The sequence below is a fragment of the Diplotaxodon limnothrissa genome, linkage group LG3, assembly GCF_057381915.1.
Source record: "Diplotaxodon limnothrissa isolate DT_005_m linkage group LG3, D_limnothrissa_male_GT1.1, whole genome shotgun sequence".
In the NCBI taxonomy this organism is placed as follows: Eukaryota; Metazoa; Chordata; class Actinopteri; order Cichliformes; family Cichlidae; genus Diplotaxodon; species Diplotaxodon limnothrissa.
This window is the reverse complement of record NC_140598.1, coordinates 43,104,020-43,176,108: the sequence shown is the minus strand read 5'-3', so window position 1 is coordinate 43,176,108 and position 72,089 is coordinate 43,104,020. Positions and strand designations below refer to the sequence as shown.

The 72,089-nt window shown below is 39.2% G+C and overlaps 1 protein-coding gene and 1 pseudogene across 1 annotated transcript in view; one reads left to right on the top strand and one right to left on the bottom strand.

Moving 5' to 3' along the window:
* LOC146636011 (uncharacterized) overlaps positions 1-9,551 on the bottom strand; it is a 17,489-nt gene extending 7,938 nt beyond the window's left edge. Inside the window, exon 1 of the mRNA XM_085350247.1 lies at positions 9,439-9,551. Within this exon, the coding sequence (XP_085206373.1) occupies positions 9,439-9,551 (113 nt within the window). The remainder of the gene's footprint in view (positions 1-9,438) is intronic.
* Positions 9,552-13,534: 3,983 nt separating this feature from the next.
* On the top strand, positions 13,535-67,169 carry LOC146636010 (uncharacterized; annotated as a pseudogene).
* The last annotated feature ends 4,920 nt before the right edge of the window (positions 67,170-72,089 follow it).

Genomic DNA, 72,089 nt, shown 5'->3' with positions numbered 1-72,089 from the left:
GCTACAAATGGTTTACGAGTCATGCACATGATGTGCCTTCAATCACAAAGTGTACATTATCAATATCACATGAACGTTTATGAGTATCTGCTTTGAACTACGATATTAAGCAACATTTTTTTTTAATTTAGTAACCTGACCTGGGCTGCTACAGCGGGTCAAATATAAGCTCTAACAAAGTGTCTCAGACAGTGGCAGATTTAATCTGGCATCCTGCATTCAACAACATCACGTACGAGAATGACATTTGTCTTGTGAAGCTGTCAGCTCCTGTGACTTTCACAGACTACTTTCAGCCAATCTGCTTAGCCTGAGAAAGCAGCACTTTCCACAGTGGGACAAGCAGCTGGGTCACTGATTTTGGTGAAACTTGTAACTTACAAAATGCAGGATTTTTTAAAGCTGCTGACTATTTTTTATTTTTTACAATTAGGTAATGGTCCGTTCCCAAACATGTGAAAATGTGAGAATTCTGTATTACTTTATATATTACTTTCACACTGAATTGTTGGGGTGTGTTATTGTTTCAGTTTCACTGATATTATACACTGTTAGCTTTCATGACTTGCCCAAGATGATTTATTACTCATTCATTTGAGTTTCAGCAGAGTTGGATACATCTGTAGCATGTAAAATACCTTCCAATAACTTCCGGGGAAAATGAGCTCCTTAGTTCAACATGTCAATCAGATAAAGTGGCTTTAAAAGTATGTCTCTATTGAGACTGTTCAGTGTCTGCTTAGTTTTTCAGCACTGGAAGCAGCCTCTTGGTCAAAAGTAACCAAATCTTCAATATATCTTCAATATATTTATGATTAGCGTGCTAGCTATTAAGGTACAGCTCTGCCCTGTGAGCTCACTGCACCACCCCTCCTCTGCAGCAGGCCAAAGACCACACCTCCACCACACCAAAGCCCCCCAAAAAGGTAGGAAAAGCCCTGTAACTTACTTTCAAATGAAATATGTTCCCTAAAACAGTGGACAGAGCTACAGTGGCATGAGGCAGTTACTTACCCAGTTAGTTAGCAGCTACGACCCAGCACTACTTGTGCAGTTAAAAGAACAGGTAACGTTTTGTCGCGCTGTTGCACACACAGGATGCTAATTTCTTTCATTTCATCAGCTGCAACAGGACAACTCACCAATGTGTAAGTAATAACCTAATACTCCTTTGTGCTATAGACTACAGTATATGCTTATATAGATACCTTGTCACGGTACTGGGTCTCCGAACCAGTATATGTGTTTCAGCCCTTGTAATTATATTTCTTGACTATTGTTGTCCGTAGTTTTTGGTTTTCATTAGTTCTTAGTGATTTCTTCCTCCCTTAGTATTTATCTTAGCCTGTGTTTAGTCTCTGTTCCCATGTGTACTCTGTACTTTTCCTGTGTCACTCTTGTCTCTATCTTCCCTGCTTCCAAGTCAGCCATGTGTCTGTGTGAAGCCCGTGTCTCTGAGTCTGTGTCTGTGAGTTCAGTTGGTGTGTTTCCTGTCTTACTCTGAACGTCCGTGTCTTACGTCAGTGTAATCGGTTTTGCTTCTCCTGCCCAATTACTCCCAGCTGTGCTCTTCTCCTGTGCCTGATTTCCCTTGTTATCCCTCAGCGTATTTAAGCCCGCACGCACAAACACATCCTCCAACCACACACACCCATATTTTGCTCCATTGCGGGGTTTTTTTAACACCTCAAACATTTAGTAAACAATTAAGCAAATACAAGTAATCTGCAATAAATTACAGGTAGTAATAAAATAAACTACTAACTCTTATACGCTATGTCCACACCTACACGGGTATTTTTGAAAACGCAGCTGTTTCGTCCACACGTAAACGGCGTTTCGAATCACCAAAAACTGAGATTTTTAAAACTAATTTTTCGCGTTTACGTGTGCACGAGGAATACAGAGTTTGTCATGCAACGTCAAAGGTATGTGCCTTTTTTCACGTCACGCTGTGCTTTGTTTTTTACTTTTTCTACGTGCTGAATTGCAGAATGGCAGATAGAGATGAAATACTGTTAATCTGACTATCTGCAGGTTTTACACGCTTACATAGACACGCAGTTAATGTCCCTCCATTTACAAATGCAGAGGCTTCACAGTGTGATTATTTTACGTGTAGTTGTTTTTTGTCCTGTGTAATAATATTCAACATTGCTGTCAATAAATTTTTCAAAAAATGCCTCTCTGTGCAAAATGGGTTTAAAAACATAAACAGCTGTGGGATCCTGTTTGTCCGTGATTTGAACCGAGGGAACAAATCGTGGCAGAATCCGCCTGATGTTATTTGTATCCAGCTGTAACTTTACTGTATAAAGAGCTAACATCTCCAAAATGTCAGGAGTAGTTAGTTATTATAACAAGTGTTTGTGAACTAAAAATCAAGAATGTGGGATACTGTTTGTCCGTGATTTAAACAGCCCAGCGGTGCTCCCAACGAAGGGAAAACCAATTCTGCAGGGGAGACCGACCTTGACACTTGTGCAGGTGAAACAAAAGGGCAGATATGCTTCACCTTCACCATATTTTTTAGTCTTCAGCTTAGAATGAATTTGGTTTGGAAACATGTTCAGCGATGCTTCATCTCCTGCTTTGCGTTTCTGTGGGCGCCCCGTGCTAGCAGTGTCCAAGCCTTTTGTTTTTTTTCCCTTGTCATACCGCACCCCCCCTGCCATGGCTCTGCGCTCCCCCTAGGGGGCGGGCCCCACACTTTGGGAAGGTCTGCTCTAGCAGATCATTACATGAAGGAACCTTTTAAATACAAGCGCGCTCATGCTCACAGGTGTACACACGGGTGCTCACACATACAAACTACATCCTTTTTGGCTCCTACCTCAAAACACACTGTGCGCTGTCGATCTTACAATAATATTCAATATTTAGTATTTACTGTTATATTCACATAGATTCAATTCAATTTTATTTATATAACGCCAAATCACAACAAAAGTCATCTCAAGGCGTTTTATATTGTACAGTAGATACAGAGAAAAACCCAACAATCATATGACCCCCTATGAGCAAGCATTTTGGCGACAGTGGGAAGGAAAAACTCCCTTTTAACAGGAAGAAAGCTCCGGCAGAACCAGGCTCAGGGAGGGGCGGGGCCATCTGCTGCGACCGGTTGGGGTGAGAGAAGGAAGACAGAATAAAAGACATGCTGTGGAAGAGAGACAGAGATTAATAACAGATATGATTCAATGCAGAGAGGTCTGTTAATACACAGTGAGTGAGAAAGGTGACTGGAAAGGAAAAACTCAATGCATCATGGAAATCCCCCGGCAGCCTATGTCTATTGCAGCATAACTAAGGGAGGATTCAGGGTCACCTGGTCCAGCCCTAACTATATGCTTTAGCAAAAAGGAAAGTTTTAAGCCTAATCTTGAAAGTAGAGATAGTGTCTGTCTCCCGAATCCAAACTGGAAGCTGGTTCCACAAAAGAGGGGCCTGAAAACTGAAGGCTCTGCCTCCCATTCTACTTTTAAATACTCTAGGAACAACAAGTAGGCCTGCAGAGCGAGAGCGAAGTGCTCTAATAGGGTGATATGGTACTACAAGGTTATTAAGATAAGATGGGGCCTGATTATTTAAGACCTTGAATGTGAGGAGCAGGATTTTGAATTCAATTCTGGATTTAACAGGAAGCCAATGAAGGGAAGCCAAAACAGGAGAAATATGCTCTCTCTTTCTAGTCCCTCCCATACGGAAAAGAAATAGTAAAAACTTATATGTGATTACTCATGAAAGTGGCCAATTTTGCATTACTTTCATACATTGTTTTAGTAAGTATCCAAAACATACAAGTTTCATTATATAATTTTTCAAGGGATCTTATATCTGTTTTCACTCTTATATGCTTTTCATACAAGTTTCACACAAGACAGATACAAACTTTATAAGATTTATATATATCTTTTCCATATGGGCTGTCAGGACTCTTGCTGCAGCATTTTGGATTAGCTGAAGGCTTTACAGCAAGTTTTTAGGACATCCTGATAATAATGAATTGCAGTAGTCCAGCCTGGAAGTAATAAATGCATGAACTAGTTTTTCAGCGTCACTCTGAGACAGGATATTTGTAATTTTAGAGATGTTGCATAAATGGAGGAAAGCAGTCTTACATATTTGTTTAATATGTGCGTTGAAGGACATGTCCTGGTCAAAAATGACTCCAAGGTTCCTCACAGTGTTACTGGAGGCCAAGGTAATGCCATCCAGAGTAAGAATCTGGTTAGACACCATACTTACTAAGATTTTCAGGGCCGAGTACAATAACCTCAGTTTTATCTGAATTAAGAAGCAGAAAGTTAGCAGCCATCCAGGTCTTTATGTCTTTAAGACATTCCTGCAGTTTAACTAATTGGTGTGTGTTATCTGGCTTCATGGATAGATAGAGCTGGGTGTCATCAGCATAGCAGTGAAAATGTATGCTATGTCTTCTAATGATGCTGCCTAAGGGAAGCATGTATAATGTAAACAGAATTGGTCCTAGCACTGAACCCTGTGGAACTCCATACTTAACCTCAGTGTGTGAAGAGGACTCTCCATTTACATGCACAAACTAGAGTCTATTAGATAGATATGATACAAACCACTGCAGTGCAGTACCTGTAATACCTACAGCAAGTTCTAATCGCTCTAATAGGATATTATGGTCGACAGTATCGAATGCTGCACTAAGGTCTAGCAGGACAAACACAGAGATGAGTCCACTGTCAGATATATTGCTCTCTATTTTTTGTTTGTTTTCTCTTTTTTCTTTCTCAACAGGTGATCCAGGTGATTGATGTATGTATTTTTTGTCTGTTTGTTTTGTTGGTTTTTGTTTTTTGCCCTTTATCACTGTTCCTCTTCCCCACTGTTTTTCTTTCCCTCTTTCTTTCTCTCTTTTCTTTTCCCCGGTCAAGTCTGTCCCGTGTTTAGCAAGTGAAAATAAAATAAAATAAACAATAACAGCAAAGGTGAATCAAATAGACCAATACGGAAAGGCTGACGGTCCGTTTGGTAAAGCAAATCCATTGGGCATCTTTCTTTGCCTTTAGACAATAATTCTGATGGCAAAAGAACCAAACAGGACAGGTGAAAAAAAATGGTGGTAGTCCGACGTAATGTTCCTCGCACAGCGTAATCCCAAACTCAGAAGGTCCTGACATAAGTGGACTCTACTCAATATATAATAATAAAAGACACATACTGTCACGGTTCTGGGTCATTTTGACCCAGCATTTTCAGTTCTTATATTACTTTGTATTATGGTTTGTATCCTGATGCTTTTGTTATGCTTTGTTTATTAGTATTCTATGTTTCTGTTATTCTTAGTGAGGGATTAGTTCTTAGGTTGTGTCTCGTGTTTAGTATAGGTTCAGTGTCAAGTCTGCATCTGTTTCTTGTTTCCTGTTTTATTGTGAAGGGTTGTCTCATGTCAGTGTGTCTAGCTTTGCTCCCAGTGTCTCGTTAGCCCTAACTCTCCCAGCTGTGTCTCCCTCCTGTTTCTCATTCCCTGTTCACTTCCCTGTGCCCTGCGTTTTCCTGTGCTCTCTGTCGCGTCGTACCCTCAACAGGCTATGTGTTTTGCCTACGTGGTCCCAGTCTTATGTCTTCCGGTTCCAAGTGTTTGTTAGTAGCTTTGTATTTTCAGTTTAGGGTTGTTATTTGGTGGTCACGTCGTTCTGTCATGGTGTGCTCTGTGAGGGCAGGAGAAGAAGACCCAAACCAGGAGACATAAGATTGGGAACACGCAGACTTGACGCTGTAATCTTGACAAAGTAATATAAGAACTGAAAATGCTGGGTCAAAATGACCCAGAACCGTGGCACATGCAGCCACACATATGCACGTAGAAAAAGTAAAAAACAAAGTACACTATATGCAGAGCAGTGAGCCGCTGCATCTGTGCACGCTGCCATCTTGCTTGGTTACCGAACACTTACTTACTTACTTACTACCAAGTAAGAAAGGAGTGTGCGCAAAAGGATGTAACTATTGCAGCGTTTACAATGTATTAGATGGATGAGTTGTACAGAGAGATGCCACAGCCAGGAATGATTTCCTGTGTATGGGGATAGTGCTTGTCTTTTGCTTGTCTTTGTTTTGACATAGGGTTTAGGTAGCACTTCTTTTGAATAGCTTTTTTTGTTTGTTGTTTTGACTTTGGTTCACCCTGGAGATTATGCTTTCAGTTTTGGTATAAATAGTGTACTAATCAACATCACCTCTATCTGTGAATGGGCTTTTAAGTTTCTGGCTTTGGGAACCAAAGTGGAGGCACTTTTTTTAAACTCTTATGTTGCTTTCCTGTCTCCCTAGACTGGGCATAACATAAAGTGGGGGCTGGTATGTTTGTCTTTTTTGTGTTTTTTTTTGTTTTTTTTACATGCAGGGTTTTCTGGCGTATCAAACTTTGGCCAATAAGTTACTATAATTTCCTTATGTGTGATATCTTTCCTTATATTGGTAAGTAGACTGTAGTGAACAGAATTTTTGAAGAGTTTATATATAAAATAAAGGAATAATGCATTTGCAAGTGTATTTGTTTGCTTCTGCCTTTTGTATGACTCCACCCAGTCGTTTTTGGCCACTGAAAATATCTTTATATAACTGTTATAATTGTTGCTTATTTCTGCTGCTCTCATGACCAGGGCGCTCTTAAAAGACATTTTAATCATATAATGAGAGATATGTTTGGTATATGTTTCACAGATCATAGTCCAATAAGTCACAATAGTTTTATATACCGGAAATCATCTTTTGGCACAACACCTGCTGTTGCTGGTCTGTCTTGGTTTCTGTCAAAAAATATGTATAGACTGTGTTCTATGGACTTTTTAAACCGTGTCTCATATTTTTATTGAGAAAAAGTTCTTTCTGGAATATTATCTTTATTGTTTTATCATCCAGTCCTAAGGAGGCAAGAAACAGGTATAACAGCTATAGGCTGGAAAAACTAGAATCTCTAGCAGCAGGCAGCTCCATGCAGCGAGAACAGCCAGCCCATAACTACCCCAGAAAAGAGAGAGCAATACACGAAATTAAGATTGGGAAGTGTACCCCAGGAAGTGCTGGGACCATGACTATCAAATACAAGTTGGCAATACTACTGACAATAAAACAAAAGCAAACCTGCTTTAAAAAACAAAACAACATCAACAATAGTAAAAACAATCATTTCTGAATCATAGTTTTAAAGACTAAAGTCCGTTAAGGAGCTTTGTGTAGAAATGTGGTCCAACTGGCTACACAACATCACAGTGAATGCATTTTTTCACCAGACTATACAGGTACCAAGACCATTGTGTTTGACCTTTTTCTCATGACGCTAATAATGGTTTAGGAGTAAAGAATGTCGCCATGGGCGGAGCAAGTTTTCTAGGTATTTAAAGTCTAAGACAGTGTGAAAGAGGTGTAGTCGGCAATGGCTCTGCAACAGCTTGTGTGCTGGTTTAATTTGATGATCATACTCTTTTGCAAAGGTGAGGATTTTTCTTCACTTATTTCTTTCTCATTAACTAGTTTAATTAGAATTAATTAAAAGTATAAATGTTAACTATTCCAAACTATTCTAACTATTCTAATACTGTCATAATAATAATCATCATCATCATCATCATCATCATCATCATCGTCTAACATTATAATGTTATAAAAGTAAATTAGTTAAACTCATTGACTGTTTAAAATCTGAAACCATACGCAAATGTTCACACTGAGAAGACATCTGAGAATATAATATGTGTTTGACTCAGTTTAGCCAGTTTCTTCTTTACTAGTTTAGGATTTCAGGTTAGTATGTTTTGTTAGCTGTGCAGGTTATATTTTGCAGTGTTCATACTGACAAGTGATCACTAGCAGTGCAGATTTAATAAAATTTCTAGTTTACTTAATTCCTAATTAAACTTGGGAAGATTATTTTATTTTATTATCCTGTTAACAATTTGTTGATTAACTATTGACATGTTGTGTTATGGTATAATTGAACATGGTATTTGTAATATGGTTAATGATTTTTTTGGATAGCTATCACAATAATAAAACTGAAGTTTGTAATACTGTTATTATCACAAATGATTTATGGTCCTGGCGCTGGTGTATGATCCAACAGTAAACCTGGAGGTGGTACAAATTCTTTTGGCAATTCAAAAATCTAAATAATTTTTTCTCTTTGTAAATGCTGCTGTAAATATCTCCATGAGATATGTTAGTGATCAGACAAGTCTCACCTTTGGAGTGTCACAGTACCAAGGACAAAGCACACTTTGTCTGTGAAACACTTTGACAAGAGAGTGAGAATGAGCTCACTGTAAATCTGTCACAATTACAAGTTTTTATTAACAAATGCATAATTTATAAAATAAAATAATTGTCGACCTGAGGCCATCAGAATATTATTAAGATAATTATTATTACAATACTGGACAGACTGACCTAAAACAACCATAAATTATTACTTAAGTGATAATTATTATTGAATTATTAAAATGTTTATACATATATACACAAATGTCACGTGAGCGATGTCAAACGTTTTCTTCACTGTAGCATTTGGCATCTCCCAACAATACAATTTGATACCCAAATCAAAACACAGCCAATAAAACACAGTTCTCTTCATGTAAAAATCAATAACTCAAAATTAGCAGCTAAAGGGTTGCAGTTCCACACACTCACGAGAAGCTACAGTTATCCCCTGGTCTCTCGTCCTCCTGCTCCTACTGAAAACACACCTAAATACACTCTTTTTACCACTAGGGTGAATTAGGCATTGGAAATTACTAATCCTAAAATAAGTCCAGTCTTTAATCTCAATTTTCAAGTCTGTCAAAACTTTAGTCCACATCTTCAGTCTAGTCACACGTATTCATTGACACGCATCCATACCAGGTATTGCTGATAATGGAGTCTCACGCGCAAAATATTCGCGTATCCATTAACAACAAGATGATGTCATCAGTTTTAAAAGAAAAAACAATTCTTTATGATTTTGGACTGGACTGACTCGCTGCAATCCTTTTAGGCAGGGACTTACCATCTAATCGTGTCCCACATAGATAACTTTCTCCAATGCCCATTGTAATTTGGAGAAGCTCACCTTATATTTGCTCTCAAGAAAATGTTTTACAGCACTGTTAATTCCAATCTTGCAAGCCTGCTTAAAAGAGAAAGAGAGAGAGAAAGAGAAAGAGAGATGATTAGTCAATTATCAACAAGACATCACCACCGGAGAATGATGCCTGACAGGTCCTTCTAAGTGCACTGTTATATATAAACTATTAAGCCTATTTCAGGACACGCCCAAACGTAAACTATTTTCCTCTCACCAAATGAACCATAAAACCTTCCACTCCTAATAAGACAATATGATGTAGGGACTAGAACTCTCGCTACCATAACAGGCAGTGCTATTGTCACTGCTCCTTGCTTTATTTAATTGCTGATGCTTACCTGGTCTGAACTGAGACTTGAGAGTCACTACCTCTGTTCATTTTCCCCACATCATATTTACTGGTTGCCCACAAGTGCTCCACAATTCTGGAGAGTATGGGGTCAGCTGGCATAGTTCCACCCAGGGCTGGACTGGGACAAAAAACCGGGCATTAGACTAGAGACCGGCCCACCAGGTATTATAGGAAAAGCCATAAAGCCTTTGAATGAAAACAAATGCTGTTGTGACAGTGATGTACAGTCTTGTTGGTATATGTATGATTTCTATACATTTTATATCAGATAAAAACTTTGGTTGTAAGATTCAGATAAGTATTTATTAAAACCTAGATATTTTAAATGAGAATAAGAAAGAAAAGTACTTCTTTGTGCCCCCCTTTCCCTGTTAATGCCCTACCTGGCCCCCCTGGCCAAACTTTGCTAGATCCGCCCCTGCACAGTTACCAGCTGTCGGCTACTTAGAAAAGGATCCTGGTGTTATTTGTCTCTCAGAAACAGTTCATAACTTCCCTTCAACTCATTCATGTCACCTAAAAGGTAAACCTGTTCCTCCATTCCTGTTCAGCTCTGATGATTCAGTAAGGACATCTCCTGGTTTCATCTTCATGTTTCCCTCTTACCACATATTCAAACCGACATCATGACCAGCAGCTTTACAGCTGTGGCTCCAGCAAACATCAGCTGATACTGGAAATTAATATTAAATAAATTCTAACAACAGCTGATCAAGCTTAAACGTGCTGCTGTTGTTTAGCTTGACATCTGCTGGTTTCCTCCTTCTGGCGCAAAGTGGGCGATAAGTAAACAAGAGAGAAAAGCCGATCAGCTGATCATTGATCAGTTGCATGATTGAAGTAGCAACAGGAGAAGGAGGGAGAGAGAATAAGAGAAGAAGAGGCAGCTTCAGCATAAAGACAGAATAAATCCAGCTTTGTGTCTTTTTCCATTCTAGCTGAAGTCTGGGACAATCTTTGCGTAATATTTTCTCTGAATACAGGACAATTTCGTTTTTTTACGAAACTCTACTAACTAACCTTATGAATTAAATAAAGTTCACTATCAATAACATCATAGCACCCACCCAGCTGTATAGAAACTCCGTCATGCTAGCTAGTACGCAGTACGAGTTATTGTAACTGACTGTAAAAAGTCAGCACAACGAAAATAAACTCCACCTAAACATTGTTTATATCTGACCCAGATAGACTGCAGGTCATAACTTCTTACCTGAAGTTCAGTTCACCTGACACTCGGACGCCTCGGGTCTCTCCTCCTCCTGCCTCCCATCTCACAATTTACTATGTTGAAAGTGCATTTATTACCTAATTACCAGTTGGTCATACCAGTTTTCCTCTTTTCTTTTCTCCTTTTCTTTTTTTTTCTTTTCACACATGTCAACCTGTTGTCCTGCAATCCAGAGAGTTACGTATTAGCAGTGGACTCAGCGTTTGATAGCAAGTGTCTGTTGAGTCTATTTTAGCATTAATGAGAGATATGGGCGTGTTCATGAGTGTAAGCTGGTCTTCTTTGCATGTATGGTTAGTAGGCGGAGGTGGAGCTGTGGATTGAAACAGTCTCCCCCAGCTCCCTATTCTCTCCAAAAAGCATTTCATGTCTGTGTGTGTGCTCTCTTTCTCTCTCTCTCTTTTTTTTGTCCATTTTATTGTGATAATCTGGACACTTTCTCAATCCTCCACAACTCCATCTGCCTTACTTTTCAACAGTTTTCATATTCTCTCACTTTAACAACATCATCCTTCATTTTCCTCCATGTTCTCTTCTCACTCCTCACAACTGCTGTCTCCTCCCCCACATCTGCAGCAGTTCTCGGCTGTTGACATGTCAGAGGCCCAGTGGGCCGTTCCTCTTCAGCTTTGTCTTATGTCTTTCATTCTTTTCTTCCTTAGCCATTTCAAATGTGAGACTCAGAGCGTCTTCTCAACTCCATTCGCACACAATGATGTTGCAGGTGATCCTCTCAGCCTGTGATAGAGAACGCATGCTTCCATCTGCAATAGTATTTGTACATGCTGCTGAACCCTTTGAAGTTTTAGGGCAGCGCTGTTATCTGTTCACTTGGTGTTGACTCTTAACGTTGATGCTTTTGCTCTGAAGCTGCCCCTTGTTTTCAGGGAGAGATTGACCGTCCTTGAAGCTTCTTTTCAGAATAACATATACATGAAGGTGAAGCTGTGAATTTTCAGCCAAAACATGGCCTCGTTGTGGTTCCAATTATTATATCTATCATTATGTTCTGGCCGATATGCTCGTGGAGGGGGTTGATCCAGGTCTGTAGTCACCTGTATTAACACACTAAGAGATTTATTTAATATTTCATCCCTCGTTATTTGACACTCTTGAAATACATTTCTCTTTGTTGCTAATTTAAATATTTTTCCAATTCATCCTGTTCTGCTTCAGCTTTTGTGCATAATTCATAATAATCCCCCCCCCTTTTTTTTGCTCTTGACTCTCTGTTTTAGGCACTTTTCCCCCGCTGTCACACAGACTGCTTCTCCTAGCTCCTCCTTGGTTCCACCTCACACTCAGCTCCTCCCCTCTGAGTTGGGCCGTTTGCTCTTCCTCCTTCTGTCAGTCTGGCTCACTCCACTCTGAGAAACACTTCTCCTCTCCTAGAATGTGACACGATACCTGTCACATTCTATTCCACACACACACACACATCTGCGGAGATCTACTATGCCAATCCAACCTGCCTCTTTTTTCAGCTGCTATTTAACAACACAACATAACTCACTTTCCTGTGAGACAGGTCACAACATATGAGACTCTTAAAGTCCTTTTAATCTAAACAGTCACAGTCAATTTTACACTTTATGGTCAGCAGACATCAACTCCGCACTATTGTAGTGCTCACACACTATTGCAGAGCGCATCTCACTTTGCACACACCCAAACACACGGTTTTAGACGCAAGTTTCAACTTTAAGCCTAATTTACTAACCCAAAATTGACCCACACAGTCTTTAGGCACTACAGCGGGCTATCGCAGCTCGGAATCTAACCAGCAAAAGAACTTAGCCCCACTGTCAAGCAGACTGTCAACTGTAGGAAATTTTAACTTTTCTTTTTTATACACGCACACAGTCTAGAGGCACTAGAGCGGGCCAACGATCTTAGCTTGGGATCCATCCAGTGAAAGAACTCGGGCCTACTCTCATACATGCTGTCAACCGTGGCGAATTTAACTACTCAATTTCAATCGAGACGCAACCTTTCGCTCTTTCACATTCACACACGCAATCTAACGCCGCTGCATGGGCTCGCCGCTCCCCGCACGGAATCTGGCCAGCGGAGAAACTTTGGACTGCTCTTGTGTAGGCCGTCAACTGTGACGATGATACCTCACCTCGATTTAGCTGTTCGGGGGTCCACATCTGCCCAGGTTGCCACCCTAATTCCGGTCCCATGGGTTTCGCCTCACGTCCAAAGCAAGTGGAGCCACCACGCCTAAGGATAATTACTCTTACTCTTTTCAGTCACTATCCACAACAGCCAATTAGTTTTACTTGGCTTATTACACCCACAATTTAGTTGCTCTAACACACTGGGACAGATCACACATCATCTCTTTGTCTACTGCAGCAAATTGACTCTGAGAATTCCATCAACTAAGCGAACAGACAATTTAGATAAGCTCCAACATGCAAGCTTTGATTTTGACTTTGAACAGGTGGTGCTTACCTTTATTTTAAAATGAGAATGAGGGTCTCTGTTCGCTTTGCTGGTTGACCCCCCAAACCGCTTAATCTGTCTTTCTTAGCCTAGTATTGGAATCCCGGACGAGCCCCCAATTGTTAAATATCAACACTTCACCAAGTTCTTTTGACTCGTCATAGGCATCTGATGGAAGACAAAACACTGCTCAGTAGACAATTTCACACTTTTTTCTCTTACACAATTACTTCTAGAAGGGAGAGGTGTTCTGCATGACACAGTGCAGCAGACCTCAAAATGAGGGTGTACCCCTAACAGTTATTGCTAGCTCTCTCATTCGAGTCTAAACACCAGTGCTTCAGTAACTTTCCACTAGAAGATGGAGTCCTGTTATCGACTTTTTTTCCCCCAGGCAAGCATGGGTGAGAATCTACCCCCTAAGGACACGTAGTCTAATGCCTTTATTTTTCAGGGCTGTGTCCACTTAATACTACACTATATGGTTATATGGCATTTTAGTTAATCCAAAGCATAGAATTGAGGTACTTCAAATAATTTAATCTCAACAGTATTCAAGAGTTTAATCAGTTATTAAATAATATGTTATTACGGGCAATTTTTTGTAATGGGTGGTTAGAAAAACTGTGCGAAATTCCTATCAGATATGCCAGGGTTGCAGTTTAAAATTAAATGGAGTTTGTCAGATTTTGATTTTTTCGTGAAAAATATTTTGATTTAAGAATTATGAAAAAAAGACTTTACTGTTAAGTTTCACATATTTGCTTTCTCACAAGTGCAAGACATCTTCTGCTCTAAACTGGTTTTGTCTTTTTCCACTTTTCAGGTTGTCACGCACAGCTGCCTGGTGAGCAAAAAAAAGCATTGTTACAATTTACAAAATCATCAAGTTTCATTTTTGATGTTTGTTTTTTTTGTTTTTTTTACATATTTGATAACAAGACAGAAATGCCACCATCACTTACATTTTCTAATACAGCCCGTGACTTAGTGTGCAATCTTCTAAATCAAACCTTGCATTTTTCATGTAAATTTTTGGTGCTACGGTGTAATTTTAGTTTCCTTAAAAAATTATTCAGCGGAACTTAAGGCTAAGGATGTCTTTTTAGTAGAAAGAAACAAAGTATACAAAGTATTTTTCAGCAATATATGGGTTCAGAAAGTTTAAAAAAAGAAAGAAAACAGTTGCTATAGCCTACTGTATGTAATTTTTAGGATTTTTATGGTTTGCTTTTTCAGGTACATCCACAATCAGATTAACTGGATCTGGATCGACTCGATGCTCTGGCAGAGTTGAAATCTTTTACAATAACACCTGGGGAACAGTTTCTGATTATAACTGGGACTTAAAGGATGCTGAGGTGGTTTGCAGACAGTTAGACTGTGGGTCGGCACTGGAAGTTCCTCAATCAGTTCAATTTGGTGCAGGAACTGGACAGATTTGGCTCAGTGGTGTGAGCTGTTCAGGAAATGAAAGTTCTCTAACTGAATGTCAACACTCTGGATGGGGAAACTACTACAACTACTATGGACATTCTTATGATGTTGGTGTCATCTGTTCAGGTGACAAAACTTTTTTATATGGAACATACTGCATAGGGGTGGGTTGTTAAAAATCAGAGAAATGTAAACTTTTGAAAAATATGCCAAAGTGCAAAACGTTCAGCTGTGTCTCTAATAAACCTCTGTAAAATTCCTCTGCTTCACTTCAGCAGCATCAGGTAATGTTCATATGTTTATTTGTGGTATTCTTCCGTTTTTGACCTACTGCAGAGTATTTTTACAGGTTATCTGCTATTAAAAGCCAAGCCAAATCCCAATCATGCTTTTCTGTGTTTTAGCTGCAGTCACTTTGACACAAAAGCATCTTGTCATGGTGAGCTGTGTGACAGGCAGAGGTTTGACCGACGCAAAGGACTCAGACAAGGAATATTTAACTTGAAGGCGGCAGTTTTTATTCACTGGCAGAAAACAAACTTAGAAATACAATACACGAGCACAAGAATTAAAAGCTAAATTCAAACTAGGAAGGATGATCAAAACTGGGATTTCATGATGTGGCATGACATAACCTGACAAAATATGACGACTGAGGAACGACAGGGAAAAACACAGGGCTGGTGTAATAAGGGAATCAGAGATAGGAGGGAATCATAGCTGGGATAACAGAATTCCAGAACTGAAACCATAAACAATGGAGAAGGACTACCTAAGCAAAAAAGGACACTCAGACAAAGTACCAAGATGCAGACTAGACACTACGATGTGGAAACAGGAACCTTAGGAACAGGTTTCATAAAAGGTAGGCAATCATCAACAAACACACATAGATTACTTAATTTAATAGACTACTCATACAGTAAAAACATTTTAACCACAATATTATCTCTAGATGAAGAAAGCGTTTGACAGGGTTAACTGGAATTTTTTATTTGCAACTTTAAACAAATTTGGCTTTGGAAACTCTTTCATAAACTGGCTAAGAATATATAATTCCCCAACAGCTCGTGTTAGAAGAAATGACCAGATATCCTCCAGCTCCTGTCTCCTGAGGGGCACCCGAAAGGGGTGCCCACTCTCCCCTTCACTTTTTGCAATTTTTATCGAACCACTAGCAGCAGCACTTAGACAAGCTACAACAATTAAGGGCATAAAATGTAAGAACGTAGAACATAAAATCAGTCTCTATGCGGATGATGTGTTGCTTTTTCTCCAAAGCTCACAAACCAACCTTTCTGAGGTAATTACTCTAATAAACTGGTTTTCAAGATCAAAATCTACAGTTCTTCTGTAGATTTTAACTGCTCCTTCCATAATTCTTCTTCTGCCCCACTACAATCTGGAAATATTAAATATTTAGGTATTAATGTCTCTCCTAAGCTTTCAGACTTAACTAAATTAAACCACATCCCACTTCTAAAGAAAGTAGAAGGTGATCTGACTAGATGGAAATCTCTACCCATATCACTCATGGGAAGGGTCGCCACTATAAAAATGATGGTCTTGCCAAAAATAAATTACTTATTTTCAATGATCCCCAACAAGCCATCACAAGATTGATTCAGATCTCTGGATTCGTATATTTCTAAATTCCTTTAGAAACATAAACCCCCGCGTATCAGTTTAAAAACGCTACAAAGAACCAAGGATAAAGGAGGATTAGATGTGCCAAACTTTCAACAATACTTCTTAGCCAACAGGCTTCAGTTAATCTCAGGATGGTTAAAACATACCTTCTTAGATGAGCCCTGGCTAGAGGTTGAACAGGCACTATGCAATAATCTAGAGATTTCAGACCTACCATTTATCAGCTCAAACATCAAAAGACATGAATGCTTTAAAAGCGTCAGCATCAGCTCTTCTCTGACAGCATGGTGAGAGTTTCTAAAAATAACGGAGTCTTCATTAATCCCATGCAAATGTACACCTATCTGGAATAACCCTGACATATTACAAAACAATAATATGATTAATTTTCCAGAATGGAGTTGTAAAGGAATTAAATACTTGGAACATATATTAGAAGGAACAGACTTTATTCCATTTGACAGACTAGTTATACAATATGGGATCAACAAGAAAAGATTTTTAGAATATCAACAAATTAAATCCATAATAAAAAAGAAATTTAACCTCAGTCAAGTTGAATTACAAACACCACCAAGTGCGGTACATTTTATTACTCTTAAGTGCCCCCAAATTATTGTCTAAAATATACAGAACACTTTCTAAAATAGATGAATCAATATCTCTTCCTATTGCAAAGTGGGAAGCAGATTTATCAGTCAGCTTAGACCAAAACTTCTGGTCTCAGGTATGCTTAAAAACATTTAAATTGATTAGAAATCCCAGTCTGCAATTAATACAATACAAAATACTACATAGAGTGCACTATACAGGTCATCGGATGTTCCAGATGGGCTTTACATCTTCCAACAACTGCTCACACTGTCAAGGCAATACACCAGACAATTACATGCACGCTCTTTGGTTCTGTCCACCAGTGCAGAAGTTTTGGCGTGGGATATGTAAAGACTTATCAAAGTGTCTGAAATGTAAAATTCCAACCTCCCCTTTAGTGTGCTTGATGGGCAAATTGGATGATGTCACTACAGAAACTAATACAGCCCACATGTTTTTACTGCCCTATGCATTGCCAAGAAAACGGTCCTCATGAACTGGAAAAATAAAAATAATCTTAATTCTAGCCAATATAGAAACAATCTAATAGATCACATTAGTCTCGAGACAGCCTCTGCCACCACATTAGATCAATCCCTCTGGGCTCCTGTGATCGGCTCCATCACATAGCGGGGCTGGGGGGTTGTGGTTTGGTCCCGCCTTTGCCTGGAGGGCTTAACCTGGGGGTTGTGGTCATAACCTGGTTAGTGGCTCTGGTTGTGGCTCGGGAGGGACCGTGCTAACACCTGCTAATCTCTGGCAGCAGCACCATGCTCTCCTGTGTTTCAAATGCACTTTAGAACAACACGCAGCAACACTACACATGAGCGAGAGGAGGGAGGTTTGGGGTCTTCACACACCCCTATTCTCTGCTGGCCATCGGGGCAGGGGGGCTGGGAGGAGGTATTGGCCGTTCGTTTGGGATCTTGGGCCTCCCTGCTGCTGTGGAGCCTGGGGCGGTCTGCTTGCCTCCACCCCGGGGGAAAGGGTAACATCTCCTGGGTCTAGGTGCCGTTTCCCCCTCTGGGGGCGTGGATACCTGGACCTGGGGTATAGAGTATGTTTGGGGAGTGTGATTGTGTGTACATGTCCATTTATGTATATCCTTACATTGGGTGAGTGCTGAGTATTTGTATATGTGTGCATGAGGGTGGGAATGCATGTTTGTGTCTGTGTATGCCTGTTTGTCTGTGTCTATATGTCAGGTCGGATCTTAGACTCCACCTCTCTGGGAACTCCCAGGCCCTCCAAAGTGTGGAGGCCTATCTCCCCTCACCATACTCCCTGCCGGTGGCTGATGCCCTCAGGGGTTGGTGCGTTGGTGGTTCTTGGTGTCTGGGGCTGGGCGCTCAGGTATGTACCAGCTCACACCCGGTGGCTACTTGGCGGGGCCTGGCGACTGTTGCGTGGTCAGGCCTTTTCCGGGGCGTAGGGGGCCGTTGGGCCTCCGGCCTCTGGGCCTGAGGCTTGATTCACTTAGGCACAGCTGGCTGCCGGCAGAGCCGGCGGGCACGCCAGTGCAGCCCCCTCTGGTTTCTGCTCCGTGGCTACTGGGTGACCCCTCATCTTGGGCTCTCCTCAGCTCTTCCCAGGAGGGTGGCACGGATGCCCCTCCGGTGGTCCTCCTTGGGCTCTCGCACTCTGGGGTCTCTGGATGTCTGGAGCCTAGATCTCCTCCATGCCTGCTTCATGCCCTGGGGGGTGGGGCTATGGCTCTCTACACCCTTTAGCAGACCGTTACATGGGGAAACCTTTTGAATATGAGCGTGCTGATCCACACAGGTGTGCACTTGGGTGTTCACTGTTCATAGAGATAAACTACACCTTTCTTGACTGCTACTTCAAAGCACATTGTGTGCTGTCGGTCCTGCGTGCTGCACAACAGCATTCAATATTTAGTATTTACTGCTGTTTACACTTTACACACTACAAAGAAAAGAAAAAAGATAAAGGAAATCTAGGAACCTGAAGAACAGAGATGACACAAAACAGAAACCACAATCCAGGGATGTACCGTAACCAGAGAACCATAACTCCTAATAATAATCTGAACTGTCAGTTCACCAATAAACACAAAGCACTGGGTCCGTGACCCAGTACAGTGACACATCTGCTGTGGTGTTTACACCTCTTACGAATTTCCATGCTTGTCACCTTTATTTTTATACATAGATATAAAAATATAGTTATGTACATGATAATGATGATCATGATAATTATAATATTTCTGATTTTTCTGAGTCAAAATTGAATCGAATTGGTATTGAATAAATTATAGAAATCAATTGCGATACGAAGACCTAATACTGCACGTCACTGTGTTTTTGACTTTTATGCATCTATATTTTCTTTAAGGGATGTATATTGAAATATAGTTTGTGTTATATCTTTTTATATACAAGGTGTGATCAGATTAATTGGATCTGGATCGACTCGATGTTCTGGCAGGGTTGAAGTTTATCACAATAACAGCTGGGGAACAGTCTGTGATGATGGCTGGGGCTTAAATGATGCTGAGGTGGTTTGCAGACAGATAAACTGTGGGACAGCACTACAAGCTCCTCGATCGGCTTACTTTGGTGCAGGAACTGGACAGATTTGGCTTGATGATGTGACCTGTTCGGGAAATGAAAGTTCTCTGACTGACTGTCAACACAGTGGATTTGGATCAAACACATGTGAACATGGTCAGGATGCTGCTGTCATCTGTTCAGGTGTGAAAACTGCTGGATCAACATGATATTGCAAGATAGTCATTTTTGAGGTAAGGCTGTATTTAACTGCTTTTCATGTTCTTTGCCTTTTAGATCTGATCAGGTTGGCCGGTTCTGGATCGAGCCGATGTTCTGGCAGAGTTGAAATCTTTCACAATAACGTCTGGGGAACAGTCTCTGATTATAACTGGGACCTAAATGATGCTCAGGTGGTTTGCAGACAGTTAAACTGTGGGTCTGCACTACAAGCTCCTCGAACAGCTTACTTTGGTGCAGGAACTGGTCAGATTTGGCTCAGTGGTGTGAGCTGTTCAGGAAATGAAAGTTCTCTAACTGAATGTCAGCACTCTGGATGGGGAAACTACTACTACTACAACTACAATGGACATTATTCTGATGCTGGTGTCATCTGTTCAGGTGACATCACTTTTTGGCATAGAACACACTCCATGTTAATGTATTTTGTGTGATATATATCTTTGTTTTCTTTAAGGGACATATATTAAAACATCGTTTGTGTCACATGTTTTTCATTAAAAGGTCCAATCAGATTAACTGGATCTGGATCAAGTCGATGTTCTGGCAGAGTTGAAGTTTATCACAATAACAGCTGGGGAACAGTCTGTGATGATGGCTGGGACTTAAATGATGCTCAGGTGGTTTGCAGACAGATAAACTGTGGGTCTGCACTGGAAGTTCCTCATTCAGCTCACTTTGGTGCAGGAACTGGACAGATTTGGCTTGACAATGTGACCTGTTCAGGAAATGAAAGTTCTCTAACTGAGTGTCAGCACAGTGGATTTGGTTCAAACACATGTGAACATGGTCAGGATGCTGCTGTCATCTGTTCAGGTGAGATATTCTTTTGATGATCTGATGAATGTTAAACACTGTAAAAACAACCTTTTTTTTAGACTTCCGTCTTCCACTTATTAGTGTGTTTTATAATGAAATTCAGTGTGAACAGTCAAAGTCATCTGTGCAAGAACCAAACTGTTGAATATTTAAGCGGTAAAACGTTTGCATCTTTCTCTATAAACGCAGCTCAGATCCAGAGAGATGTATACATTACTTGTTAATAACTTACAAGATGACAGATTTCATTTTAAATACCTTAAAGGAACATTTTAATAGTTTCAAATGAACATTTATGAGCGGGACATGGAAGATCTTTTCAGAGGGAAAGTCAGCCTGTCATCTGTGTGTGTGTGTCTGTGCGTGAGTCTGTATGTGTGTGTTTAAGGGAGACCATACCCCTGAAAGATTTGATAAAGGCTGCAACTTGAAGTTTTGATCTTGAAGCAATTCAAACAAAGTCGCCTGCTTCAACTTTCTTAATGTGGATGTTCTGCAGTCCTCACAAACTCTGTCATAATACAAATTTGGGAGCTGAATGTCTTTGTAGGTCAGGAGTGAATCCATTGGACTTTTTATAGACTGTTTTATTAGTGTTAAAGCTGTGTGGACTGACAGAATTACACCTTTCAGTTTATCGTTCTGCTATAACTTGGAATCTATGGCTGGAAACTAAAAGTATTCTATTTTTGGTCCCCTTCATATCTTCTCTGTATTTTGTTTTCAGCTGTGTCCATCATTTTAACTGGATCTGGATCGACTCGATGTTCTGGAAGAGTTGAAGTTTACCACAATAACAGCTGGGGAACAGTCTGTGATGATGGCTGGGACTTAAATGATGCTGGAGTGGTTTGCAGACAGTTAAACTGTGGGTCGGCACTGGAAGTTCCTCAATCAGCTCACTTTGGTGCAGGAACTGGACAGATCTGGCTTGATCATGTGACCTGTTCAGGAAATGAACGTTCTCTAACTGAGTGTCAGCACAGTGGATTTGGATCAAACAGATGTGAACATGGTCAGGATGCTGCTGTCATCTGTTCAGGTGAGAAAACTGTCAGTTAGTCTGTTCATTTGTGTCTTCCATTAAGTCTTTTTTGATGTAAGGTTTTATTATAATGTTTTTCATGTTCTTTCCCTTTTAGATCTGATTAGATTAGCTGGTTCTGGATCATCTCGATGCTCTGGCAGAGTTGAAGTTTATCATGATAATGTCTGGGGAACAGTTTCTGATCATAACTGGGTCTTAAACGATGCTGAGGTGGTTTGCAGAGAGATAAACTGTGGGTCTGCACTACAAGCTACCCCATCATATAAGTTTGGTGCAGGAACTGGACAGGTCTGGCTCAGTGGTGTGAGCTGTTCAGGAAATGAAAGTTCTGTAACTGAATGTCAACACGCTGGATGGGGAAACTACTACAACAACTACTACAGTTTACATTCATATGATGTTGGTGTCATGTGTTCAGGTGACATGACTTCTTGATATGAAAAAACTGCATGTTAATGTATTTTTGAGTGTTATGCATCTGTATTTTCTTTAAGATATGTATTGAAATATAGTTTGTGTTATGTCTTTTACATAAAAGGTGTGATCAGATTAACTGGATCTGGATCGACTCGATGTTCTGGTAGGGTTGAAGTTTATCACAATAACAGCTGGGGAACGGTCTGTGATGATGGCTGGGGCTTAAATGATGCTCAGGTGGTTTGCCGACAGATAAACTGTGGGTCGGCACTGGAAGTTCCTCAATCAGCTCACTTTGGTGCAGGAACTGGACAGATTTGGCTTGACAATGTGACCTGTTCAGGAAGTGAAAGTTCTCTAACTGAGTGTCAGCACAGTGCATTTGGATCAAACAGATGTGAACATGGTCAGGATGCTGCTGTCATCTGTTCAGGTGAGAAAACTGTCAGTTAGACTGTTCATTTGTGTCTTCCATTAAGTCTTTTTTGATGTAAGGATTTATTATAATGTTTTTCATGTTCTTTCCCTTTTAGATCTGATTAGATTAGCTGGTTCTGGATCGAGCCGATGTTCTGGCAGAGTTGAAATCTTTCACAATAATGTCTGGGGAACAGTTTCTGATCATAACTGGGACCTAAATGATGCTGAGGTGGTTTGCAGACAGTTAAACTGTGGGTCTGCACTACAAGCTCCTCGATCAGCTTACTTTGGTGCAGGAACTGGACAGATCTGGCTCAGTGGTGTGAGCTGTTCAGGAAATGAAAGTTCTCTAACTGAATGTCAACACTCTGGATGGGGAAACTACTACTACTACTACTACTACTACTACTACTACAATGGACATTATTATGATGCTGGTGTCATCTGTTCAGGTGACATCACTTTTTGACATGGAACATACTGCATGTTAATGTATTTTTGTGTGATATGTATCTTTGTTTTCTTTAAGGGACATATATTAAAACATCGTTTGTGTCACATGTTTTTCATTAAAAGGTCCAATCAGATTAACTGGATCTGGATCAAGTCGATGTTCTGGCAGAGTTGAAGTTTATCACAATAACAGCTGGGGAACAGTCTGTGATGATGGCTGGGACTTAAATGATGCTGGGGTGGTTTGCAGACAGTTAAACTGTGGGTCGGCACTGGAAGTTCCTCAATCAGCTCACTTTGGTGCAGGAACTGGACAGATTTGGCTTGACAATGTGACCTGTTCAGGAAATGAAAGTTCTCTAACTGAGTGTCAGCACAGTGGATTTGGATCAAACAGATGTGAACATGGTCAGGATGCTGCTGTCATCTGTTCAGGTGAGATATTCTTTTGATGATCTGATGAATGTTAAACACTGTAAAAACAACCTTTTTTTTAGACTTCCGTCTTCCACTTATTAGTGTGTTTTATAATGAAATTCAGTGTGAACAGTCAAACTCACCTGTGCAAGAACCACACTGTAGAATATTTGAGTGGTAAAATGTTTGCATCTTTCTCTTTAGACGCAGCTCAGATCCAGAGAGCTATACATTACTTTTTAAATAACTTATAAGATTAGAGATTTCATTTAAATACCTTAAAGGAACATTTTAATAGTTTCAAATGAACATTTATGAGCGGGACGTGGAAGATATTTTCAGAGAGGGAAAGTCAGCCTGACATATGTGTGTGTGTGTGTGTGTTCCTGTATATCTATCTTTGTGAGGACCGACATCTTTATTCTACTACACTTGTGAGAACCAACAGTCACTTGTGAGAACACACAAACCGGTCCTCAAAAGTTTGAAGGCTTGTAAAGGCGTTCTTGATGCTCAAAATGTGGTTTTAGTGTCAGGGTTACAATTAGGTTATGGTTAGGTTTAGGGTAAGGGCTACGGTTAGGCCAGGGGTCGGCAACCCGCGGCTCCGGAGCCTCATGCGGCTCTTTAGTCTTTATTTTGCGGCTCTGGGTGGTTTGGGAAATTAAATTAGAAGTATTTAGCTGAAGTGTATTTTATTTGTGTTTAGTTCTTTTTTTAACTTGTAGTTCTAAATTGGAAGATTATTGTGATTTTGAAATATAAAAATAAAATTATATCTTATTATTTTTTTCATCGCTTAAAATAAGCGTCACACTCGCGGAAGCCAGTATACCCGCCGAAACGCTGTGCATTTATCGAGACTTTCAACCCCAGGTAGGCCAATTATGGATCTTCTGATCCTTATTATGTCGTTAGCTGTTCTCCACCGTGAACTATGTTAAAAACAAACACCGCTCATGCCTCACAGATGACAGCTTACAGTCCTGCGTGAAGATGAAAGTGACTTCATGCAGCCCCGATTTGCAGGCGCTGTGCGCAGAGGTTCGGGACCATAAGTCTTATTGTATACATATCACGGCAGACCCGACGATGTTTCCATCAACATGCTTTTCAGCATCTCTTTATCGACCGCTTTTCACACACGGTTGTTGTACGCATACAGCCGGCTGTAGCTTTTCAGCTCACAGCCCGACACACACCAAAGCAACAGCAGAGAGAGCACAGACTTTGAGGCGACGAGGCGTGACTGCGGGTGCCGCTCAGGTGAGTCCGACTCCCATGCAGCGGCACTGCAGACCACGCCCCGCCACACACATTAACCAGGTAAAATACATATTTAGGCAGAATTATGCAAATATCCATTTTTCATCTTTTAGCAGCATAGTTCTTTTTTTCCAATTATTTTTTAAAAGTCAGGTCAAGGCTCCAAAAGCCCAAAGGCGATATAAGGGTGGCGGCTCACAACAGTTTTTGTTTGCTACATGGATCATTTTAGTTCAGCTGGGTGTCTTTCCATTTGTTATATTTCTTTAAGAGTTCAAAATGTGTTAATTACATAAATAAAATGTAATTTTTTCATTAGCACTTCATGGATTTCATAAGTAACACACCTTAGTTGCTCTGTGGATTCTTTTAAAAAGCAGTTTAACTTTTCTGTTCAAACAAGCCTTTTGTTGATCTACGTATTTTATATTCTTTACATTATTTACATTTGATCTTTTACATTGTGTATAATGTCTATTGATTGTATTGTTTATTTTAATATTTGTGTACAGCGCTTTGTGACTGCCTGTCTGTGAAAAGCGCTTAATAAATAAACTTTACTTACTTACTTTAGTTGTTCACACAAAGCATAAAGGTAAAAAAAAACCCAATATATACAGTGTTATCTTCATTTTAGATGTCAAAAAGTATTTGCGGCTCCCAGTGTTTTCTTTTGCGTGAAAACTGGGTCCAAGTGGCTCTTTGGGTGTTAAAGGTTGCTGACCCCTGGGCAAGGGAAAGCATTATGTCAATGAAGGTCCTCACTAAGATTGCTGACCGGGCTTGTGTGTGTGTGTGTGTGTGTGTGTGTGTGTGTGTGTGTGTGTGTGTGTGTGTGTGTGTGTGTGTGTGCGTGAGTGTGTGTCTGTGTGTGAGTGTGTGTGTGCGTGTTCAAGGGAGACCATACCCCTGAAAGATTTGATAAAGTCTGCAACTTGAAGTTTTCTTAGTTCTTTTCAGGTCTTGTAATTGAAACAATTCAAACAAAGTCGCCTGCTTCAACTTTCTTAATGTGGATGTTCTGCAGTCCTCACAAACTCTGTCATAATACAAATTTGGGAGCTGAATGTCTTTGTAGATCAGGAGTGAATCCATTGGACTTTTTATAGACTGTTTTATTAGTGTTAAAGCTGTGTGGACTGACAGTATTACACCTTTCAGTTTACCGTTCTGCTATAACTTGGAATCTATGGCTGGAATCTTAAAGTATTCTATGTTTGGTTCCCTTTATATAATCTCTGTGTTTTGTTTTCAGCTGTGTCCATCATTTTAACTGGATCTGGATCGACTCGATGTTCTGGAAGAGTTGAAGTTTATCACAATAACAGCTGGGGAACAGTCTGTGATGATGGCTGGGACTTAAATGATGCTCAGGTGGTTTGCAGACAGTTAAACTGTGGGTCGGCACTGGAAGTTCCTCAATCAGCTCACTTTGGTGCAGGAACTGGACAGATTTGGCTTGATCATGTGACCTGTTCAGGAAGTGAAAGTTCTCTAACTGAGTGTCAGCACAGTGGATTTGGATCAAACAGATGTGAACATGGTCAGGATGCTGCTGTCATCTGTTCAGGTGTGAAAACTGCTGGATCAACATGATATTGCAAGATAGTCTTTTTTGAGGTAAGGCTGTATTTAACTTTTTTTCATGTTCTTTGCCTTTTAGATCTGATCAGGTTGGCTGGTTCTGGATCGAGCCGATGTTCTGGCAGAGTTGAAGTTTATCATGATAATGTCTGGGGAACAGTCTCTGATTATAACTGGGACTTAAATGATGCCGAGGTGGTTTGCAGACAGTTAAACTGTGGGTCTGCACTACAAGCTCCTCGATCAGCTTACTTTGGTGCAGGAACTGGACAGATCTGGCTCAGTGGTGTGAGCTGTTCAGGAAATGAAAGTTCTCTAACTGAATGTCAACACCCTGGATGGGGAAACCCCTACTACTACTACTACTACTACTACTACTACAATGGACATTATTCTGATGCTGGTGTCATCTGTTCAGGTGACATCACTTTTTGGCATGGAACACACTGCATGTTAATGTATTTTTGTGTGATATGTATCTTTGTTTTCTTTAAGAGACATATATTAAAACATCGTTTGTGTCACATGTTTTTCATTAAAAGGTCCAATCAGATTAACTGGATCTGGATCAAGTCGGTGTTCTGGCAGAGTTGAAGTTTATCACAATAACAGCTGGGGAACAGTCTGTGATGATGGCTGGGACTTAAATGATGCTGGGGTGGTTTGCAGACAGTTAAACTGTGGGTCGGCACTGGAAGTTCCTCAATCAGCTCACTTTGGTGCAGGAACTGGACAGATTTGGCTTGACAATGTGACCTGTTCAGGAAATGAAAGTTCTCTAACTGAGTGTCAACACAGTGGATTTGGATCAAACAGATGTGAACATGGTCAGGATGCTGCTGTCATCTGTTCAGGTGAGATATTCTTTTGATCATCAGATGAATGTTAAACACTGTAAAAACAACCTTTTTTTTAGACTTCCATCTTCCACTTGTTAGTGTGTTTTATAATGAAATTCAGTGTGAACAGTCAAAGTCATCTGTGCAAGAACCACACTGTAGAATATTTGAGTGGTAAAATGTTTGCATCTTTCTCTTTAAACGCAGCTCAGATCCAGAGAGCTATACATTACTTTTTAAATAACTTATAAGATTAGAGATTTCATTTAAATACCTTAAAGGAACATTTTAATAGTTTAAAATTAACATTTATGAGCGGGACATGGAAGATAATTTCAGAGAGGGAAAGTCAGCCTGACATCTGTATGTGTGTGTAAGTGTGTGTGTGCATGTTCAAGGGAGACCATACCCCTGAAAGATTTGATAAAGTCTGCAACTTGAAGTTTTCTTAGTCCTTTTCAGGTCTTGTAATTGAAACAATTCAAACAAAGTCGCCTGCTTTAACTTTCTTAATGTGGATGTTCTGCAGTCCTCACAAACTCTGTCTTAATTCAAATTTGGGAGCTGGATGTCTTTGTAGGTCAGGAGTGAATCCATTGGACTTTTTATAGACTGTTTTATTAGGGTTCAATCTGTGTGGACTGACAGTATTACACCTTTCAGTTTACCGTTCTGCTATAACTTGGAATCTATGGCTGGAAACTTAAAGTATTCTTTGTTTGGTTCCCTTTATATAATCTCTGTATTTTGTTTTCAGCTGTGTCCATCATTTTAACTGGATCTGGATCGACTCGATGTTCTGGAAGAGTTGAAGTTTATCACAATAACAGCTGGGGAACAGTCTGTGATGATGGCTGGGACTTAAATGATGCTCAGGTGGTTTGCAGACAGTTAAACTGTGGGTCGGCACTGGAAGTTCCTCATTCAGCTCACTTTGGTGCAGGAACTGGACAGATCTGGCTTGACAATGTGACCTGTTCAGGAAGTGAAAGTTCTCTAACTGAGTGTCAACACAGTGGATTTGGATCAAACAGCTGTGTACGTGGTCAGGATGCTGCTGTCATCTGTTCAGGTGAGAAAACATTCAGTTAGTCTGTTCATTTGTGTCTTCCATTAAGTCTTTTTTGATGTAAGGATTTATTATAATGTTTTTCATGTTCTTTCCCTTTTAGATCTGATTAGATTAGCTGGTTCTGGATCATCTCGATGCTCTGGCAGAGTTGAAGTTTATCATGATAATGTCTGGGGAACAGTTTCTGATCATAACTGGGTCTTAAATGATGCTGAGGTGGTTTGCAGAGAGATAAACTGTGGGTCTGCACTACAAGCTACCCCATCATATAAGTTTGGTGCAGGAACTGGACAGGTCTGGCTCAGTGGTGTGAGCTGTTCAGGAAATGAAAGTTCTGTAACTGAATGTCAACACTCTGGATGGGGAAACTACTACACCTACTACTACAGTTTACATTCATATGATGTTGGTGTCATGTGTTCAGGTGACATGACTTCCTGATATGAAAAAAACTGCATGTTAATGTATTTTTGAGTGTTATGCATCTGTATTTTCTTTAAGATATGTATTGAAATATAGTTTGTGTTATGTCTTTTACATAAAAGGTGTGATCAGATTAACTGGATCTGGATCGACTCGATGTTCTGGCAGAGTTGAAGTTTATCACAGTAACAGCTGGGGAACAGTCTGTAATGATGGCTGGGACTTAAATGATGCTCAGGTGGTTTGCAGACAGATAAACTGTGGGTCGGCACTGGAAGTTCCTCAATCAGCTCACTTTGGTGCAGGAACTGGACAGATTTGGCTTGATGATGTCACCTGTTCAGGAAATGAAAGTTCTCTAACTGAGTGTCAGCACAGTGGATTTGGATCAAACAGATGTGAACATGGTCAGGATGCTGCTGTCATCTGTTCAGGTGTGAAAACTACTGGATCAACATGATATTGCAAGATAGTCATTTTTGAGGTAAGGCTGTATTTAACTGTTTTTCATGTTCTTTGCCTTTTAGATCTGATCAGGTTGGCCGGTTCTGGATCGAGCCGATGTTCTGGCAGAGTTGAAATCTTTCACAATAACGTCTGGGGAACAGTCTCTGATTATAACTGGGACCTAAATGATGCCGAGGTGGTTTGCAGACAGTTAAACTGTGGGTCTGCACTACAAGCTCCTCGAACAGCTTACTTTGGTGCAGGAACTGGACAGATCTGGCTCAGTGGTGTGAGCTGTTCAGGAAATGAAAGTTCTCTAACTGAATGTCAACACTCTGGATGGGGAAACTACTACTACTACTACTACAATGGACATTATTCTGATGCTGGTGTCATCTGTTCAGGTGACATCACTTTTTGACATGGAACATACTGCATGTTAATGTATTTTTGTGTGATATGTATCTTTGTTTTCTTTAAGGGACATATATTAAAACATCGTTTGTGTCACATGTTTTTCATTAAAAGGTCCAATCAGATTAACTGGATCTGGATCAAGTCGATGTTCTGGCAGAGTTGAAGTTTATCACAATAACAGCTGGGGAACAGTCTGTGATGATGGCTGGGACTTAAATGATGCTGGGGTGGTTTGCAGACAGATAAACTGTGGGTCGGCACTGGAAGTTCCTCAATCAGCTCACTTTGGTGCAGGAACTGGACAGATTTGGCTTGACAATGTGACCTGTTCAGGAAATGAAAGTTCTCTAACTGAGTGTCAGCACAGTGGATTTGGATCAAACACATGTGAACATGGTCAGGATGCTGCTGTCATCTGTTCAGGTGAGATATTCTTTTGATCATCTGATGAATGTTAATCACTGTAAAAAATAACCTTTTTTTTTAGACTTCCGTCTTCCACTTATTAGTGTGTTTCATAATGAAATTCAGTGTGAACAGTCAAACTCACCTGTGCAAGAACCACACTGTAGAATATTTGAGTGGTAAAATGTTTGCATCTTTCTCTTTAAACGCAGCTCAGATCCAGAGAGCTATACATTACTTTTTAAATAACTTATAAGATTAGAGATTTCATTTAAATACCTTAAAGGAACATTTTAATAGTTTCAAATGAACATTTATGAGCGGGACGTGGAAGATATTTTCAGAGAGGGAAAGTCAGCCTGACATATGTGTGTGTGTGTTCCTGTATATCTATCTTTGTGAGGACCGACATCTTCATTCTACTACACTTGTGAGAACCAACAGTCACTTGTGAGGACACACAAACCGGTCCTCAAAAGTTTGAAGGCTTGTAAAGGCGTTCTTGATGCTCAAAATGTGGTTTTAGTGTCAGGGTTACAATTAGGTTATGGTTAGGTTTAGGGTAAGGGCTACGGTTAGGCCAGGGGTCGGCAACCCGTGGCTCCGGAGCCTCATGCGGCTCTTTAGTCTTGATTTTGCGGCTCCGGGTGGTTTGGGAAATTAAATTAGTGTCACGGCGAGTGAGGTGAGCCGTGTGGAGGAAATGAAGGAGGATCCAAGTGCAGGCAGTCGTGAAGGTGTAAAGGTGGTTTATTGAACATGAAAGTAAATACAAACGGCAAATGGAGCTGGAACTAAACTATACTGGGAAACAACTAAACTACAAAGCACAAACCTGAATGAGAACGAGCAGAGGAGAATGACGATGGACAGCAGGGAGAGCACACGGATGTGACATGGTAGATACACAGATGACACAGGGTGGAATACACAGACGGACCAGCAACAACAATGACGGAAGACATGACTTAAATACACAGAGAACCACAGGGGAATTACACACAGGTGGTGGACACAGCTGGGAATAATCAACAAGACGAGACAAAGGTAAAACTGAACACACTCACATGAGACCCAGACCTTCACAATAAAACAGGAAATGAGAACACCACACCAAGACGCAGACCTGACACTGAGAGACAGACAGGAAATGACATATGAAACTAAACTCACATCGTAAACCCAGATAAACAGAAACATGGAACTCTAATAATAGAAATCATAATCATCACCATAACACGACGAGAACAAGAACACAATCCCTGATGAAAACTTAAATCAAAACACAATAAACTCAAAATACTGGGTCCAACGGACCCAGAACCGTGACAATTAGAAGTATTTAGCTGAAGTGTATTTTATTTGTGTTTAGTTCTTTTTTTAACTTGTAGTTCTAAATTGGAAGATTATTGTGATTTTGAAATATAAAAATAAAATTATATCTTATTATTTTTTTCATCGCTCAAAATAAGCGTCACACTCGCGGAAGCCAGTATACCCGCCGAAACGCTGTGCATTTATCGAGACTTTCAACCCCAGGTAGGCCAATTATGGATCTTCTGATCCTTATTATGTCGTTAGCTGTTCTCCACCGTGAACTATGTTAAAAACAAACACCGCTCATGCCTCACAGATGACAGCTTACAGTCCTGCGTGAAGATGAAAGTGACTTCATGCAGCCCCGATTTGCAGGCGCTGTGCGCAGAGGTTCGGGACCATAAGTCTTATTGTATACATATCACGGCAGACCCGACGATGTTTCCATCAACATGCTTTTCAGCATCTCTTTATCGACCGCTTTTCACACACGGTTGTTGTACGCATACAGCCGGCTGTAGCTTTTCAGCTCACAGCCCGACACACACCAAAGCAACAGCAGAGAGAGCACAGACTTTGAGGCGACGAGGCGTGACTGCGGGTGCCGCTCAGGTGAGTCCGACTCCCATGCAGCGGCACTGCAGACCACGCCCCGCCACACACATTAACCAGGTAAAATACATATTTAGGCAGAATTATGCAAATATCCATTTTTCATCTTTTAGCAGCATAGTTCTTTTTTTCCAATTATTTTTTAAAAGTCAGGTCAAGGCTCCAAAAGCCCAAAGGCGATATAAGGGTGGCGGCTCACAACAGTTTTTGTTTGCTACATGGATCATTTTAGTTCAGCTGGGTGTCTTTCCTTTTGTTATATTTCTTTAAGAGTTCAAAATGTGTTATTTACATAAATAAAATGTAATTTTTTCATTAGCACTTCATGGATTTCATAAGTAACGCACCTTAGTTGCTCTGTGGATTCTTTTAAAAAGCAGTTTAACTTTTCTGTTCAAACAAGCCTTTTGTTGATCTACGTATTTTATATTCTTTACATTATTTACATTTGATCTTTTACATTGTGTATAATGTCTATTGATTGTATTGTTTATTTTAATATTTGTGTACAGCGCTTTGTGACTGCCTGTCTGTGAAAAGCGCTTAATAAATAAACTTTACTTACTTACTTTAGTTGTTCACACAAAGCATAAAGGTAAAAAAAAAACAATATATACAGTGTTATCTTCATTTTAGATGTCAAAAAGTATTTGCGGCTCCCAGTGTTTTCTTTTGCGTGAAAACTGGGTCCAAGTGGCTCTTTGGGTGTTAAAGGTTGCTGACCCCTGGGCAAGGGAAAGCATTATGTCAATGAAGGTCCTCACTAAGATTGCTGACCGGGCTTGTGTGTGTGTGTGTGTGTGTGTGTGTGTGTGTGTGTGTGTGTGTGCGTGTTCAAGGGAGACCATACCCCTGAAAGATTTGATAAAGTCTGCAACTTGAAGTTTTCTTAGTTCTTTTCAGGTCTTGTAATTGAAACAATTCAAACAAAGTCGCCTGCTTCAACTTTCTTAATGTGGATGTTCTGCAGTCCTCACAAACTCTGTCATAATACAAATTTGGGAGCTGAATGTCTTTGTAGGTCAGGAGTGAATCCATTGGACATTTTATAGACTGTTTTATTAGTGTTAAAGCTGTGTGGACTGACAGTATTACACCTTTCAGTTTACCGTTCTGCTATAACTTGGAATCTATGGCTGGAATCTTAAAGTATTCTATGTTTGGTTCCCTTCATATCTTCTCTGTGTTTTGTTTTCAGCTGTGTCCATCATTTTAACTGGATCTGGATCGACTCGATGTTCTGGAAGAGTTGAAGTTTATCACAATAACAGCTGGGGAACAGTCTGTGATGATGGCTGGGACTTAAATGATGCTCAGGTGGTTTGCAGACAGTTAAACTGTGGGTCGGCACTGGAAGTTCCTCATTCAGCTCACTTTGGTGCAGGAACTGGACAGATCTGGCTTGATCATGTGACCTGTTCAGGAAATGAAAGTTCTTTGACTGAGTGTCAGCACAGTGGATTTGGATCAAACAGCTGTGGACATGGTCAGGATGCTGCTGTCATCTGTTCAGGTGTGAAAACTGCTGGATCAACATGGTATTGCAAGATAGTCTTTTTTGAGGTAAGGCTGTATTTAACTGTTTTTCATGTTCTTTGCCTTTTAGATGTGATCAGGTTGGCTGGTTCTGGATCGAGCCGATGTTCTGGCAGAGTTGAAGTTTATCATGATAATGTCTGGGGAACAGTCTCTGATTATAACTGGGACTTAAATGATGCCGAGGTGGTTTGCAGACAGTTAAACTGTGGGTCTGCACTACAAGCTCCTCGATCAGCTTACTTTGGTGCAGGAACTGGACAGATCTGGCTCAGTGGTGTGAGCTGTTCAGGAAGTGAAAGTTCTCTAACTGAATGTCAACACTCTGGATGGGGAAACTACTACTACTACTACTACTACTACTACTACAACTACTACAATATACATTATTATGATGCTGGTGTCATCTGTTCAGGTGACATCACTTTTTGGCATGGAACATACTGCATGTTAATGTATTTTTGTGTGATATGTATCTTTGCTTTCTTTAAGAGACATATATTAAAACATCGTTTGTGTCACGTGTTTTTCATTAAAAGGTCCAATCAGATTAACTGGATCTGGATCAACTCGATGTTCTGGCAGAGTTGAAGTTTATCACAATAACAGCTGGGGAACAGTCTGTAATGATGGCTGGGACTTAAATGATGCTGGGGTGGTTTGCAGACAGTTAAACTGTGGGTCGGCACTGGAAGTTCCTCGATCAGCTCACTTTGGTGCAGGAACTGGACAGATCTGGCTTGATCATGTGACCTGTTCAGGAAATGAAAGTTCTCTAACTGAGTGTCAGCACAGTGGATTTGGATCAAACAGATGTGAACATGGTCAGGATGCTGCTGTCATCTGTTCAGGTGAGATATTCTTTTGATGATCTGATGAATGTTAAACACTGTAAAAACAACCTTTTTTTTAGACTTCCATCTTCCACTTGTTAGTGTGTTTTATAATGAAATTCAGTGTGAACAGTCAAACTCACCTGTGCAAGAACCACACTGTAGAATATTTGAGTGGTAAAATGTTTGCATCTTTCTCTTTAAACGCAGCTCAGATCCAGAGAGCTATACATTACTTTTTAAATAACTTATAAGATTAGAGATTTCATTTAAATACCTTAAAGGAACATTTTAATAGTTTCAAATGAACATTTATGAGCGGGACATGGAAGATATTTTCAGAGAGGGAAAGTCAGCCTGACATATTTGTGTGTATGTACCTGTATATCTCTCTTTGTGAGGACCGACATCTTTATTCTACTACACTTGTGAGAACCAACAGTCACTTGTGAGGACACACAAACCGGTCCTCAAAAGTTTGAAGGCTTGTAAAGGCATTCTTGATGCTCAAAATGTGGTTTTAGTGTCAGGGTTACAATTAGGTTATGGTTAGGTTTAGGGTAAGGGCTACGGTTAGGCCAGGGGTCGGCAACCCGTGGCTCCGGAGCCGCATGCGGCTCTTTAGTCTTGATTTTGCGGCTCTGGGTGGTTTGGGAGAATAAATTAGAAGTATTTAGCTGAAGTGTATTTTATTTGTGTTTAGTTCTTTTTTTAACTTGTAGTTCTAAATTGGAAGATTATTGTGATTTTGAAATATAAAAATAAAATTATATCTTATTATTTTTTTCATCGCTCAAAATAAGCGTCACACTCGCGGAAGCCGGTATACCCGCCGAAACGCTGTGCATTTATCGAGACTTTCGACCCCAGGTAGGCCAATTATGGATCTTCTGATCCTTATTATGTCGTTAGCTGTTCTCCACCGTGAGCTATGTTAAAAACAAACACCGCTCATGCCTCACAGATGACAGCTTACAGTCCTGCGTGAAGATGAAAGTGACTTCATGCAGCCCCGATTTGCAGGCGCTGTGCGCAGAGGTTCGGGACCATAAGTCTTATTGTATACATATCACGGCAGACCCGACGATGTTTCCATCAACATGCTTTTCAGCATCTCTTTATCGACCGCTTTTCACACACGGTTGTTGTACGCATACAGCCAGCTGTAGCTTTTCAGCTCACAGCCCGACACACACCAAAGCAACAGCAGAGAGAGCACAGACTTTGAGGCGACGAGGCGTGACTGCGGGTGCCGCTCAGGTGAGTCCGACTCCCATGCAGCGGCACTGCAGACCACGCCCCGCCACACACATTAACCAGGTAAAATACATATTTAGGCAGAATTATGCAAATATCTATTTTTCATCTTTTAGCAGCATAGTTCTTTTTTTCCAATTATTTTTTAAAAGTCAGGTCAAGGCTCCAAAAGCCCAAAGGCGATATAAGGGTGGCGGCTCACAACAGTTTTTGTTTGCTACATGGATCATTTTAGTTCAGCTGGGTGTCTTTCCATTTGTTATATTTCTTTAAGAATTCAAAATGTGTTAATTACATAAATAAAATGTAATTTTCTCTGTAGCACTTCATGGATTTCATAAGCAACTGTTAAGGTCCACATAATTGAGGAAGGAGAGTACAAACAACCATGGTCCAGAAGATCTTGGTCAAACAATTGATTTTAATGAATTCACGCGTGGGAAGACCCCTCATACGTCACAGACAGAATATATACACACGTCAAATCAAAACCACAATGACTTTTAACACGGTTTAAAAGAACGTTGTCTTCTATCTTCATGGCCGGTACTTCCTGTCACTGCCGGATGCTCGCTTATCATCTTGACACATCAGCAGCAGTTCTGCGACAAACTGCTCTTTTTGCAACCCCAAGCAAAACATGATTAAACTTCCACCTATAAATGATTCTCTTTAACTAAGTGTGTGTGTGTGTCTATGTCGTCCTCAAATGCTCTCTCAATTCACCCGTTGCACTTCTGACCTTTTACCAGACCAGAGTCTCATCCTTATGTGTAATAACCTAACTGAAACTATATGTACTATGTTGAATAAATGTTTTAATCAAGAACCTCTACTAAAAGCTTAATAAAAGAATATAAAAGTATAACAGACAATTTGAATAACCTAGTAATTCAAATAGCCTCGTCTAACCTGCTCCTCAGAATAACTTAGACTCTGCTTTCACTTCTGCAAACTCTCTGCAACTTCCTGTCAACTCCTGCCTGCAACTTAGTCTTTCTGAAAGACACACACACTGTTTAAACATCTGAATGCTAGGGGTGCAACGATATTCGTATCGATATTGAACCGTTCGATACAGTGCTTTCGGTTCGGTACGCATATGTATCGAACAATACAACATTTGTAATTTATTTGATCAATTTTCCTTCTGACGATGCTGTCTGTGTTGAGCGCTCAGTGAATCTGTGTTCGACTACTCCGCCTAGGCTGCACTGTCGAGCGCAGATCCACTGAGCGCTCAACACAGACAGCATAGTCAGAGGGAAGAGCGCAGGGCAAGCTAGCGAGACAGAAGTTAAGCTCTACTTGCAACAGGCAAATTGAACGTCATTCAGATCTGGCGTTTGGAATTATTTTGGTTTTCATGTGACGTATGACCCTGAAGGTAAGCGAGTCATGGACTAAAGTAAAACAGTATGTTGAATGTGCCATGCAATGCTCAATTACATTGGTGTGAACTAGTGTGTTAGCGCAGTTAGCTCGTTAACGTGTTGGCCGTCTAGCTCCATGCACGGAGTGATCGGCGGTAGCTCGTTAACGGAGATTTGCCGTGTTGTGGCGTTAAGGTAATTTCAACAAGATTAACCTGAAAGCACTAGTGGGAACACAACGAATATGACTGCACATTTACGCCGACATCATCCTAGTGCAAAGACAAGTGGAAGCAGACAAAAAAAAGCAAGCATGCTACTAACTTTAGCCGAGTCATTTAGACAGCTGTTAGCACATGATTCTCCTTATGCTGCTGAGAATATAGCCCAGAAGAAGCGGATAGTATAGCTTTTATTTTGGAAAGAGACATTTCTCTGTAATAAACTCTCTTTTCCAAAGATGAGTGATTCCTCAATCAGATACAGGGCTCGCAATATCGCTAGCCCGACATCCCGGAGCTAGCGATTTTTTCAGTCGGGCTACCAAAATCTTTCTCTTCCCTGCCCGTCGGGCTATTGTAGGAAAAATATATGTCAATGCTTTTGCATTCTTTCAGAAATGTAGCTGGGTAATTATGTCATTGGCATCGGTGAGCCACTGTCAATATGTGACATATTGAAGTCGCGTTTGAATTTGCGCTTGTTTTTTTGCTTTCACTTTGCAATCGTGCGAACTGTGTATAGAGAGCGACAGCACTGATCTGTGAGTGATGATAATTTGTGCACCAATTCCTCTGACATCGTCTTATTAATCGTTAGCTTACTATGCAAACATGACAAGTGAAATCTCCCGCAGCTTAAACATGTGAGAGGTTGATCGTGCAGAGAATCGCTGAGCTTATGTGAGTGAGCGTGTAAAAGCATTTCAGTTCTGCTGAGCCAAATAAGACAGGTCAGGGTGAAGAAGTGACAGCCAAAGAAAAGCTTACCACAAAACGGAGAAGTTATGACAAATCAGACTATGAGGCAAAAAGAAAGTGCAGCTTTATGGTTTCATGGACAAAATAATTTCTGTGGCTGCAATATGACGAGCTAAATAACCAGGGCTGCACATAAGTGGTCCGCAGGTGCGCATTCGCTGTCAAAATAAAAAACACGCACAAGGGTTAGGGTTAAATTCAAAAACTGTACTTTTGAGTTAAAACATATATTTATAATTTTAATAAATGACAAATTAAAAAGGCATGAACATTTTTTTGTATCGAAAAAATATCGAACCGTGACACCAAAGTATCGAACCGAACCGAACCGTGAATTTTGTGTATCGTTGCACCCCTACTGAATGCAATATCAATGCTGCAGATTATATTATTAATGCAATAGTAATAATGATGATTATTTACCAATAGCAGTAAAATAATTTCCCTGCTCCACACAACACACCTTAGTTGCTCTGTGGATACTTTTAAAAAGCAGTTAAACTTTTCTGTTCAAACAAGCCTTTTGTTGATCTACGTATTTTATATTCTTTACATTATTTACATTTGATCTTTTACATTGTGTATAATGTCTATTGATTGTATTGTTTATTTTAATATTTGTGTACAGCGCTTTGTGACTGCCTGTCTGTGAAAAGTGCTTAATAAATAAACTTTACTTACTTACTTTAGTTGTTCACACAAAGCATAAAGGTAAAAAAAAAACAATATATACAGTGTTATCTTCATTTTAGATGTCAAAAAGTATTTGCGGCTCCCAGTGTTTTCTTTTGCGTGAAAACTGGGCCCAAGTGGCTCTTTGGGTGTTAAAGGTTGCTGACCCCTGGGCAAGGGAAAGCATGATGTCAATGAAGGTCCTCACTAAGATTGCTGACCGGGCTTGTGTGTGTGTGTGTGTGTGTGTGTGTGTCTGTGCGTGAGTGTGTGTCTGTGTGTGAGTGTGTGTGTGCATGATTAAGGGAGACCATACCCCTGAAAGATTTGATAAAGTCTGCAACTTGAAGTTTTCTTAGTTCTTTTCAGGTCTTGTAATTGAAACAATTCAAACAAAGTCGCCTGCTTCAACTTTCTTAATGTGGATGTTCTGCAGTCCTCACAAACTCTGTCATAATACAAATTTGGGAGCTGAATGTCTTTGTAGATCAGGAGTGAATCCATTGGACTTTTTATAGACTGTTTTATTAGTGTTAAAGCTGTGTGGACTGACAGTATTACACCTTTCAGTTTACCGTTCTGCTATAACTTGGAATCTATGGCTGGAAACTTAAAGTATTGTTTGTTTGGTCCCCTTCATATCTTCTCTGTGTTTTGTTTTCAGCTGTGTCCATCATTTTAACTGGATCTGGATCAACTCGATGTTCTGGAAGAGTTGAAGTTTATCACAATAACAGCTGGGGAACAGTCTGTGATGATGGCTGGGACTTAAATGATGCTGAGGTGGTTTGCAGACAGTTAAACTGTGGGTCGGCACTGGAAGTTCCTCATTCAGCTCACTTTGGTGCAGGAACTGGACAGATTTGGCTTGATCATGTGACCTGTTCAGGAAATGAAAGTTCTTTGACTGAGTGTCAGCACAGTGGATTTGGATCAAACAGATGTGAACATGGTCAGGATGCTGCTGTCATCTGTTCAGGTGTGAAAACTGCTGGATCAACATGATATTGCAAGATAGTCATTTTTGAGGTAAGGCTGTATTTAACTGTTTTTCATGTTCTTTCCCTTTTAGATCTGATTAGATTAGCTGGTTCTGGATCGAGCCGATGTTCTGGCAGAGTTGAAGTTTATCATGATAATGTCTGGGGAACAGTCTCTGATTATAACTGGGACTTAAATGATGCCGAGGTGGTTTGCAGACAGTTAAACTGTGGGTCTGCACTACAAGCTCCTCGATCAGCTTACTTTGGTGCAGGAACTGGACAGATCTGGCTCAGTGGTGTGAGCTGTTCAGGAAGTGAAAGTTCTCTAACTGAATGTCAACACCCTGGATGGGGAAACCCCTACTACTACTACTACTACTACAACTACTACAATATACATTATTATGATGCTGGTGTCATCTGTTCAGGTGACATCACTTTTTGGCATGGAACATACTGCATGTTAATGTATTTTTGTGTGATATGTATCTTTGCTTTCTTTAAGAGACATATATTAAAACATCGTTTGTGTCACATGTTTTTCATTAAAAGGTCCAATCAGATTAACTGGATCTGGATCAAGTCGATGTTCTGGAAGAGTTGAAGTTTATCACAATAACAGCTGGGGAACAGTCTGTGATGATGGCTGGGACTTAAATGATGCTCAGGTGGTTTGCAGACAGTTAAACTGTGGGTCGGCACTGGAAGTTCCTCAATCAGCTCACTTTGGTGCAGGAACTGGACAGATCTGGCTTGACAATGTGACCTGTTCAGGAAATGAAAGTTCTCTAACTGAGTGTCAACACAGTGGATTTGGATCAAACAGATGTGAACATGGTCAGGATGCTGCTGTCATCTGTTCAGGTGAGATATTCTTTTGATTAATAACCTGTTAATATAAACTTTAATCGCCTCCGCCTCTCATTCATGTGCTTGCTAAGGCTCGGCAAATGTGTGAGACAATGAGAAACCCTGGGCACAAAACCTTAGACCACAAAACACACAATCTTGACTTTTTTTCACAGATCATATCTGCGCTTACGTTTAGCACAAATTATTTTGTGTGGGAAGACTCTTGCTCTTGACAAAGGCAGTCGCACTTTTCTCCTCTTCCTCCTCTCCCTGCTTAGCCTCTTATGTCCTTGTCTAGTCTCGTGTTTTTTGTATTACTTTTCCCTGGAACATTCTCTCACAGTCTGTTCTCTAAAACCTAAAAGAGGAATTATGGATTTGATCATCTGGTCCCTGAATGCAATTGACACCCCTTTCTCAACGAGAAGTTTGGGCTTGGGTGAGCCTGAGTGCTGAAGATATCTACCTATTCGGAACCATGATAACAGGGTTCTTGCTGATCGGAGCTGGTTTGGCCCTGACTTATCGAAGAATTAAGAAAGCGGAACCGGCTGTTCAAACCCCCACAAGGCTGCCCACTGGGATTGAAACGATGGGACGAGGCGTGAGTTTCTCAAAATGGGCTCATTGAGTGCAGCAATTACAAGATCTTGGAGAAGCTTACGGCTGCTGTGAATATGCAGAACAAGACCTCTGAGTGTACATTGGATTCAATCTTGGAGCAGCTCACTGCGGTCGTAAGTTCTCAGAATAGGCTCTTTGAGCACAAGAATGACAACATCACGGAGCTTAAGGTTGATAACATCATGGAGAATCTCACGGCTCTCCAACGGGAGATTGAGAGACCAGTGTTGGACTGTTAGAAAAGCTTTGAAATTCATATGAGTTGTTCGCACTAAAGTAAAAAACACCATCACTTCATGCGGATACCCCCTCGGTGCCAGCTGCGGCCTCAAGGCTGGAGCCAAACAAGAACACGACTGTGTTTAGAGTGTTCTTCCCATTCTATGCAAGGCCACCTGGGTTGGCTGGAAGACTGTTTACTTAGCCTGGCAGGGCGAAGGACACTGTCTCAGCTGAACTCTGGACACACACACACATGCACACAGACATATATACACATGCAGATGTACACTCATCCCCCTTACCCCCCCAAACGCCTTCGACGCTTATTACCCTCCGATGCTGACGGTGGATCAAGGAGACCAGCGCATAGGCTGCAGGCCCGGATGTACTGACTAAATCGGCTGTCTCTCACCCTTTACCCATCCCTGTTGCTTGTCATGTGTTTCTTTGGGGTAGTTTTTTCATGTGCTATGTGCAGAGGTGTTTTTTTCTGTTCTCAAACTGATCTCCCTATTGCAGCTCAGTCTGGGGGGAGTTATTTTTTTTCTCCTTATCTTTCCTCATGTTGTGCTTTTTCCATGTTATACCCCTCTGACCTGTCTTCCCCATGTGATGTTTGTGTAATGTATGTAATGGTCGGAAGGGTAACACGGCGCTGGCACGGTTGGCAGCCTTAACCCAATTTCCCTCGGGATGAATAAAGTATGATGAGTCAATCAATCAATCAATCAATACTGTGGCAACACAAGAAACCTTTTTAAAAACAAAAAGTGGTGAGGTGACTCTCACTTGATGGGAGTTGGTTCTTCTGATTCACTACAAAGTGAATGACACATCACTACTGAGGAATATTTGATTGGGGAAATGTTGAACCTTTCTCTAAAAATGCAGCTTTGATCTAAAGAGAAATACAGTAAAGTTTAACCCTTTAAAGCCGGTCGGAGTGGGCACGCTCTGTTTTGCGTAACTATTTTTAAATCACTGTAGCACTGCAACCATGTAAGCTAGCGCAATAATTTTTTTGCACATGAAACCGGAGGAGTTGTACTTGCATCTTATGCCATCAGCTTGTCCTCGGTCACGGTTTCCTTCCACATGTAGCTTTGCAAAAATTGCATAAAAAGCACTTGCAGCAACAAAAAAATAATATTCCAGAAACACGCTTTGCCGATCCGATCAGCTGTTCATAACACTTCCTACGTTGGAATAGACGTCAGCGCGAACTATTGCATGTCCACTATTACCTGCATGAAACCGGAAGTGACGTCATTTTCGCAGAAATGTAGTTCTTTACCTTCAGGGCCTTATGAGCCTATACTGATGTTTTTAAAAGTTATGTTTGACTTTATGACCCTTCTGTATCATTTCTGGGATGCTTACAACTCAAATTACACTTCTGGAAATAGTTTAAATTGATGCATATGCTGTTTTTTTTTGCAAATTTGCATTATAATATTTATTTTCGTTTTTTCCTGCAGTATATAAAAATTGGTGTATTTCAAAAGTAAAACTATGAAGCCTCTTAAATTTCTCTAACTAGAAATATATGTTAAAAAAACAAAAACGATTTTCAATTTTTTGTAGTTTATTGCACTTTTTTGCAATTTATGTAGTTACTATGCACTTAATGCATACATATTATTAAAATTTGGGTTATAGTGGTTGTATTTAAGTATAGCAACTTGAAATGCTCCCAAAAATGGCACTACAGCATGTAAAAATATAATATAAGCTCTGGGGGACTTGGTTCTATGGTAGGTCTTAAAGGGTTAAAGAACTTACAAGATTACAGATACAGGGAGTGCAGAATTATTAGGCAAGTTGCATTTTTGAGGAATAATTTTATTATTGAACAACAACCATGTTCTCAATGAACCCAAAAAACTCATTAATATCAAAGCTGAATGTTTTTGGAAGTAGTTTTTAGTTTGTTTTTAGTTTTAGCTATTTTAGGGGGATATCTGTGTGTGCAGGTGACTATTACTGTGCATAATTATTAGGCAACTTAACAAAAAACAAATAAATACCCATTTCAATTATTTATTTTTACCAGTGAAACCAATATAACATCTCCACATTCACAAATATACATTTCTGACATTCAAAAACAAAACAAAAACAAATCAGTGACCAATATAGCCACCTTTCTTTGCAAGGACACTCAAAAGCCTGCCATCCATGGATTCTGTCAGTGTTTTGATCTGTTCACCATCAACATTGCGTGCAGCAGCAACCACAGCCTCCCAGACACTGTTCAGAGAGGTGTACTGTTTTCCCTCCTTGTAAATCTCACATTTGATGATGGACCACAGGTTCTCAATGGGGTTCAGATCAGGTGAACAAGGTGGCCATGTCATTAGTTTTTCTTCTTTTATACCCTTTCTTGCCAGCCACGCTGTGGAGTACTTAGACGCGTGTGATGGAGCATTGTCCTGCATGAAAATCATGTTTTTCTTGAAGGATGCAGACTTCTTCCTGTACCACTGCTTGAAGAAGGTGTCTTCCAGAAACTGGCAGTAGGACTGGGAGTTGAGCTTGACTCCATCCTCAACCCGAAAAGGCCCCACAAGCTCATCTTTGATGATACCAGCCCAAACCAGTACTCCACCTCCACCTTGCTGGCATCTGAGTCGGACTGGAGCTCTCTGCCCTTTACCAATCCAGCCACGGGCCCATCCAAAATAGCAAAATAGGAATGATTTTGGTCAGCTGGGAGGGACTCCCAAGTTCAATTCAATTCTATTTTATTTCTACAGCGCCAAATCACAACAACAGTCACCTCAAGGCGCTTTATATTGTAAGGTAGACCCTACAATAATACATACTGTACAGAGAAAAACCTAACAATGATATTGTCATGTTCTTGGGTCTGTGACCCAGTGAATTGAATTGTTTATTACATGTTTCCCACATTATTACTGTCGGTGTTTTGGTTTTGTATTTCTAGGTCCTAGGTTTTGTTCCCTTTGCCCCCTCATGTTACTCTGTGCTCCCTCTGTTCTGTGTCTAGTCTACCCTGCCTGTGTGTTCCCTCTGTGTGTGTATATAAGTGTTTCCTTCTGCTTGTTGCTGGTTCATTTGTGTTGTCTCCCCATGGCTGTATCCCAATTCTGGGTCTGCAGCCTTAAAGTACGCAGCCTTAATGGTCCTCAAAGACCGCTAAGGCTGAAAGTGCGAGGCTTGTAGGCTTGTGAAATGGGACAGTCTAGCCTCCGTCGCGCTGCCCAGGTTGCCTAGCAACCATGATACTAACAGCTGGAAACGTTTCATACAGCTTTGTTTGACAGAAATGAAGGAGAACATATTTTGTTCATTTGTTTCTACATGAGCTCTGTGTGATTTGATAAGTATCTGAGGCTGAGACCACAGGACTGTAAAACATGATTTTTGGGCTTAATTTCTGTACTGAACAGTCATTTAAGATTAGCTAGTAAATAACAATTAGCTAATGTTGTTCATGAGACTAAAGTCATCTCACTTTGGTAATGTAAATATAATATGGCCAATATTATAGTTATTATATTAATCATTATTAGCTATTACAGCAGTGAGTTTGAACTCCATGTCAAATACTGAGCCTTAGTAAAGATTCAAGTTGCAGTTATTTATATGTCCTATCACCTTAAATCTTTACTCAAAGACAAATTTATTTGACAGTGTATCTATAGATGTATCATATATAAGAGACAAATGTTGTTCTTTTAATATGTTGGCATTAATAAATTTGGCCCAATGCTTACGTATATGTGGAAAAAGCAAATGTACGAGCTGTGATAACTGTTGCTGATAGAATGAAGAGTAGACTGATATATTAAATATTCCTTTATTGGGTGAGAAATCATATCATGTCATAACTGCTTTAAGTCATACAGAATACATAGAAATCTGTTGGTGATCATGGATGTTTTCACACATTTCCACGCTGTCAGATTCCACTGGTGGAGTTGAGCATAACTTGCTTTTCGCAAGTTTATCGCCGCTCGTCATCCACGCCTCCCGCTGAACGCGTAGCGCTACTTTGAAGTTTGTTTTTCGCACTACTTCGTACGCCACTACGTTGCCTGGTGGACGGACATGTGACCAACATACCACTCTTGAATCCCGATCCTTCTGCCAGGCAACGTAGTGCCGTACAACAGCGGAAAAAACAAAACAAATCCTCTTACGATATCACAAAAATCACGGACAATCCATAGAAAAGCCGCACCTGACTAAAAGCCACAGGGTTCAAAGCTTGTGCAAAAAGTAGTGGCTTATAGCCCGACAATTACGGTGTATATTTTCCCAAAAATACTGATAGACCTACATTTCCTTACACTGAAAATCTTTCTGTACACCACCACCATAAAACATCACACCAATTTCTTTGTCATAATAAAAGAGTCATAATTCCTAACAAAAAATCTGCATTTTCTATTTGTTACTAAAGGCTCACTCATGGCTATCACTTCAAACTGATGAGTTGATGTTTTTAAATAATTTTCAGTTTTAACAATAATAATAATACTTCTACTATTTAAATGCAAGATATAAATAACCTCCAAATTTATATTGTTAAATTGATTGTTGGAATAATGTTCAGAATGGTTTGTATCATTATAATAAAAATTTGCATCAAAATCACTGTTGTTTTCAAAATTAAATCATTTATGTTCAATTGGATCAGCTGCAGCTGCCCAGCCAAGGAAACTCATGTCTTTAAGCTCATGCCAGAGAAGGCTTGGACTTCTGTAGTTAGTGAGTTAGTGAGCTCTTTAGAAAGATCCATTCTTTCATAGATGCTATTTTTAACAATTTTAACAATAGATGCTATATGCTATTTTTTTTTTTTAATCAAGAGATATGGGCCTGTACTTCCGTCCAAATAGCAAATTCTTAAGATGATGTATGTAAACCGTTATTGTGTTGTTTTCCTGGGTATTAAAAATAAATAATTAAATGTTTTATCTTGGTTTACAGGTATTTCTCCAAGTCCAACAAACCCTCCCGGTATGAAAAAAATCCATTTTCTTCTAATTATTGCTTTTACTTTAAATTTAACAGGGTGGGATAATTGTATGGCACCAATCTTCATTCACTTTAGAAAAAACAAGAAGTGTGTGCATATGTTTGATTTTTTTTTTAAATTGCCTAATACAGAAGTTTGCTATGAAATATGTTTCAAAAATTCTATAGCTGTAGTGACAAATATGTTGTGTATGAGAGACATCACCATATGTTATAACACATTTAATTTAACCTCCTAGGACCTGGCGTCCAGATATGTGGACATCACATTTTGGGTTGTCTAGACCAAATTACTAAATTTTGCTCTACAAGGGCCTGATATCCACTTACAAGGACGTTATACTGCCACTGTTCTATCGAAATTTAAACCGAATGTCCTCATATGTGGATCTCTTTTTTCTCAGAAACAAAAATCAGGTTAAAAAAAATCACATAGTTCTTTGTTTTTAAATTCATCAGGTCCCAATCAGCCCAAATAGCAAAGAGAAATTAAAAATGCATGCCACGAAAGAGTTCGGGTCTTGGGAGGTTAAAGCACGAATGTCTATTTACCACAGATTACTGTAACATGACAGCTTTTTCAATAGTCGTTAACTTGTAAAGTCTCAATAGAAGTAGAGACATAGAGATAAATGTGATATAAAAATAAAAAAAATATGTGAAATTGTTTCTCGTAATTGTGAAAGAGTTTTGTGATTTTCTCCTTGTCTCCTCTACAGAGCCAGTGAAGTTTATTATAGACTTGAACTTGCTCTTCCCAATATCCAGTCTGCCCCCAAATTTCATTGATCTATTCAGAGGCTATGTGAGAAATGTGTCCTTCCCCCAAACCATCACTGAGTCTTTAATACTAGAAGACTTGAACTTCTCCACATGTAAGAATTTTGTGCTCAGTCACATTTAAATGTGTTCATACTCTGGTGCATGATTTATGAGCTGTGTTTGGTCATTCTCTTAAATGTCTTAATCAGGGTGCTATCCAAACTCCACTGGAGGACTGCAGTGTCAATGTGAGGACCAGTTTGCCTGGTCATGTGACAAATGTGGCCTATACGGTGCATGCAATAATGTCACCTCCCAAACCTGTGAATGCATCAAAGGGCTTCCTCCTGGTGGAGAGTTCTGTGAACCAATCACAAGTAAGCAGCTTGTAGCTGAAGAAATAGAATAATTTTCAAATCCAATCCTCTGAACTGCTCATCTTAGAGGAGATGCAGGGAATACAAAAGAGTGTCTCTGGGTGCTCTGTTTTTTATGCTCTGCCAAGTGCCTACTCACCTTCCTCCTCTGTCTCCCCCCATCTAGACATCCAATCATGTTGGTTACATAAAATCATCCAATGTCCAGCCACACCCTATCCGTCTCTCTATATCTATCTCCATCCTCCCAGTCTAAACTCTAAAATCACTACATTACATTTTTTATGTTATTCTTCACATAGAAATTCCACCACTTCAACATTCAGTCATATATGGTTATACTCTATCTTTAGTACATTCTCACATGAACAGTCATTTTAACGTAATCTCTTTTTAATCCAGAAATCGTTCTTTTAATTTTTCTCTTTATAACTGTGTATATATTATATAAGCCAGACATTCTTTAGTGGCTCTTGTGTATAGCTGCCACCCATTCTCCCACAATTATATCTTTCAAGGATGTTTCCAGCCAGACTTTTAGTGAAAGGGTTGTTATTAGAATCATCATCATGGTTTATTTTTTGTTATTCTTTATAATGTTTTTAACTTAAACCAACTTATTTTTTACATAACTGATTGCATTCTGACCAGTACTGAGTATAATGTGTGGCAAAATGCTTGTGTCCATATTTAATATGTTTTAAATCTGGTGCTGATTATGACTGAAATTACCGTTTTACAGGGAGAAGAAAATGAAATATTTAAATTTTTATCTTCATTCACAGGTATCTCTCCATGTCCAACAACAACTCCTGGTATGACAAACATCTTGGTTATTTATGCATTTATTCATTTATTTATTGCAGGGATAAAGTTCGACCAATTATGTAGTAATAAAACTTACGAAAGATAAGCATTACAGTTCGTTCATGAATCAATTATTTGTAGTGGTGCAACCGATTACGGTTGATCCATAATCTGAACCGATCCCACTCCACGGTTCGGCACGCACGTGATCCGAAGATTCGAAAAAGAAGAAAAAAAGTATGTGTATGGTGGTGTGGTGGGTCTGTTAAGTGATAGTTATGGCCAGCGCTAGTGGTCCAAGTGGAGAAGCAGAGGAGTTTGCGGTATTTAAGCAGCGCTTTGCTGCCCAATCCGACCGGGCTAAAGCTATTACAAAAGCTACTGGGGTGTTTAGCTGCAGACGGGAGGCCGTATTTCATTGTGCAAAACAAGGGGTTTAAACTATGATGCACGTGCTTGAGCCACGCAATGATATCCCGTTCGCGTCCACTTTAGTGGCAAGATCGTTCAGACCTCCAGAGCAACGGAAGTGCGATATAATGAGCGGTATGTATTATAGACCCTGTGCACGAGAAAATGCTAAGTTCCTGGTTTGAGACCGGATGTAGGGTTGTACATTTCTGGTAGCTTTACTTTGCGGTCAATTGCTACTAAGATATACTCCAAAATCATGTCCAAAACTCGAAAACGGAAAGATCGTGTTAAGTTACAAAGAGCAGAAGGTGGGAACACTCACCACTGTGTGTCATAAAAAATCTAATGATCAATTTTGACGTTTAAAGAGAGCAGAACTGCATTACTGCAGCAGAAGACACATCATCCACATTCAGAAGCACATCTCTGTATAGTGACTGGTCTTATGATTTAAACAGGCAAATGTTCAGCATTCAAACTACAGCTGAAGAATAGTCAAACCAGATGTTTCCCCGTTATGTCGAGATCAGCTAGTCAAGTACACACCTACACAGCATGTCAACAAGCCGTGAAAAAAAGCCACACAAAAAATGAATGATTGCTGGTAACGGTTTCTATACATTAGTATTTACAAAGGGTATGTTGTGAATTACCTTCAAAATTACAGTGGTCCCTCACTATAACACGGTTCGCTGCGTGTCCTGCGTCCTGATCGCTGCAGATGGTCTCCTCCGTGACGTCTCTCCTGTACAGTACAGAATCGCTGCATCGATTGCTAGCAGTGTGACTCTGAAGTGCAGTACTGTATGTCCACGATGTCCACGAAACGTTTTGCACCGTCAAAAAATAAAATTGGCTACTTGATTTCACCTATCGCTGGTTATTTTTAGAACATAACACCCGCGATAAACGAGGGACAGCTGAGAAATATAACATTTGAATCCCTTTTCTCTTTTGCTCTGAGGCGCGGGGGAAAATATCGACAAGTCGATGAACATCATTTACAGATATATTGGGTAAATGCCCAAGACATAAACCAGGCGTGAATAGGACACCGGAAACAAAGCTCCCCACAGGAGTTTCCGCACCGGAAGTAGCATATGCTAACGTGCACGTAGGGTCTACCTTAACAATATAAAGCGCCTTGAGGCGACTGTTGTTGTGATTTGGCGCTTTATAAATAAAATGGAATTGAATAGAATTGAGTGATACAAAGACTGTACTGCCCTAATTTTTTTATATAATTGCGTGGAATGAGTCTTGAGTTGAATGTTTTTAACAGGCAAAAAATACTTCAATACGTAAATGTTAAACTTTTGTGTTTTTTCTTTTTTTGCTGATCCAAAAATCCGATCTGTGACTTAAAACCTTCATCCGATCCGAACCGTGAGATTTTTGATCCGTTGCACCACTAATTATTTATATATTAGGTTGTCTCATGTAACGAATGAGGAGAGCTGACTGGAGTAAATTATTGGAAAACAAAGCTAAACTCCTTGATAATCTGACATATACACTGCTTAACACAATATCTTATATTAAATGACATCTCCCATCATTGTAACAGGTCTATGTGATGAATTTTCCCCTTTTTTCCTTCACAGCACCAATGGACTTTGATGTAGTCCTTGAATTACACATCCCAGCATCCAGTGTGGCCCCAGATTTCAGTGATGTACTCAGACACATTGTGAGAAATGTCTCCCTAACCCAAACCATCACTGAGTCTTTAACACTGAAAAACCTGACCTTCACCACATGTAAGGACTTGATCTTAATTGACTTTTGTACTCAGTCATATGTAATAGTGTTCATTTGATCCCGCATGACTTATGAACTGTGTGTGTTGTCTTAAAAAGGGTGCTATCCAAACTCCACTGGAGGGCAGCAGTGTCAGTGTGAGGACCAGTTTGCTTGGTCATGTGACAAGTGTGAAGTATACGGTGCCTGTAGTGATGTCATCTCCCCAATATGTGGGTGCATAAAAGGACTTCCTTCTACTGGAGAGTTCTGTGAGCCAATCACAGGTAAGCACTGAAATCTTCTAGCTGTTGCTACAGAAAAGTGCTTTCACCAAAGACCTTAATGAATGTATCTGACCAGCGTGTGTTCATCAACATATAGTTATGGTTACTTAGAATCACTTATTAAACATATGCTTCACTGTAAACTCTCTATAGTTAGAAATAATGGTGTGTTCTTGTTTCCTTTGTCTCTTTTTCATGTGTTTTTGGATTTTCTTCTTTGCTGTTAATTTTTTTTTGTCATTCACTAGAAAATGAACATTTTAAAAGTATAATTTCCCTCTACAGATGTTTCTTCATGTCCAACAACAACTCCTGGTATGTGAACATTCTTCTTGCGTCATTGTTCCTTCTTTGAAGTATTGTTTTGCCGTAAATATCATTACAAAAAAAATGTGTAGTCACTGTATTTTACGGAAGTGTAGAGCTGCCACCCAGGGAAAAGAAAAATAGAGCCTAGTTTACTGTTCTAACATTACACTCTTCATGTCTGAACAATATACTATCATGCAAATACAATATACATAATTATCATGTTCGTGAAATATAATATTTATATTGTATGAACATAAAAGTTTTTTGTTATAACGTGATAGTAGTGATAGTATATTGTACAACCATGAAAAGTATATTGTTAGAACAATAAACTTTTCACGTTATAATGTGATATACCTCTATTTTTCTTTTGCCTGGGTGGCAGCTCTACACTTCCGTAATATATAACAACAACACTTTCAGTGTTCTTAGTTTGAAATGTAAAACAGTATGCTGAAATCTAAACTGCTGCTTTTTTCCTGTTTTTATAGTCATAACACCATCAACGACATTAACTACAGCAACAACCGGTATGGCGTTTGAAATGTAAAGTAAAGAATGAATGTCTGTGTGTGAGCTCCAGATCATCAGTTCCTCTGTAAAATCTAAGACATGAATCCCTTTTTTTTGTACCAACACAGCTATTTATTTGGCTGCATTAGAAAAGAGAAATTTGAAATATAAGAAAGGTATGCTGAAATCTGAACTACTGCTTTGTTTTTCTGAGTTTTTCAGTCCCAACCAGTGTTGGGCAAGTTACTTTGAAAAAGTAATTAATCATAATTACTAGTTACTTCTTTAAAAAAGTAACTGAGTTATAAGATTCTAAAAGAAATTAATTACTTGAAAAGTAACTATTGTTTTACTTAAAAAAAAAGTTTAACCCTCTGGGGTCCAGGGTATAATTGGACATTTTTAACAACTTTTGATTTTACCTCTACAGTTCACCTTTAAAAACGATTTACTTTGCCTTGTTTGGTATCATCCTTTTCAGCACAACCTCACGTGTCTGAATTTACAGTTTTGTTTTCATTTTGACATACTGTATTAACACAATTGATCTAACATCAGACAAAAAACATAACATCCGAGTAGAAAAAGTTATATTTTTTACTGTAACAACCACAAACATTTTTAATGAATCATATTTCATAACTTTAAATGCAAATATAAATTGTCAATTTTAAAATCATATGCACAAGTTTTGCAAACAACAAAATTATTTGCAGCCATTCAACTTTCAACCTTTTTAAAAAAAACAAACATTTAAAGCTATTTGCATAACATAACTGCATTCAATAAGATGCCACACAAAATATTTGTGCGACTCCCAAAAAATCATTTCTGTCGACTATAAAGGAGAACATCACAGCCTGATACCTGGAGGTCTGACAGCAGCAGGTGTATCACTCCTGTTTCTACCTGGAGACAGCAGTCGCCTCATTGTTCTGACACACAACACCAACCTATCCACAACACACACTAAATACACAAGACAACACATTAACTACACGCTCCAAACACGCTAAACGTCACACATCTCTCACATCACAAAAATCTCTCTCTCTCTCTTTCTCTCTCACTGTCACTCCTAAAACCTCCCCCTCTTCCTAAACAACCAAATGTCATGTTTTCATATCATTTTTTCATTGGTCGACATGGTGCATTTTTTCACCAACATGAAAGGTCTGTTTTTTGTTTAGTTTTTTTATTTTTTGCTCATAAGCAGAGAGTGCTTGCTGCGCTGTCCTTGGACAGTAAACATGATGAAACTATTGAGGAAAAAACTCTGCGTATATATTGTTTATCATGACTCTGGTTTTACGTGGCCTATCAACACAATTTAAAAACTGGTATATATGACCATTTTGCTTTGTCATCTTAAAGTGGTCATGTGATTGGCTTACCATGACTACTTTATTCTTCCTCAGTCAAACAGCAGCACTCATGTGATTGTTTTGCCCCCTTTGCTTCAGGTGCTGTGCCAAAAAGCAACTGTCTGCCAGAAAGTGATTGCCGTCCGCGGGAACGCGCGCAGCTGCTTAAAGCTGTAGCACGTAGATTAGAGCATTTTCAGATGAAAACGCAGTTTTCAAACCTGTCCGGGCTAGTGTGGACGTACCCTTAGTGAGCTCTTTAGAATGATCCATTCTTTCATAAATGTTTGGAAAAAGGTGGACTGCATGGCTAGGTGCTCTTTTATACACCTGTCACAATGGAGCTGAAAAAATCTAAAATAAAAAATTAAGAGATGTGGCCCTTCACTTCTGTACTTCTTCTAGTCCTGTACGTCTCAAAAGAAGTAGAAACATCTTAGATGGGGTGTTTGTTCATAAACAATTTATGTAAATGTTGTTTCTCATAATTGTGAAAGTTTTGTGATGATTTTCTCCTTGTCCCCTCTACAGAGCCAGTGGAGTTTAATATAGACTTGAACTTGCTCTTCCCAATATCCAGTCTGCCCCCAAATTTCATTGATCTATTCAGAGGCTATGTGAGAAATGTGTCCTTTCCCCAAAACATCACTGGGTCTTTAATAATAGAAGACTTGAACTTCACCACATGTAAGAATTTTGTGCTCAGTCACATTTAAATGTGTTCATACTCTGGTGCATGATTTATGAGCTGTGTTTGGTGATTGTCTTAAATGTCTTTATCAGGGTGCTATCCAAACTCCACTGGAGGACTGCAGTGTCAATGTGAGGACCAGTTTGCCTGGTCATGTGAGAAGTGTGGCCGATACGGTGCATGCAGTAATGTCACCTCGCACACCTGTGAATGCATCCAAGGGCTTCCTCCTGGTGGAGAGTTCTGTGAACCAATCGCAAGTAAGCCTCTGTCACAGCCAGTTTCTAACTCCTTGCTCTGCAGCACAGACACCCCCAATAATGCAAACCAACCAAAAATAATTATTATCCTGTTTTGTTTTTTAAACTCTTTTTACAGTATGGCAAAAAAACAAAACTTCAGCTTCAACTTCTTCTCTCCAGTCCTCTCTATCTTATGTTTTTCTCTATATTGTTTATTGCATATTAAGGTTCCTGTTTACTCTCCATAGAAAATAGAGAAACGGTACATTTGCAATAGCAAGATACTCCATGATCCAAACTGCACAGACAAAATTTGTGTTTGCTTATATTTGTTGAGCTTACTTAAAATTCGCAAGTAAGCTGCTGTTAATAAAATATTACTGCTTCTATGGGAATTAAGATGATAAGAGCAGTGTTGCTGATTAAATAAATACCTTAAATATCTTTTGTGGAAATGCACAAAAGGTCCATCATGGTCCGTGGTGAATTTCACTTATTGCAAAGTGGAATGCATCCAATTTCTTAAATAGACTCACCCAATGTCAAGCCACACCACATTATTCTATCTATATCTATCCCTACTCGCCCACTCTAAACTCTAAAATCCCTTCATTACATCTTCATGTTATTCTTCACATAAAATTCGATGATATTTCCGTCCTTCTAATGGAGAGTTTCGTAAACCAATCACAAGTAAGCACTGAAATCTTCTCGCGGTTGCTACAGAAAAGTGCTGTCACCAACGACCTTATTAAATGTATCTGGCCAGGATGTGCTCATCAATATATAGCTACGGTTACTTAGAATCATCTATTAAACTTCAGTGTAAACTTTCTGTTGTTAAAAATAACGGTGTGTTCTTGTATTTGTTTTTTTTTTGTCTTTGTCATTTGTGTTTTTTTTTGTCTTCTTTGCTGTTAATAATTTTTGTCATATACTAAAAAATAAACATTGCAACCCTGAATTTCCTCCACAGATATTTCTCCATGTCCAACAACAACTCCAGGTATGTGAACAATTCTTGCTTTCCTTGTTCCTTCTTTAAAGTATTGTTTTGCAGTAAATATCACTAAAAAATTTGTAGTCACTGTATTTACTAACCTAAAGTCTTTCAACAATTTCACCAAGGCTTATATGGTGATGATATGTAAGCACAGCACTCCTGTCCTTAAAGCAAACACTTGATATTAAAGACATAATATGTACATTGCAAGGGTAATTTAAATTAGATTCTGTGGCTGCATTTAAAAATATTAATCTACAACACAAAAAAGTATGCTGAAATCTAAACTGCTGCTTTTTTCCTGTTTTATAGCCATAACACCATCAACACCAGAAACTACAGCAACAAACGGTATGGTGTTTGAAATGTAAAGTGAAGAATGAATGTTTGTATGTGAGCTCCAGATTATCACTTGCACTGTAAAATCTAAAACGTGAATCACTTTTGTTGTACCAACACAGCTGTTTATATGGCTGCATTTAGAAAAGAGAAGGTTGAAATATAAGAAAAGTGTGCTGAAATCTGAACTGCTGCTTTTTTCTGTTTTCACAGTCACAACACCAGTAATAACAATGCCTACTACAACATATGGTATGAAGTATGAAATGTAAAGCATAAATGTTTTTGTGAGCGCCTGATCATCACTTGCATTTTATTTGATTTTGTTTTTTTGTTTTTTTTAATTTTTTATATATTCATGTACAGTCCCAATCAAAAGTTTAGGACCACTTGAAAAATCTCAAAAAATCACATTTTGCATGGATGGATCTTAACAAGATTTCAGGTAGAGCTTCAACACGCAACAAGAAGAAACGGAAGTGACACAAAACATTTTTTGAACGTGAATTTATTGAAAACAACGCTTAAACTGAAACAGGCTGTTTTACAACTTAAGAAAAGTTTAGGACCACTTGCCTTTAAAATGCCAGATCTTTGCAAAAATGTGGATTCACTGTCATTTTCTGTCAGGTAGTCACACTGTCATTAAGTTCTGATGGGAAAGGCAAAAAATGTTTCCCTTTTTCAACATGCTCGGGTTGCTAAACACTATAAGCAGGGTCTCTGGCAGTGCACCATCACTGCTGAGGTGGGACAGTCATTTGGAATTTCTTAAATGATTCTGAGGGTTATGGAACAAAAAAGTTGAGTGGAAGAAACAAACAATTTCTCCTGCAGTGAGCCACAGGATCCAATTGGCTGTCCCTCAAGACACTGGACGATCCGCGACTCAAATTCAGGCCGTTACTGGTACCAACTGCAAACCCATAACCATCAGATGGCATCTGAGACTGAAGGTCTTCAAATATAAAAAAACATCTTCAAAGGCCTTTTGTCCTGGAACGCCACAGAACTGACTGTTTGGACTTTGCAAGAGAGCACCAAACACTGGACATTGAAAGGTGGAAGAAAGTTTTATTCTCTGATGAGAAAAAATCCAAGCAGATGCCACTTCAGATGTTTTCTATGCACCACAGTGGTGGTGACACCATAATAGTCTGGGGTGCTCTTTTTCTTCAGTGGAACAATGGAGCCTCAGGAGGTGCAGGGGTGTCAAACATAGCCCCTGGCTATGTCCAGATGTTGCAGAGAGCATCCCTGATGACTGAGGCCCTTGTCTGTGTGGTAACGACTGGACAACGCTACAGTACACAAGGGCAAGGGACTTCTTTCCGGAGAATAACATCAGTCTTTTTTGGACCATCCTACGTGATCCCCTGATCTAGATCCTCCAATTGAGAACCTTTGGGCATGGATGGCAAGGGAAGTTTAAAAGATGGACAACAATTCCAGACAGTAGATGTCCATTGAGCGGCTGTCTTCACCACTTGGAGAAATGTTTCCACTCACCTCCTGGAAAAGCTTGCATCAAGGATTCTGCAATAAATTTTTGAAGTGATCGACAATAACAGTGGAGCTACTCATTACTGAGATCATGTTTGGAACTCAGATTTTTGTTCTTTTGATCAGCTGTTAAACAGCCTGTTTCAGTGTAAGCATTGTTTTCAATAAATTGCATGCTCAAAAAATGAATTGTCTCATTTCCATTTCTTCTTGTTGCACGTTGAAGAACATTGTTAAGACCCAACCATGCAAAATATGATTTTTTGCCATTTTTAAAGTGGTCTTAAAATTTTGATCAGGACTGTATAAATTTAAAATGCTTTTGTGTCAAAGCTCACACAGTGTTAATATCAGACCAAATCACTTCAACTGTCAATAAATATGTGTGTCAACATGTCTGCTCATATGTTGATTGAAAAGATTTTAAGTGTTCTGTTTCATGTCCATAAAGCAAACACTTGGGTTTAAGATATAATATGTAGTGTTGCAGCATGTACGTTAGATTCTCTGGCTGCGTGGGAAAAGAAAAAATATACATATTTAAAAGTATGCTGAAACCTGAACTGCTGCTTTTTTTTCTTCTTTTTTTACAGTCACAACACCATCAACAACAACACCTACATCAACAAATGGTATGATATTTGAAATGTACAATGCTCCAGATTATCACTTGCACTGTAAAATCTAAATAAATCGAATCTCTTTTGTTGTAACAATACAGCTATTTAAATTATCTAAAAATGAATCTGTTTGCCAAGTGACTCATGTAACTGAGAGCTGGGGTAAATTTAATTGTAGATTGCTGCCAACAGGATTTTGACCATGTGGAAATTGCTTTTTTTTTTTTTTGATATGGGAGCTTGTTGTCAACATTTTATTGTGTCCCATCATTGTGACAGGTTCATGTGATGCATTCACTCATTTTCTCCTTCACAGCACCAGTGGTCTTCTATATAGCAGTTGAATTGCACATCTCAGCAACCAATGTGCCCCCAAATATCACTGTTGTACTCAGAGACGTTATGAAAAATGTCATCTCTCCTCAAATTGAGTTTTTAACAGTAAAAGACTTGAACTTCACCACATGTAAGGACTTGATCTTATTTATGTGATTTTTGCGCTATTTTTTATATAGTGCTATATGAATGAGCTTTGTTTTGTCATTCTTTTAACTGTCTTGAAAAGGGTGCTCTCCAGTCTCTACGGGAGGGCAGCAGTGTCAGTGTGAGGACCAGTTTGCTTGGTCATGTGACAAGTGTGACGAATATGGTGCATGCAGTAATGTCACCTCAGAAACCTGTGGGTGCATCAACAAGCTTCCTCCTGGTGGAGAAATTTGTGAACCAATCTCAAGTAAGAATTCAGTAAATAATTTTTATGTGACCTGAATATGATGTATTCAAATATATCTTTAATACATTTATTTCTGTTGGAATTCTCTGGTGTTAATTTCCTTCTTTTTTCTTGGATCTTAATTTATTCTCCACAGCTTTCAATCCATGTATAACACCAAATACAACTACATTACCATCAGTGACAACTACAACAATGCCAACAACAACAACAACAATGCCAAACATAACAACAACAACAATGCCAAACACAACAACAACAACAACAACAACCACAACAACAACAACCACAACAACTACACCAATGACACAGACATTTGAAATAACTATGGATGTTGAATTCAAGGAAGAATACAATCAAGAAACCAATGACTTTCACAAAACTGTTAGCAACACCGTAAGTCTTTGCCTTTTTTTCTTTGTTATTTAGTTTTCTCTTTTTCTCCTTCTACTAATATTTATTCCCTGTTTTTGCCACTGTCTCAAACAGATCAGAGAAGAAGGACTGAATCAAGGAATACAAGCAAAATTAATTAAATTCCGGTAACTCACAGTGTCTTTTTTTATTACTACACAATTCCTAACAAGGTTTTTTCTTCACTCCTTTTATGGTATGGTTATTGAAACATTCCACTTGTTTTTGCAAAGTCCGTTCACAAAAACGGACTTTGCAAAAACGTTATGCAAAAGTGTTATGGGGGGAATATCATCATCCCCACCCTATGAGATTAGTTACCAACCTCCAAGAACAACTGATGTGTTGAAGGCACTGAATGAATTGAATTGAAGAAAGAAGTACACAAAAGAGTAAAGAAGTAGAACAACCTTTACATACCTGGGGCCTTAGAAACTGCCATTTTTTATTCCAAATGCACCCTGAGATAACTTCCTCCATTATGAGTAAAGTCACCCTATCCATCTTAACCATGTGTGGCACCACACACAAATGTGAGTTTTCTGCACAGTGAACTTAATCAAAACTAAATATCGGTCCAGGCTTGAAATAGGCAAATGAGAATGTGCCCAGGTTTAAAATCCTGGCAGCAAAAGCGAGAGCTTAGTTAGTAGGGAAGTTGATTAAAAGAGGGGGGAGAAAGTGAGCCCCTGCTACTCTATAGTTATTAAGACTTAAGATGAGATTTATTATCTGCAAAACTGGTTGAGACTGTTTAGTCAGGATGTGAAACACAAAAGGGGAAATTTAAATTCTTTCCCAATTCATTTAATTTTTCTGAGGTTAGCCACTTAATTTGAAGGACAAAATTTTCAAATTTTATTATTTTCTTTTGTTTTAAAATGGAGCCTTACTTTAAATAAGAATGTTGTGGAATCTAAACGCAACATGGGTCCCAGTGGTAATCACAGCACCCGGGGCAGTGATTCCTAAAATGGGGAAAAGGGTCCAGCAGATCCCAGGAAAAACATCTGACACCTATATCCAGAAGTGCGCAGTCCTAGCAACAGCAAAGATCCTGTGCATGGCCCTCAAGCTGCCAGGATCTGAGCTTGAAGGATAAAGACTGCTCGCAGGTCGAGTGAGGAATTTATATGTTCAACATTTCAGGACCTAGAGAAGGCCTTTAACTGCAGTCCTCAGGGTGTTCTGTGGCCCATTGTTGGCCATTGTGGCTCATGAATATGGACCCATTGTTGCAAGATATCTGGCCTCACAAACAAATGGTTGGTTTGCATTGCCGGCAAGATGTCAAATTCATTCCTGGTGGGTTCTGGACTTTGCAAAAGCTGCAGTTTGTCAATCATTCTGTTTATTACTTTCATCACAATTAAGACATTACTGTAAACATTTCCATCTGTTAAGTTGTAAATTAATGTGACTGAGGGAAAACTCAACATGCAGTAAAACTGTCTCTACTGCTCATTCTAAAAACATATAATCTGGAAATAGTCTGACATTTAGCCTTTACCCAGTAGAGAAAAAAATAATTGTTAATTATTTGCAATTTACTGTAATTTATTTTTATTTTATTTTTTTCCCATAACTAAAGGCATTTAATGTTTTTGTTATTTGAGATTAAACTTGTTTGGCCTGTGTGAGTGAACACATAGCATGTGAGAACTTAAGAGTTGGCAACTCTTTTGTGGTTACATTCTTTTAAAGGAATTCTGTTCTCTGTTGCAGGAGTGGAAGTACCATTGCCCAATATCAAGTCAGTGGTCCCTCTTCTATTACACCAGACTTTCAGGCACTAAATTTAAAAATATCTAACAACCTGGCAAAATTATATCCTGTAATATTTGAGGGTAAGGTAGTTTTTTACATTTATGCTTTCAAATGTTGTGAATATCTGTTGGTACAGATAGTTGTTTAATAATTGTGCGACATTTTTGTCCTTAAAGCCTCGGGTCCCCTGACATTTTCGCCAAATGATGGATTTTATGAGGAAACAGTGACTGTAACATGTGGCCCTCCACCAGGGGATTTTGGCACTGTCTCAGCAGCAGAGTGGAGACGTAATACGGTGCTCATATCTGAAGATGAAGAACACAGAATTTCATTTAAGGATGGAAAATCAACCTTAACTGTGTCCAGGTTTATTAGCGCTGACGATGGTAAGAAATGGGTTGCTGCATTCAATAGGAATACATTTTAATAGAATTTGTTTAATTAAAATTTAAATTAAAGTTCTGCATCACAGTTTTCTCTTAGTACTCAGGCCAGAGCAACAGCAAAATTCTGATTGGCTGGGTAAAATTCATCTTACAGTGCAACGCAAGCATTGTCAGTGCATCAATCAGTCTGACCCGCTTTTGAAAAGAACAAATTGCAGAGAAAGTTTCACCCAAAAATAATTATAGTGCAGTCTGTCTTAGTGTAGTAAATATATCACCACAATTATTTTATGTATTGAAGAGGTATCCAATGGTTGTGCCTAAGTCTCTCACAGAAAAGCTAATATATATATATACCATTTAAATACAGTGCAGAAGAATTCTGCCATGTTACTGAACCACCGCAATAAACTCTGATGAGAGCAAAATGTCTGGTGCGGAAAACTCTGTATACAGTATATATGTTCAGTGCAGATAGATATATAGTGTATAGGTATACATGTCATCCAAAAAATCCACAACACAGATCATACAAAAGAAATATGGTACAAAAGCCAAAAAAATGTTTTCCTTTGCTGAGCTGTTACACTTCATGTGAGCAGTATATGCATTTTAACCAGTGATTTAAGGACCACAATAGCATCTAAACAAAGGGACGTGACATTTATAGGTACACTAATATTCTGATATACAGTTTTTCCCAGTTTCTATGGCTCACTTCTCAAATAATAGTTTAGTGATGCAAAAGAGTACCGCCATTGGTTGGGGGCAGACAAACAGTTTCCCCTCTTGGGTTTGCAAGCACATTATAACGGGTGTGCAGTTTATGACAATTTGTGGCCAAACAGAGTATTAGGTTTTTTTTTTTACTGTACTATTTTATTATTAATGAGCTGATATTCTACTTTTTAGTTCTGTGCAGTCCAGTTTTTTTTCCCTCACAATACATTGTAAAGAGTCCTTTCATTTCAATGCAGAATGTAATATGTTCTGCTTTTAAGCATTTCAGCTATATTTTTACACAATCGCAGTTGGTTATTCCCAGAAAAATTAGGGTTGGATTGCTAAAAAGTAAAGTTTCAGTGTATGAGGGCGGAAAACCAGGAGTATTCCAAAAATGTTATTGTTGTTGTTATTATAAATATTTTATACCTCTTTTGTTGGTTTAATTTGAACATTTCACTTTTAATTACAGGAGTTTATGAATGTCGGCTGATGCGCACAAATGACAAAGCATTTTTTCGTCAGAAATCTGAAACATCATTCAGTCTGAAAACAAAACCCACAATCACAGTCTCACCAATCAGACAGTATGTGCAATGTTCCGGAGGAAGTGTGGCTCTGAAGTGCAGTGTGAGTGCTGGGTATGAGGTTCAGTTTCAGGACATTTCTGCAGCAGGTAAGCCTGACACAAAAACACAAAAATCAACAAAAGGCAAATCTGTTACTGAGAAACATTTTATATTACAGCATTTTTCACAAAAGCATATTTAATGCAATTAATATTATTTTGTAACTTTTCGGTCTTGCTATTGTTCTACTCTCTAGGATATTTTTAACTTACCTTTATTGTTGTTGTTTAGGCACTGGTACTTCGATTACCTATAATTATCCTACACCTCAAGGTTGTCAAGAAGGGGAAAAGACAGTCATCTGTCAGTTAAAAAACCAAAATTTATTTAAAAATACAATAACACTGCAGTTGTCCTCACAGAGTGAGTATTACTTAATACATTCAGATATTCACAAGTATGATCATGAACATGCATTCATACATACAAAATGAAAAATACATATTAAAACTGATGATGTATTTGTTCTCTCTCTGCATAGGTGCTTACTGTACAAATGACACATTTGGCCAAGGAGATATAGGTTACAAAGCTGCAGTGCCCTGTGATCCAAAATTTGTGGGACCAAACAAGGTGGGAGAAATAACTGCAGTGTGCAAGGAAAATAGGAAATTTGAAGATGTTGAATACAACTGCATCCTGTTGCCAGTTCAGGAGCTGCTTGACCAGTCCCAGGTAACCTAGCGCTCTGGTTGTTTCCAACAACAGATAATGAATCATTGATTCAATTAAGGCAACACAATGCAAGTCAAATCAAATTACTTTTATTGTCACATCACAATATACTGGTACACTGGTACAGCACATGCGAGTGAAATTCTTGTGTGCAAGCTTCAAGCAACAGTCTTGTGCAAAATGCAAGAAACAAGAGAATTACAAGAATAGGAATATGAGAATTATAAGAATAAATATATGTACAACTATAATAATGTATGCACCTCATTAAGTGTGTGTGTGTGTACATATGTATAAAATACACAGAGGTCAGATGTAGTAATGGTCTGAGCCAAACCCTAATTTGGCAACTGTGATGGAGTTGGTGGGAGGTATTGGCCTGTATTGAACTTATCTTAGATACCATCCTACTCCCCAACACCACCTAAAATGGGTACAGCATGCAACATCACAGAGGAAAGCACTGCCCACAACAGATTCATAGAGTATTATCCAACAGATGTTAAAAGACCTCATCTGCCTCAGAAAATAGAGAAAACTCTGGCCCTTCCTGTAAAGTGCAGTTGTGTTTTTAACCCACTCCACTTTATTGTCAGTGTTTTCTCTGAGGTATTTATGTTGTGGTGGTTTCATGGTCCTCCTAAAGTCCACAGTCAGCCACGAAATAGTAAAATCATATGGTCACTGGACACCTCTGCACATAGTGTGCCAGACACAGCCTGCAAAAGACACATGGGCTCATCCTCCTGTAGGCCCACAGTCCTGTAGGAGGTACCATTGGGGGTCAGCTGCAATGGGTGTCGCACGTCAAATGGGAGCAGAGGCCCTGGCAGACTGATTCCCGGGTACCAAGACTAGCAAATAATTATGTGTAATAATAATTCTATATCAGTATATTGGCTGTATGTAATGAATGAATATCTGTACTGTTGATGCACAGTGGTCCTGTGTGTGTGGTCCAGTGTTCTCCTTAAAAAGGGAATGAGAAAAATGCATCAGAAGCCTCATATGTGATTTTAAAGCAAGTGCATCACTTGTGCTTAAACCAGCAGGAAAACTAGAAGAAAGTAAAATAAGTAGAATATATAAAATTATCAAGTGGAGTTAACATGTAACATTGTTCTTTCCTCTGTTCAAATCTCACAGTTCTTGACTGCCGCTACATTGCCAGTATTTTTGGAAGAGCTCAAGAACGTCACTGTCAATTTTACTGAAGAAGTGATTACATCTCCTCCCAACATTAAAGCTATTGTGAGAATATTCAGCAATGTCGCCAACAAATCTTCATCCCTCGATATCTCAATTAGCAGAGTTTCAATGGAGGTATGTTGATTAGATTGCAGACGTTTTCACATTCTGAACAGTTAATGTTTTTAATCTAAAATCATTCTTTTCACTTTACTATAGAATGTCTTGATAACAGCAGGGGTTCTCACCATCAATGGAACAAAGCAAACATGGAACTTTCTGAATAACAATGACACCAAAAGGATCTCAAACAACACTGCTGTTAACAGTGTTAGCTCATCATTTTTGGACTCCCTTGAAATAATAACATCTCGTCTTGTCAATGCAACTTTTGAGATTACGACAGGCTTTATTCAGTTAAACAGAACTACATTCACAGACACTTTCAATGCTGAATTTAATTCTTCAGTGACAATACAAATACCAGAGTCTAATGGAGATAACAAAACAATCACTATGATAGTATTTAACTCGTTAGATAACGTACTACCTGCAAGAGATGAGGCCAATTCATCGCTCAAGTCCATAAACGGCAGGGTTGTACTTGTTCAGTCCACTGGCCAAATCAATAATATCTCTTTCACATATGATATTTTAAATGGTACACTGAAAAACCCTGAATGTGTCTTCTGGAACTTCAGCCTCTTTGATGGTCTGGGAGGATGGGACGGCAAGGGCTGCAAGTTAGTGTTAAACATAAATGAAACAGAAACTGTCACCTGCAACTGCAACCACCTGACCTCATTCTCCATCCTCATGTCACCGAACAGTCCGAAGAAACTCTATTTGGACATTATAACCTACATTGGAGTTGGCATTTCAATGGGATCCTTGGTCATATGTCTCATCATTGAAGGCCTCATTTGGAGAAAAATAAGAAAGAATGAAACCTCTTACTTGCGTCATGTTGCCATTGTTAACATCGCTGTTTCCCTCCTGATTGCAAACATTTGGTTTATAATTGGAGCGGCCATTTCAGATGCAGAAGTTAAAAACCCCCCAGCATGCACTGCAGCTACCTTTTTTATCCATTTGTTCTACCTAGCCCTGTTCTTCTGGATGCTGGCCTCAGCTATGCTGCTGCTCTACCGTACAACTAATGTTTTTGGTGGGGGTTTGTCGAAAGCATCTATGCTGGCCATTGGATTTTTTCTAGGCTACGGAGCTCCTCTCATCATTGCAACAGTAACTATAGCTGCAACTGCACCTGACAACGGATACATTCGAGAAAATACCATATGCTGGCTCAACTGGGATAAGTCCAAAGCTCTGCTGGCATTTGTGATTCCTGCACTTTTAATAGTGGTGATAAACCTCATTATCCTGGTTGTGGTTTTGTACAAAATCATAAGGAGAAGGGTTGGAACAACTGCTGCACAAGCAGAGGAAAAGCACGTCTTAGTGGTTATTGCCAAGAGCTTGGCTGTGCTCACACCATTTTTTGGCATAACTTGGGGTTTGGGAGCTGGAATTATGGCTGATCCAACAAATGAAGGAATCCATATTGCATTTGCATTCTTCAATTCGCTACAGGTACAAATTCATTTTTCCCTTATCTGTATACCATGATAGTAGCATCTTTAATCACTAAATCCTTGATAACTCATGTTACTCTGTTTTTTAAAAAGGGCTTCTTTATTTTGGTATTTGGAACACTGCTGGACGGTAAGGTACGTACAGCTCAATTTTACTGCAGGTTATTTCAAGGAAAAATAATAATTTATATATGAATGATGTTTACGAATGAATATATGATTATTCCTGAATTACTTACAAATTAAAGGTAATTGATATCAATTTGGTTTAACCCTTTACAGCCGATCGGAGCGGGCACGCTCTGTTTTGCGTAACTATTTTTAAATCCCAGTAGCACTGCAACCACGTAAGCTAGCGCAAAAATTTTTTTTGCATATGAAACCGGAGGAGTTGTACTCACATCTTATGCCATCAGCTTGTCCTAGGTCACGGTTTCCTTCCACATAAAGCTTTGCAAAAACTGCATAAAAAGCGCTTGCAGGAACAAAAACACAATATTCCAGAAACACGCTGTGCCGGTCCGATCAGCTGTTCATAACACTTCCTACGTTGGAATAGACGTCAGCGCGAACTTTTGCATTTCCGCCATTACCTGCCCGAAACCGGAAGTGGCGTCATTTTCGCGGAAATGTAGTCTTTTTTACCATCAGGCCCTCAGAGCCTATACTCGTCTTTTTAAAAGTTATCTTTGACTTTATGACTTTCTGTGTCGTTTCTGGGATGCTTAGGACTCACATTGCACTGCTGGAAATAGTTTATTTTGATGCATATGCTGCTTTTTTGCAAATTTGCAGTATAATATTTATTTTCGTTTTTCCTGCAGTGTATAAAAATTGGTGTATTTCAAAAATAAAACTATGAAGACACTCAAAATAAATTTCCTGTGGTGGGAAACTATTTTGTGCAACTTTTTTGTATTTACAGTTTTGAGGGATAAGCCTCTTAAATTTCTCTAACTAGAAATATATGTTAAAAAACAAAAACGATTTTCAATTTTTTTTGTAGTTTATTGCACTTTTTTGCAATTTATGTAATTACTATGCACTTAATGAATACATATTATTAAAATCTGGGCTATAATGGTTGTATTGATGTATAGCAACTTGAAATGCTCCCAAAAATGGCTCCACAGCAGGTAAAAATATAATATAAGCTCTGGCGGACTTGGTTCTATGGTAGGTCTTAAAGGGTTAACAACCAAGTGTGTACTGGAAAGAAATGTAATAATTGTCTCCTGATCTTTACTGACAAAAGACTATAAATTGTAATAATATTACACTAAAATCGTCCTTTGTCAAGTCAAACTTCCGCCTTTACATTTCTTGAGACTTCTTGGTTTCTCTGTAAGTCCATTCAAATGACTACTCAGACTTGAGGATGAAAGTAGGAGACAGGCCCACACTTCAATAACTAACAGTTATGTGTATGTGGTCGCATTCCACACAAGCACACAAAACAGCACAATGAACATCTTCACAGAAGTGCAAAAATAGAAGATGGTTTGCTTGTAGTGTTTGGCTTGGCCACATGAATAAATTAAATTTTAAGAACAAATTTATGTGACTTCCATTTTAGTAATCTAACATTTGACATTTCATTTATCAGGTGCGGTCAGCAATAGCATCATGGTCACAAACCTCCAGAAGTAGGACAGGGGTAAGAACAGGTTTCCTAGTCATGGGCTTCATGTTCCTTGTTTTTTTCCTTTCTTAGGAATCACCGATAATTTGCTTCTTGTTAATATTGTATGATTTATTTTTATTTTGTTTTTTTAGAGCACAAGTGCTGGAAACTCAACATCAAGTGGACTTCGATTTTTAAGGAACTGGAGACGTGGAAGAGGTAAAGAACCATCAAGGAAATTAATCAATTAAGGTTCCATATAAAAATGAAGTGAAAACTGTGTGTTTTTAGGTGTGCTTGTACTTTGATCAGGCAGTCCAACCGGGAAAATAATAATTAGATGGGTGGCGCATCAACAGATACAAAATGTCATTTTTTAAACATTTTTATTCATACAATTATTTTAACTGCCACCGAAACTACAGCTTCCTGGTGTAGTACTGTTCCTACTGTTGTATTTTTTTTTTTTAAATTCACACAACACAGAATAACTGTTCTATTATTGTTTTGCTTTTTTTTGTTTGTTTGGTTTTTTTTAGATGGCTACAACATGACCTCCAGTGCATCAAGTGATGTGCATTCAGCTAGCAACACGTAATCTATGCAGAAATCTGTGGTGATTCAGATTACCAACAAGAAGTCAGCCCCCCTCTCACCTTTTTCCCTATTTGCAATAAATTCAACTTTGATGGGTTTTATTTATATCTTACATAATATTGAATCCTAGAAGAATCTGGCTTGATTTAAAAAACAAAAAAAACAAAATAAATAAATATGTGATTGCTACACTAGTTTTTGAATGGCGTGATAAATGTTGGAATCATAATTATAACGTTTTAAATTTTTTATTCATCTTTGATTTTGATTTGAATGTATGATTATCACATGTCAAATAGTACATATTTGTAGTTACTAATACATTCTGAATGTATGTTTGAACTGTTTTAGAAGAAAAGTGTTAAGTTTACTTATTCTAAAGAGTGAGCAGATTTGATTTCTGATGTAAACATGAGTTAAACATTGCACTTGCAACATCAGTGCATCAGCGAATCTTGGTCGCTAAAAAAATATTTAACATTTTCTACATGTAGTCATTATAAGCTAATTTTAAATACCAAACAACCTTTGTTAAAGAAAGTTTTGGTGTTAACCACTTTATAAGCTTGGCTACCACTTAGTTGTAGAAGGAAATCTGTCTCTAAATCTTGCGGTATTAATTCCATCTGAATGTATTATAGTGCATGATCCCAAAATTAATCTCATGAAAATAATTAATTTAGCTTTAATAATATCATTAATTCTTACCAATCGCTGGTATTTTTTTAAATTCTGTATATTTTATGCTGTATAATAATAATTTCTTAATAATTTCTCATACATCTTACTTTTACCCAATCCTTTTTTCTTTCCTGACCAAAAAATAGTTATACTAACTAGCACTTTCATGTTATAGTCACTCTCTTCTGACTTCTCAAAATAAACTAAATATGCTTTTATCTTTTTTTGCGCACTTATTGTTGTATATTCTTGCATAATTTTGCCATGCTTTAACACCTGACACTCGGACCGGCGGCCGCCTCGGGTCTCTCCTCCTCCCCTTTCCCTCATCCACCTGCTGGCCTCCAACACTTGCTAATGTTACTGAATCTGTGGAAGCTCCGCGATAGCCACCACACGAAGTAACGAATAACGACCCTATCTAAATCCCAGTAACGATTAATGTGTTCCTGATTTTGGCATAATAACTAGTTACCGTGCTCGTTACCACAATAATAACGTAGTTACTGTAACGTGTTACTTAATAAAGCGTTAGTCCCAACACTGACAGTAAAGCAGTCGTTTCCATTTAATTATATGTCATTTGTGATATTTGGGTTTTCTACACACATGGAGCAACACAACGTTGAAGTCACTATCAGTTCCTGGGGAGGAGAAGGTAACAAAGCCAGGTGGTGTCCCTGTGAAGGTGTCCAGTGTTGGGAAGGTTACTTTTAAAATGTATTCCATTACAGCATACAGAATACATGCCCCAAAATGTATTCTGTAACGTATTCCGTTACGTTACTCAATGACAGTAACGTATTCTGAATACTTTGGATTACTTAATATATTATCATGCTTTTTACAACAACGTGAATGTACTATTGCTGTGTGATTTATTACTATTACTGAAGGTCCGCGACTCCGAACTGTAGTAAAGGGACCTCTGACTAATACGGCGGGGTCCCTGTCGGCTTGTAGATGAAAAATAGCTTTACTTTGTTGTGTGGGTCAATTTTTCTTGTGAGAGACAGAGAGAGGCGTTGAAAGGCTGCACCAACGGAACTTATTGTTTTTGGAGGAAAACACGAACAGTCGAGTCTTAATAGCTTACTTACAACTGGGCTCGTCAGGCACTCTTCTTGGCTGCAGTGGTTATTATTATATTTACATGCTTCCAGCTCCCATTTTTCCTCGATGACAACTGGTACCTTTCCACTCCCCTTTTTCCCCCTCCTCGCTCACAGACACATAATGTGTATGGCAGTCCATTCTCCCTGCAACACGGACTACACTGCCTATGATGCTACATTCTTTAGAGCTATGCTTGTAGCATTCTGCCTGTTAGCTTAGCACAACAACAACTACGAAAAGGCGCTCTCTCACCCAGGAAACACACAGTCGCAGAGAGAGAGAGAGAGAGCGTCGCCCTGTAACCATGGCAACCGTAACGCTGCCGCCTGGAACAACAGAACGTAGCTGTCAAACAAAACCCAAACAGTCCTGACCCGCGACAATATGAAACAGGAAAGTACCGCAGTGTAATCCATTTATTTCAACAAAGTAACTGTATTCTGAATACCACCTTTTTAAACGGTAACTGTAACGGAATACAGTTACTCATATTTTGTATTTTAAATACGTAACGGCGGTACATGTATTCCGTTACTCCCCAACACTGAAGGTGTCACTGATCCAATTCTGGTATTGGGACCAGAGGTGGGCAGTAAATGCGTTACTGTAATCTGATTACTTTTTTCAAGTAACAAGTAATGCAAGGGATTACTATTGCAAAAAATGTAATTAGATTACTGTTACTTTCCCGTAAGCACGCTGCATTACTAAACTGTGATTTTGTTTGAGTATACAAATACCTAATACTATCCTATTAGGTATCTGTGTGATTCTCAAATTACAGTAAATGAATCTCAAGAAAGCAAGTGAAACCTTGAACCGATCCGTCCATCCGCTTATCCTATATAAGGATATATATAAGGAATACTTAGCAACTATCCATCCATCCATTCGCTTCCGCTTATCCTTTTCAGGGTCGCGGGGCGCGCTGGACCCTATCCCAGCTGTCATAGGGCGAGAGGTACAGGACACCCTGGACAGGTCGCCAGTCTGTCGCAGGGCTAACAAATAGAGACACAGACAACCATTCACACTCACATTCACTCACAGATTTAGATTAAGGTACCCTTTAATCTAAATTAAGGGTACCCCTTAGCAAGGTACCGCCCCTACACACTGCTCCCAGGGGCGCCCAATGGCTGCCCAATGCTTCACTGAGTGAATGGGTTAAATGCAGAGAGGAATTTCCCCAAGGGGATCAATAAAGTATAAAGTAAGTTAAGTATATATATCATGTTCTACCTGAGTAGCGAAAGACCGCGGTGACCTGAAAATGATGTGCCGGAGGTTTGCCATTCTCGCTGGCTCAAGTCACCATTGAACCCCCCGGCTAGCTATCGAGCTGGTGGGTGACTGATGTCTCCGAAAATGTTGGAGCACTTTTGCAAATATGTGATGTCTTGATAAACTGAGCAGATATTTGAAGTTTACATACCCACACCTCGCCTGGAAATATGTTAAAAGTTTATTTTGTGACCCAGAAAGTAATAAGAGTAATATTAAAACTGAGTAGCGGCCACCATTGTTGGAAACTGGAGTTTGGCTGGGCCGTGCTATGAATTCTGGAATATGGTAGGCCACGAAGGACACACCCGACCCATCCTTCAAATTCGGGGAAAAGGAGGACGCGTTTGTCGGCTGCATTCGGAGGACGCTACGAATTTGGACAGCCTTCGTTGCGTCGCTGTGACGTAATTGGCCTACCAATGCAGCCTCAGGAGGCTGCAGCCCATGAACTTGGACACCCCCTGCATGTTATTCTGTAAAACACAAAGAGAGCCACGCGCTCACACGATGCTCCCAATAGCTGCAGATCCTGATGCTGTGGTGAATATTTGACACACTTTTTGTTGTAATTTTTTTTTTTGCCTGTTCCATTCGGTACTTTAGCAATCAAAATTGTTTTCTGAAGGCCAGGAAAGATGCTCAACGGATTAATTTTTTCAAGTGGAGAAAATATGCAAATGCCTTATTGTTCCACTTGAATGTTCCACTACTATTAATGCTATATGTGACACAGCTCCTGTAATCACAAAGAGAACAGAATAATCACAAACTGTGAAATATAAATTTTATTAGCTATTTATTAAGAAAAAGAAAAGCCTAATATACTAGCAAGTTTCCAATATAATATTTACCTTTGAGTTGTTGGTGCTTTTTAAATGGAGATCTCCAAAGCTGAGACGATGGAATGGGTCCTGGTTCAGTCTGCTCCTGCGTGGTGGTATTCAACAACATATGGAGATATTATCAGCATTGTTTGAGCTGCTGCCCAAGTATTGGACAACAAATATTATTAAAATTATTACTCTCACAGGATTGTACAGAATACTGCATATGTAACTTTTTGAACAATACCGCATTAAAAATCATTCTGACAGTTTTTTTTTAAATCTGAATACATGAAACAAACTCAGTAAAAAAGACAATTGTACAGAGTCAGTGCTAAAAATTAAACATACATTTTTGCTTACCTGCCAAGTGGCAGTAGTTGGTTTCAGTGAATAAATATTGGGCTGTGTTATTTTAATATTGATTAATAAGGGGTTACTAAATTGAAAACTTTTATTTAAGTTGGTGTTACTGTCGTTACAGATGTGGCAAGAGATATAGAAAATGCTGCTGTTTGCACATATTTAATAATTACTTATGCGCAAGAGCTGAAGGGGTGTCTAGCCTGTTGCTCTTACAGCATAATACTCGTAATAAAAGTACGGTAACTGTAGTTAGTTAGTGACTGAGCAGCCCGGTGCATTTCTCCTGATTTCTTTAGTCTGGATAAATTGATTCACCTCCACAGATTAGCTAAACGAACTTCACAAAACGAGTTTCCCCACAGCTGAGTCCTCATCTTAGATAGCTAGCTAAGGATGTTAGTTACAGGTTAGCTTACAAGCACATTTAACTTACAGCAAAAATTGCGGCAGGACCTTGGGTCCTTCTGGTCTGGCTCTTCATTAAATTGGTAGTCCACTTCAATGAAGAACTCCTCGTGCTGTCAGTTTAAAACAGTCAGTAACGTAAATGCTGGACCTCTTTCCTGCGTCTCCTCTATTTGCCACGATCTTGAGTATCTGGCCATGTTTTGTGTTTATTAATTTCCAGTGTTTTAGTGCTCTATGTG